At 32.9% G+C, this 69,778-nt stretch overlaps 9 protein-coding genes, 1 long non-coding RNA gene and 1 pseudogene across 12 annotated transcripts; 5 read left to right on the top strand and 6 right to left on the bottom strand.

Annotated features, from left to right (window-relative positions):
* The first annotated feature begins 3,163 nt into the window (after positions 1–3,163).
* Positions 3,164–6,086, top strand: LOC108468588 (BURP domain-containing protein 13-like). Its single transcript, XM_017769469.2, has 4 exons — positions 3,164–3,242; positions 3,657–3,743; positions 4,766–5,269; positions 5,419–6,086. Exons 1-4 carry the CDS (start codon positions 3,164–3,166, stop codon positions 6,084–6,086), a joined length of 1,338 nt encoding a protein of 445 aa, XP_017624958.2.
* A 5,734-nt stretch (positions 6,087–11,820) lies between these two features.
* Positions 11,821–16,974, top strand: LOC108468590 (protein RAFTIN 1B-like). The gene is made up of 8 exons (XM_017769472.2): positions 11,821–12,030; positions 14,581–14,689; positions 14,891–14,968; positions 15,103–15,195; positions 15,321–15,422; positions 15,545–15,646; positions 15,785–15,886; positions 16,253–16,974. Exons 1-8 carry the CDS (start codon positions 11,821–11,823, stop codon positions 16,972–16,974), a joined length of 1,518 nt encoding a protein of 505 aa, XP_017624961.2.
* A 761-nt stretch (positions 16,975–17,735) lies between these two features.
* LOC108469969 (magnesium-chelatase subunit ChlD, chloroplastic) lies at positions 17,736–24,128 on the top strand. 2 transcript variants are annotated; one of them, XM_017771111.2, is made up of 15 exons: positions 17,736–18,281; positions 18,404–18,582; positions 19,742–19,826; positions 19,904–20,220; positions 20,306–20,429; positions 20,530–20,622; positions 21,044–21,139; positions 21,480–21,617; positions 22,238–22,435; positions 22,580–22,735; positions 22,837–22,944; positions 23,035–23,169; positions 23,359–23,517; positions 23,623–23,743; positions 23,821–24,128. In XM_017771111.2, exons 1-15 carry the CDS (start codon positions 18,009–18,011, stop codon positions 23,904–23,906), a joined length of 2,268 nt encoding a protein of 755 aa, XP_017626600.1. In that variant the 5' UTR covers positions 17,736–18,008; the 3' UTR covers positions 23,907–24,128. The 2 variants fall into 2 exon arrangements, 1 of the variants encoding a protein (XP_017626600.1); XR_008269453.1 differs by lacking the exon at positions 23,821–24,128 and having other exon boundaries at positions 23,384–23,517.
* Positions 24,010–25,215, bottom strand: LOC108469970 (uncharacterized). Its single transcript, XR_001869229.2, has 3 exons — positions 25,119–25,215; positions 24,711–24,762; positions 24,010–24,361 (listed from the first exon to the last, which is right to left on the bottom strand). It is a non-coding gene; the product is annotated as an uncharacterized LOC108469970 (long non-coding RNA).
* Positions 25,216–30,906: 5,691 nt separating this feature from the next.
* LOC108468971 (mitochondrial dicarboxylate/tricarboxylate transporter DTC-like) lies at positions 30,907–33,354 on the top strand. Its single transcript, XM_017769842.2, has 6 exons — positions 30,907–31,186; positions 31,287–31,370; positions 32,100–32,161; positions 32,305–32,666; positions 32,750–32,964; positions 33,053–33,354. The coding sequence occupies exons 1-6, from the start codon at positions 31,070–31,072 to the stop codon at positions 33,107–33,109; spliced, it is 897 nt and encodes a 298-aa protein (XP_017625331.1). The 5' UTR covers positions 30,907–31,069; the 3' UTR covers positions 33,110–33,354.
* A 1,774-nt stretch (positions 33,355–35,128) lies between these two features.
* LOC108468591 (L-ascorbate oxidase homolog) lies at positions 35,129–37,504 on the top strand (annotated as a pseudogene).
* Positions 37,505–38,670: 1,166 nt separating this feature from the next.
* Positions 38,671–41,076, bottom strand: LOC108470133 (uncharacterized). The gene is made up of 2 exons (XM_053018133.1): positions 40,552–41,076; positions 38,671–40,161 (listed from the first exon to the last, which is right to left on the bottom strand). The coding sequence occupies exons 1-2, from the start codon at positions 40,898–40,900 to the stop codon at positions 38,852–38,854; spliced, it is 1,659 nt and encodes a 552-aa protein (XP_052874093.1). The 5' UTR covers positions 40,901–41,076; the 3' UTR covers positions 38,671–38,851.
* A 53-nt stretch (positions 41,077–41,129) lies between these two features.
* On the bottom strand, positions 41,130–44,299 carry LOC108468592 (protochlorophyllide-dependent translocon component 52, chloroplastic-like). The gene is made up of 7 exons (XM_017769473.2): positions 43,689–44,299; positions 43,071–43,258; positions 42,913–42,998; positions 42,665–42,840; positions 42,396–42,575; positions 42,084–42,271; positions 41,130–41,784 (listed from the first exon to the last, which is right to left on the bottom strand). The coding sequence occupies exons 1-7, from the start codon at positions 44,238–44,240 to the stop codon at positions 41,529–41,531; spliced, it is 1,626 nt and encodes a 541-aa protein (XP_017624962.2). The 5' UTR covers positions 44,241–44,299; the 3' UTR covers positions 41,130–41,528.
* Positions 44,300–46,206: 1,907 nt separating this feature from the next.
* On the bottom strand, positions 46,207–50,092 carry LOC108467747 (protochlorophyllide-dependent translocon component 52, chloroplastic-like). The gene is made up of 6 exons (XM_053018207.1): positions 49,404–50,092; positions 48,338–48,525; positions 48,175–48,260; positions 47,246–47,385; positions 46,897–47,084; positions 46,207–46,606 (listed from the first exon to the last, which is right to left on the bottom strand). The coding sequence occupies exons 1-6, from the start codon at positions 49,929–49,931 to the stop codon at positions 46,351–46,353; spliced, it is 1,386 nt and encodes a 461-aa protein (XP_052874167.1). The 5' UTR covers positions 49,932–50,092; the 3' UTR covers positions 46,207–46,350.
* Positions 50,093–59,072: 8,980 nt separating this feature from the next.
* Positions 59,073–62,769, bottom strand: LOC108467746 (protochlorophyllide-dependent translocon component 52, chloroplastic-like). The gene is made up of 7 exons (XM_017768500.2): positions 62,066–62,769; positions 61,162–61,349; positions 60,967–61,052; positions 60,708–60,892; positions 60,388–60,576; positions 59,611–59,798; positions 59,073–59,447 (listed from the first exon to the last, which is right to left on the bottom strand). Exons 1-7 carry the CDS (start codon positions 62,585–62,587, stop codon positions 59,192–59,194), a joined length of 1,614 nt encoding a protein of 537 aa, XP_017623989.1. The 5' UTR covers positions 62,588–62,769; the 3' UTR covers positions 59,073–59,191.
* Positions 62,770–64,136: 1,367 nt separating this feature from the next.
* Positions 64,137–68,786, bottom strand: LOC108468923 (IQ domain-containing protein IQM2-like). Of its 2 annotated transcripts, XM_017769791.2 has the most exons (8): positions 68,454–68,786; positions 67,905–68,371; positions 66,774–66,954; positions 66,561–66,649; positions 66,152–66,239; positions 65,700–65,939; positions 65,512–65,613; positions 64,137–65,068 (listed from the first exon to the last, which is right to left on the bottom strand). In XM_017769791.2, exons 2-8 carry the CDS (start codon positions 68,366–68,368, stop codon positions 64,400–64,402), a joined length of 1,833 nt encoding a protein of 610 aa, XP_017625280.1. In that variant the 5' UTR covers positions 68,369–68,371; positions 68,454–68,786; the 3' UTR covers positions 64,137–64,399. The 2 variants fall into 2 exon arrangements, with proteins under 2 accessions (XP_017625280.1, XP_052874099.1); XM_053018139.1 differs by lacking the exon at positions 68,454–68,786 and having other exon boundaries at positions 67,905–68,447.
* Between the last annotated feature and the right edge of the window lie 992 nt (positions 68,787–69,778).

Below are 69,778 nucleotides of genomic sequence, written 5' to 3'. Positions count from 1 at the left end.
TAAGACCTTGCTAAGTCATAAATCACTTACACTCATTTTGTCACATAACAATTTAGTCCTTGTATTATTTTTAATAATTGATTTAATTAATCAAATTCACTAATTTGACCCCCCTCAATTCTGTAACGTAATTGTTCTATTATAAATTATTTAATAATATGATTCATTAAATTCAGTTCAAAACCGAATTTTTCAATACCATTGGAAACCAAATCGTTACACCACAATCTGGGTTTTCAAACATGGGTCAAACATGTCCACAAAATCATTTAAGTCATTGCCAAATTGAAATGGTTGAAAAGATTTCCAACTCCAAATAAAGCAAGTTATGTTGCCTGTTGAAGTGTTAGCCGAAGTAACCATTTTCGTTGGCAATTCGACAGCTACTTAAAAAAACATTTGCCTCAGTAATAAAACCTCTATCAAGGTTGAACAAGCCTTCAATATCTACAGCACAATTCCATCTTCACAAAGTAAACTTTAATCCATCTTGATGTGCTTAAATCTCATCAAATCAATTATCCTTAATATAATGACACAAAAGATCGTAAATTTAGTCCATATATTCTTGGATTGCACATCTTAGTATACAAGATAAGTAGGTTGTACAGGAATCCTTGAAAAATCTTGTCCGATTCAATCTCTTATCCAATAATAAACACAAAATTAACTGCCCAAAATCCTTAAAAAAATGCAAGAAATATTTTGATCAAATATACCACAAATAAGACAAATTATAAGTCGACATAATGATAACTGAAATGAGCACTTCCACTGACACATATTCAATCACTTCAAACACTTACCTTATCCATGCTCATGCACCATAAAAAAAATTCCATTTTCTCTTAAAACAAACCCCATTCTCCCTAAAAAGTATGCCTCTTGAAAAACTGTCATTTCCTTATAAAATTACAATTATTTTAAAAGTCATTTCCTTGAAAAAGTCAACTATAAAAGCGGCAATGTCAAAAGATAACATCATATGCAAAAACAAAGTAGCACTATTTTTTAAGAAAAGAAAAAGGTCAACCAATGTTTTCCATTTCTCTTGACAACAACTATTTAGTATTTAAGTTTTACCTACTTTTTATATAATTTCTCACTAATCTTTAAATAGAAAAATAAATATATTTTAACATATTTAAATTCACGTTTTCTGCATTAACAATAATATTGATACCAATTAAATTAAAATTCAATTGACAGATTGACATTCTTTTAATGTGATATCTTTTTTTCTTTTTCTTTTTTTTTGTCTAATGTGATATTTGCATTTGACAAAATTACATATTTTTGATACCCAAATGCAATAATGTTAACTTTTTAATATTTAATTCGAGTTCTAGAATTGGTTGAGAAAAACTATTTGCTAATATTATTAGGTTTGTATTTTCATTATTTTGTTCATAAAATAAAATTAATTTTAATTGCAATTTATTTAATTTTTAAATAATTGTGATTTTTTGAGTTTTAAAATGATTGCTAATATTATTACTTATGATTCTTCATTAAATCAACCTTAAAACTTGAATTAAATATTAAAAATTCGCATCATTATTTTACTAAAATATATAACTTCTTGTCAAAAAATATATCACATTAGATAAAAAAAACCCCACAAATATTACATTAGAAAAAAATGTTAAACTCAAATATAATACGATAGATTAATCCGAAATGTAAACAAAATTCAAAAGAAAAAATCTATATATATATATTGATAATATTTTTATTATTGATGATGAATAAAATTATAATAACCCGTCTCATGGAGACTCAATATCACGGTATTATTTGGTATATAAGTTGATTAAGTTGAGTCGGATAAAGTGTGTTATAAAAAATAATTTTGCAAAAAAGAAAAGTTAAATGTTAATTATAATCCGGTTTAAAGACAGATAGAAACCAAGAAATAAAACAATAGCTTAGCATTTAGAAAAAATTTCTCCAACAATGAAAGAAAAGTAATTATAATTATAAGTCAAGGGAAAATTAGACAACTAATGTCGATAATTTCTTTAGAAAGAAGGGTTAATATACCATTTTGTAATTGAGTTTAGTTTTAATATTCAATTTGGTACCTGAGTTTTTTTCTCAATTTGGTACTTGAATTTGAATTCAACATTTAATTTGGTACTCAAACCAAACAAAATTATGTGACCCAGTAAATATTTAACGCCTGCGCTTTAATAAAAAAATATAGGTACTTAATAGAGACAAAAAAAATTAGGTACTTAATTAGGATTTGTTGAGTAATTTTGTGTGTATCTCATTAGAGGAAACATTCAGGTATTTATATATATTATCATTGTTCATGACTTAATCCCACTATTCATAGGACTGACATTTTAAGTAGGCCTCGAGCATGTTGGACATGTGTACCATTCCAAGTTGCATGCTAGAGTTCGCAGTCTCCTCCATGCGAACTCCTTGGGTGTACGCGAGCTGGGACCGCGAGCTGGGACCGCGAACTCTTTTCGACTCCTGTAAGTTGATACCGCGAGCTCCTTTCAACTCCTGCGAGCCAATATCATGAGCTCCCCTAACTGTCCTCTCACTGTACGTCTCGTGTGCATCCATCTAGTGGGGTCTGGTCGGGTCGCGAGTAGGCAACCCGAAGCTTATTTGGATCTCGGGTTGGTGCCTATTACTGTATGACAAGATTAAAAGTTAAAGTAAGCACTGAAAACAAACTCAAGTACTAAATTTAGATAAAAAAAACTCAAGAATCAAATAAAATATTAAACCAAACCCTGACACTAAATAGTATATTAAACAACATAGAAAGAAAAGAAAAGAAAAGAAAAAACTATTCTCTTAGTATGCACATTGTGAGCTAATAAAGGTTGATAATTTCAATGAATGTTGACTTTTAGAAGCTATTTTTTATTGCCTATCCATTTACAACATATATGCATGCATGGGTATAAATACAAGTAACTTATTGATCTATTTTCATACCAAAATCTAAATGAGCATACCATTCCTACTACATTCAATGGCATTCCATTTCCTTCTAGTCTTTGCTTTACTCAATGTGAGCTTTAATCTTTAATATTTAGTAATAAATTGTTTTAATTATATGGTCACTTTATTTTGTATTAATTAATTAATTTATTAGTTTTTTTAGATTGTATTTGCAAGGAATCATGGTGCTATGATGGAAGAAGTTTATTGGAAATCAGTGTTCCCAAACAATCCGATGCCAAAGGCTTTGAAGGATATCTTACCATCATCTGGTTTGTATTCAATTATCTTATTAACTCTATTCTTTTGCTTTTAAAAAAACATTTAATTGTTTATTATAGAGTTTGGAAACACTTTTTCGACGAGATGTCTAATTTCGAAGATTTAGATTTTGAGTTTAAACTTATCTAGAGATTTCGATGCTTCAACTAATATGCAGGGAAATAGTAATAAGTATATAATTGACGACACTCTTAAAAGTGAGTCCATTCTAGCACAAAAAAATAATATATCGATATAAAAAATGTAAGTTTAATCATTTGTGATATTTTAATGACTTTATATTTACATTTGTTATTTTTTCTTCTTAGAAAAAGTAAGGTATTTAAGTGTTTAACCTAGAGTTTAGACCGTTTTAAAACATTTTTAATTAGTTGATGTTATAAATTATATTGGGATATTTTCAGATCCATCTAAAGACTTCAATGGTCCAACTAATTCACGAGGAACTCCTGTAAATAATGATAAGTATGTTACTGATGACGTTTTTAAAGGTGAGTCTATTCTCGCACACAAAAATAATTTATCTATGTGAAAAGATAAGTTCAATCATTTATGTTATTTTAATGATTTTATATTTACATTTATTTTTTCTTAAAAAGAAAAAGGTATTTAAGTGCTTAACCTAGAGAGATTTAAATTCAAGAAATTGGATTTGATGTTGTAAATTATAATGGGAAATATTTAGATCCATATGAAGATTTCAATTGTCTAACAAATTCACAAGGAACTCTTGTAAAAATGATAAGTATGTAATTGATGACACTTTTAAAGGTGAGTTCATTCTCGTACAAAAATTAATATATTTATAGTAGAAATATTATTATATGTGTATGTATGTAAAAACTATGGATTTAGAATATAAATATGTGTTTAAAATTGACATACAATTAATAAATAATGAAATGTATGGTCTGAAACTAATTAATAATAACAATATATAAAATATATACGATATTAAAATTAAAAAATAGATTAATTTGTGACACCAACTCAATCAAATACATTTATTAATAAGAAATCCTATCATACGCGTATGCGTGTGGAACTATAGGTTTAGAATATAGATGTGTGTTTAAAAACAACATACAATAAAAATATAGGCATATATTTATTGTTTTTAATTGAAAAGACTAGAGTACTATCGAATAATATAACTTATTTTAAATATGAAAAGTCATTTTGTAGGTTATTAATTGAGTTGGTGCCAGTTGACTCGTTATACTAACTCAATCGGGATTATATTAATAGTATAGATAAAATTTATAGAGTTAATAAACTGTGAATATTAAAATAAAATAAAATAAAATAAAGGCTCGAGTGAGTGGTAATTTAAAATTTTTTCAATAAAAGTGAATTGAGCTCAAATCTCATCATATACATAAATTTAATCTTTCTAAATAGTAGTATAGACATAAAAAAAAAAGAAAAAGAAAAAGAAAAAGAAGAAGATAGATTCAATCATTTGTGTTTTATATTTTAATGTTCTAAAATAGATGTTACTTAAACATTCCAGGCGAATCTGAAATTGCTAAAGTTTCTAAAAGCAATCATGCAAAAGAAGTAGATGAAGGAAACGGTGATTGGAGGTCTAAGCTTAGTGGTGGTCAAGAGGCATATGCTGATGATTGGAGCTCTAAGCTTAGTGGTAGTGAAGGTGAAGAAAATGGTGAAGATGCATATGTTAATGATTGGAGGTCTACGCTTAGTAGCAACCATGGAAATGGTGAAGATGCATATTTTGATGATTGGAGGTCTAAGCTTAGTGGCAACCATGGAAATGGTGAAGATGCATATTTGGATGATTGGAGGTCTAAGCTTAGTAGCAACCATGGAAAGGAGGAATTTGATGATTGGAGCCATGATTTTAGTGGCAGCCAGGGAAATAGTGAAGATGAATATTTTGATACTTGGAGATCTAAGCCCAGTTCCAACAATGGAAACGAAGAATTTGACGATCGGGACCATGATTTTAGTGCCCGTCATGGAAATGGAGAAGAAGCACTCACAGAACCCAAAGGTAAATTCATCATTGTGGAATCCTAAAATTTTATTAAAATTGGATGAGATAATTTCTCATATATGTCTGTAAACTTAATTAGTTAAATATGAGAATCAAGTTATACTTAGGCTCACCGCTCATGCTTTCTTTTTATATCCAAAATGTAGGGAAAATGGTTTCTTCAATCCATGAAACTATCTTCTTCTTCCAAAAGGATCTACGCACAGGTAAGCTGGTGAATTTACCAAGTCTCATAGCAGCAAGTGATAGAACTCCATTTTTGCCTGACCGAGTTGCCAAGTCAATACCCTTCTCAAGTTCCAAATTTCCTGAAATTTTTAACCATTTCTCGTTAAAACCTCAAACAAGGGAAGCTGAAATCATGAAAAGAACAATTAGAGTTTGCGAAAGAGAAGCCGTTAATGGAGAACAAATGTTTTGTGTCAGATCGCTAGAGTCCTTCATAGGTTTAAGTATTGCAACGCTTGGGAAAGAAATCCAGCTTCTATCAAACCATCTTTCCAAAGAAACAAACAACCCATTGTTTACAATTGCTAGGGGAATGCAAGACATGGGTGAAAACGAGCTTGTCTGCCATAAGGAAAGGTATCCACGTGCTGTATTTTTGTGTCATTCCATCAACAAAACAACAGTGTATAAGGTTCCATTGGTGGGAAGAGATGGGACAAAAGCTAATGCTTTGGCAGTTTGTCACAAAGATACATCGGCTTGGAGCCCAAAACATATATCATTTCAGATTCTCAAAGTGAAGCCTGGAACTGTCCCCATTTGCCATTTCCTTGCTAAAGATACCCTCGCCTGGGTCTCCAACTGAACAATTATAAGATGTTTGGAATAAGAGAAAATAGTCTCTTTCTTTGTTTACTTTATGTGTTTGTATTTCAATAATCATCTTATAAGATGAATAAAGATGCTTGTATAAATGGCATGAATCACCCCTCAACTTTCGCAAATCTTCTATTGTGGTGCATATTTTCCCAAAATGTTGATCTTGATAACTAAAAGTTTCATTCGGTTTATGAACGTGAGACCTCTTCATAACACCCTTAATCTTTGTTAATGGCACGGTAATACACCCTAAACTAACCTGTTCATGGGTCGGGCCACCTGGCCCTGTCCAAAGACCCGCTCGAAATGTGAGAGGATTTGGGCAAAAATATAAACTCGAAAAATGGGCTTGGACAAAAAAATAAAAACTCGTTTAAAAAATTGGCCAGGAATTGAGTAAGACATTTTTGGCCCGGCCCAACCCAGCCCGAATTCACTAAATGAATTTTTTTTTGTTTTTAATATTATTTTCTTATTTTTTTTCTCTCTATTTTGCTATTATTTTACTATTATGTTGCTATTATTTTATTGTTATTGTTTGGATATAGTATAAAACTTATTTTATTGTTAATTTTGTTATTATTTTAAAGACATCATTAATTTTGTTATTATTTTAAATGCATTTACTTGTTAAGTTGCATCTATTTTAGTGTTATTTAAGTATACATATTTTTTAATTTTATTTTCAATTTGTTGGGAACTATTTATTTTGATGTTTTTAGTATTTTGATGTATTATATATATTTTAAAATTATATAAAATATAAAATTAATATAAATGCCAATTTCGAGCTCGGTTTTAACATTTTTATCCGTGTCGAGCACAGGGCAAAATTTTATGCCCATTTTTCGAAATGAGCTGGCCTAGCAAACGGGCTAAATTTTTAGTTGAACCCGCCCATGCACAACTCTAGGTAGGACCTATATATGCATCTGATTATGTAATTGCTTTTGAAAATGATTCGCATCTTATTTGCTAATTGAAATATATCTGAATTTGTATCCGAGAATAATCTAAGATATTCTCTATAATATTCATGCATATGATGTTTGAGATATTTTGCATACTGAGCTTGTAAGCTCACATTTTGGATGTTTCCTTTCCAATAACCACCAACCATAGGGTGGATCGGCATAGCAGGAGCTCGGTTTATGAATTGCGATTTCTTTAAAACTATTAAGTTTATAAATAATTTTCATGTGGACTGTTTTAATTGGATTTTAAGGGACTATTATTGGTTTTAGTTTAATTATTTACTTTGGAACGGTTTAATTATATTTTGAATGTTTTATTTCAAACTGCAAGGTATTGAATTTTCAAGATCGAAACACACTTTTCAAAACTATATTGATTTAAGATTTTTGCTACAATAAAATTTAAAGAATGAATATTAAATGATGTATTCTTCTAAAGTTTTGAAAAGGGACAAAGACATGGTTTGATTTTGAAATGTTTTAAATTTAAAATTTTGGATTTCAAAACGAATTTATGCTCCTCAAAATTTGGTCAAAACGTCTAGATTTGGTATGAGATATTACATAAATAATTATCATATAATGTAAATAAATGATTTTATATTTAGGTGTCAAGTGAACATATATATATATATATATATATATATTAGGCTAAGGAGCGGAGATAGAAAATTTTTTAGAGAGGCCAAAATTAAATTTTATTTTTATGATAGTAAAAATATAATTTCATCATTTGAATAGTCTATATCTTTATAATTTTCAAATAATTAAATCAATTTTTATTATTTTTAGGGAGGCCAAAATATAATTTTACCTTTATTAATTTAAAATTTTAAAAATTATAAAAACCTAAATGAAATTCTTTCTATTTTAGAGGATTGGGTTACCAACCAACCTATAATGACCCAAAATTCACGGGCATCGGAAAAGTACATTAACAGGCCTCCGTCTTAGTAAATCGAGTTCAAATAATTACTAGAAATATTTATGAGTTTAGTGATGTGTTTGATTAGGTTTAAATTAGGTGAATTTAGCTTAATTTAGAGTAATTAGTAAAATGACTAAATTGAATAAGGAGTAAAAGTTTAATTATAAATTAGTAGGAAATAATAAGGACCAAATAGGGAATTAAGCCTATTTGGGAAGATGAGGCGACAAGGAGTAAAAAATCTAAGATTTTTACTTAGTTATATAGTATAATTTTGACAAGTGGATGGTAAAAAATAAATAATAAATAAATTATTATAATATATTATTAGCAATTAAAACAAATAAAAGAAAGAAAATAAAGTAAAGAACAAAGAAAAGCAACAGAATAGGCAAACGAAAAGAAGGGGAAGGAAAGAAAGAAAAGAAAAAGGGAGAATTAGGGTTTGAAGGTTTGAAAGTTTAATAGGTAAGTTAATTTAGCCCTTTTACTTAATTTTAATGTTTTAAAAGCTTTAGAACAAAGTTTTGATGAAATTAAATTAATATTTTGAAAGTTATTAAAATTCTAAATATTGTTCATGTTGAATAAAAAAATGAAATAGGGTTTAATTGAATGAAATTCAAGTTAAAATAGATATAAGGATTGAATTGCAAAGTAAGCTATAAGTTTTGTGTTTTAGGGACTAAATTGAGGAAAATTTCGGAATTAAGAAAATATGTTGAAAATTTAATAGTTAAATTTGAGTTTAAATGAAATTTGAATAGACATAAGGTGTGAATTGGTGTTATAAATTTGGTTATTAACATTTTACATCAAAACAGTTTTGGGAAGTAGCAATGGTCTGACTTTGAAAATTCACTAAAATTGTATAAATTGAACTAGAGGATGAAAAAATATGTAATTAAAACTTATTGAGTCTAGTTTCTTATAGTATAAATAGTGTAAGCAATGAATTGATGAATCAAGAGATATTTGAAATTTTGTAAGACTGGTTCGGGGTGATTTTGAGATGCCCTGTTTTAACTTTGGAAAATCATTATAAATTGTACAAAATTATTATGGAGTGTAATTTATATTTGTGAACTCCTTAATGAATCTAGTTTCAAAATAAGTAAACAAGAACCTTATTCGAGTTCTGTACAATGAGATAATTTATTTTAGTAGAGAGAGGTCAGAACTGTCAAATGAAATAACAGGGGAGTATTTAATGAATAAACTGTACTAATTGGCTAGACCAAAAATTCTGAAAATCTTATGGTGAGAATATATAGAGTCTAGTTTTAGGGAAAATTAGTGGATCTTAATTTGGAGTTTCCTAGCTCAAGATATAAATAATTTAGTAATAATGACTCAAGTAGACAGCTTAATGGTGAAATTATATATATACATTAAAAATGGTTAAATTTGCATGTTTGGGCTCATGGATTAAATTGAATTGTGTTATATTGATGATTATAAATTATTATTATTTTCGTAGTTAACAAAGAACCCAAGACATCGGCGCACAAAGGAAAGGAGAAAGCTATCGAGGATTAAAACGAGAAATTCACGGTTTGTATTACTATAATTCAAATTACTTTTTATTAAATGTTTTATATCAATTCTATATTTAATAAGTGAATTATAAGGTAAGTATTGATATTTGAGTTGAATGAGAATTGAATTGAATGGTGAATGTGTATGTATAATTGAATTGTAAATTGATTTGAATGTGAAAATTTTAATTGAAAAGTAATCTTGGAATGGAAATGAAAGTGAATTGAGAATTGAAATACTCTATTAACTAGTCGGGCTAAGTCGGATATAATTGGCATGCCATAGGATATGGAAGTGTACGGGATTTGCCGGCTTTATCGATCAGGCACTTTATGTGTCGTATCAGGCACCTCGTGTGTCGTATCAGGCACCTCGTGTGTCGTTTTAGGCACTTTATGTGTCGATATCGATCAGTACTATGTACGTTTTAGGCACAATGTGCCGTCTTGGTGTGTTTGGGTTGGAATCCGTGTATCCGTTAAAGTCCGAAATGTTAATAGGGTGAATAATTGAAATGAGAAGTTCAAATGAATTTGATCGATTGTACTAGTGAATATGAAAGAAATTAAAATTGTGGACTGAAAATTTAGATTGGAAATGAAATGCATGGATTTAAAATGATTGTGGTGATTAAAACACTGTAAATGTGATTTGTAACTAAAATTGAATAATAGCTAAAGATTGTTTATTTATTGTTATTTAATGATAACTTAAAAAGAAAAAAGAATTGTTATTTGATGTTGAGTTCTTATTTTATTTTTTTTAATTGCTATTGCAATTTAAATTATGGTAATACCACTGAGTATGAAATACTCAACGTCGGTTGTTTCCGTGCGCGAGTTAATAGAAGTCTAGTGTCACGTCCAAGATCCGAGTGATCCCGACTTCAGCGAAAAGATTTTGGGTGATGTTTTCTTTCTTAATTGAAAGTGGCATGTACTAGGTGTTGTATAAGTTATATAGATATACTTGTAAAGTTAGTTATAAGAATGGTATACCATATTTTGTTATTAGTTTGATAAAATGGTAAATATTATATTATATAATTTGGTATAAGTTGGAATGAAAAAAAAAATGAATGAAGTTATTAGTTAATTTGGATTAATATTATGAATGTTTAGTTATTAAATGACTATGTTAATGAATTGGTTATGATTTAGATATATTTAGGTTTAAATTGTTTTTGATTGTGCCATTGGTTTTGGATTAGGTGGTTTTTGGTTTGAATTTGCAGGGGGTTTTATGTAAAAATTAAGAAGAAATGCTGTCGAAATTTTTGTAAAAAAAATATATATTTCCCTGAATACTCGAACAAGTCCCGTTTCATTCCACTTTAATACTTGTGTTGGGCTTTGAAAGTCCATTATAGGGACATAATTCTTCAATTATACTATGAATGTTATAATAATTGTAAAATATTCATAAGTTGTCTGATATATCCGGTAATGCCTCGTAACCCTATTCCGGCGACGGTTTGGGGTTAGGGGGTGTTACACAACCCCTCTCTAAGGCCTGATTAAGTTACACATATATACAAATATATATATTATTTGTTCTCAAAAGTCAACTATAAAATGGGCAATGTTAAAAGCAACATCTTTTACATCAACAAAGTAGAATTTTTTTTTACAAGAGAAGTCAAACATTATTTTATAAGAAAAAATATATATATTATTTATTCTCAAAAGTCAACTACTCAAAAGTCAACTATAAAATCGACAATGTTAAAGGCAACATCTTTTGCAAAAACAAAGTAGAATATTTTTCCAACAAGAGAGGTCAAACATTATTTTATAGGAAAAAAAATTCTAAACAAAAACTTTGCTCCTAAAAAGTAGAATACAAAGTCGAATTTTAGAAATAGTATTATTGGAAAGTATCATCACGAATTTTAAACATGAACTATAAAATTAAAAATATTATATTTTTAAGTTTAAATTTTAAAATAACATTTTTAAAAAGAGTAGTTACAATTCGAAAAAATTAATCTGTCCTTTTCATAAAATCAACATTAAAAATTGAGATATTTCTATTAAAAAACTATCATTGGTAATTTTTCATAATAATATAGTCTGAATTATATTTTTATCATAATAATATTTCTGGTTAAAACCTCAAACAAGGGAAGCCGACACCATTGATGAAACAATAAGAGGTTGTGGAAGAGAATCCATTAATGGAGAGCAAAAGTTTTAGAGTCCTTCATAGATTTAAGTATCTCAAAGCTTTAGAAAGAAACGAAGAACCCATTGTTTACAATCGCCAGGGGAATGCAAAACATGGGGGAACATGAGCTTGTCTGCCATAAGATGGAGTATCCAACTGCTATGTTTTTGTGCCATGCGATCAACAAAACAACAGTGTATAAGGTTCCATTGGTGGGCAGAGATGGGACAAAAGCCAATGCTTTGGCAGTCTGTCATAAAGAAACATCAGGTTGGAACCCAAAGCGTATGGCATTTCAGATTCTCAAACTGAAGCCTGGAACCGTCCCCATTTGCCATTTCCAACTCAACAGCAAAATGACGTCTCAATTAGGTGACAATTAATGTCTCTTTCTTTGTTTATTTCAAGTGTGTTTGTGTTTCAACAATCTTCCTGTAAGGACTACTTGATCATAAGCCAAAATTTGGGCTATCAAGATGGATTCATTAAAGTAAAAAGTATTTTGTCCAAATCCGAAATCAAACCTACCATACTTAACAAGTTGCCTTTTGCATGGATAAGTCTATAACATAACATCATAATATACGATTATATCAAAACCCTAAATATTTTTGTTGGATCAAAAGTTTCTCCAAACTTATATATTATATATTATGGATTATAGATATAAATATAGATATAACTTTCAGTACTTAAACTTATCAATTTTTCAATTAAATATCTAAATTTTTTATCCAATTTAAAATCTAAACATATCGACCATTATACAAATTACTCCAAATACTAACTATGTTAATTATTTATTTCATGTATAAGGTGACAAATGATATGATAGAAACAAAGTAGCACTATTTAGAGCAAGAGAGGTCAACCATAATATTTTTTATTCTCGGCCAAAATTTAAACAAAATTCAAAAGTTAATTATATATTTTAACATGCTCGGATAAATTTATACTGTTTTTATAAAATATAAAAAATATATTAATAATGAATGAAATAATTTTCCAAAATTAATTTTAATTATAGTGCGACACAATACAACTAGAAACCGAGTAATAAAAATAATAACTTTTGACATAACGCCTATAACTATTCATAGCTCCTCCCCAACCCATAAATAGGAAGATAATGTGTTTCAGCGTAATTGAACCTGCGTATTTCTGCATTGACAACAATACTCATACAAATTAAATTAAGACTCAATCAACATAAAAACAATAACTTAAAATTAAGTAAAGAATTCTCAAAAAATTCTTATAGCAAATTAGTATGATTTATTGAAAAAGTCATAACAATTAAACAATGAGAGTTTAAGTTGAAAATTTATGTCATTTATGTTTGGTTCTATTCTATAATTCCTAGATTTTTAATTGAGTTTGATAGAAATAATTTGGCAAAAAGAAACTCAGTTTTAATATTGAGCAAATTCATCCCTATAAAAATTAAAGTAGTTTAGTTTCTTTCAGTTTTGCAAATGAGCAACAAATTACAACTAGTCGTAGTGTTTACTTTCTCCATCAATTTATCATACTTTTAATTGGTATAATAACAAGTTTAATCCTCGATGTTTACAAATTTTATTATTTTTATCTTGATTCTGAAAATTCAATAAATTTAGCCCTCATTGAAGGCTATTGCACCAATCAAAATAAATTGATGGAAGAAGTGAACACAATGATTAATTGTCTTTAATTGCTCACCTTCGAAATTGAAAAGAACTAAATTAATTTAATATTCTCAAAAAACAATTTACTCAATATTAAAATTGAGATGAACTGAAGAGATCTTTTCACCAAATAATTTTAATTAACTGTTAACAAAATTTAACATTTGAGGCACAGTAATTTTATGAATTGAGATAATCAATTCAATAGACAAAATTGTTTAAAAATACAATAAATTATAATGATTATAGATTATAGAATAAGGGACATTTTTTTTCAAAAGAAGCAAAATTTTACAATATATGTCAATTGAGTCTTAACTCGATTGGTATAGGTATTATTGTCAATATAGAAGAACATAGAATAACAAAATTTTATTATTGTCAAAATTTTACTTTATACTCCTATTTATAAATTGTGAGAGATTATGAGTAATTTTAAATATGATCAAAACTTATAATAAAATTATTTTAAAAAATACAAATTATTTCCTTTTACATTTAAAATTTTACTTTAAAATAACTAATTTCATTTTTTCTAGAAAAGTAATATTCTCTTACTATGCAAATTGTAGACTAATAAATGGTGATAATTTCAATGATATGTTGACTTTTGGCAGCTATATATATATATATATATATATATATATAGTGCTCCATTTTCATACCAAAGCCTTCAATTTCTTAACTCTGAAAAACCAAACTATTTTCCAATGGCATTTCATTTCCTTTTGGTCTTTGCTTTACTCAATGTGAGCTTTAATATTTTCTTAATCTCCAATATTTATTATTATTTGTTTTAATTAGCTTTCATTTTTACATTAACTAAACTCCTTCCTTAATTGTCAAAATATATCAACATTTACTCCATAAATTTACCAACTTTTCTTAGCTTGGTTCACACTAATTTTAAAATTTAACAATTTTTTTCTAATTTTGATCTTTACAATGACATGACACTTTAAGATTATATCATATCATCACTTAATTTTAATTTAGGATTAATATGAACATAAAAATTCAGGAACAAGTTAAGAAAAATTATCAAAATTTAAGACTAAATGTTGATTTCAACCCAAAATCAAATGATTTTAGCTTCCATTAGACCACTAATAATATCATTTATTTCAACTTCAACTTATAGTTTCAAACTTGTGTTTTATTAATATAGAAGCTTAAAAAGAATTTCTTGTTTTTTTTTTTTCCTAGATTGTATTTCTAAGTAGCCAAGGTATTGTGCTTGAGGAAGCTTATTGGAAATCAGTATTCCCCAACAATCCAATGCCAAAAGCTTTAAGAGATATTCTACCACCATCTGGTTTGTATTCAATTTTTTCAAATCACTATTAACTTATACATACTATAAATAGGATTATCTTTGTGATTCAAATCTTCAAAATATACTTTTAGTGAACACCCAGAATTGCTAAGTCAAGAGCTAGGGAGAAAAAATTAAAAAAAATATATTTTATAGCATTAATATTTGGTTCACCGATAATATACTCTTTTTTTCATTCAGATAGCATTAATGGATCAATTAAGGATTCCAATGCTAGCTACCATGCAGGAAGTTATAGAAATGAACAATCAATCCAAGGTAAATCATTTTATTTCCATTATATGTACATATGTTAATGTTTAGGTTTTCGAGAACAGAACTCGACTATTTAAGCCAAATTAACTAAGCTTTAACATTTAAAATTTGAGTTTAAATGTTTTTAGATTATTCAGGTAATAGTACTGGACCATCTAAGGAATTTAGTGCTCCAAGCTCTCTAGGAGCCTACCAGGCTGGAAGTTATAGAAATGAACAATCAATCCAAGGTAAATCATTTGATTTTCATTAAATGTATGTATGTTAATATTTAGGTTTTTGAGAATAAAACTCAATTGTTTAAGCCAAATTAACTAAGCTTTAACATTTAAAATTTAGGTTTAAATGTTTTCAGACTGTTCAGGTAATGGTACTGGATCATATGAGGAATTTAGTGCTCCAAGCTTTCTAGGAGCCTACCAGGCTGGAAGTTATGGAAATAAACAATCAATCCAAGGTAAATCATTTGATATATCTATTATATATATATATTTAATGTTTACGTTTTCGAGAATAAAACTCAACTGTTTAAGCCAAATTAACTAAGCTTTAACATTCAAAATTTGGGTTTAAATTCAGATTATTCAAGCAATAATACTGGACTATCTAAGAAATTTAGTGCTCCAAGCTCTCTGGGAGTCGACCAGGCTGGAGGTTATGAAAATGAACAATCAATCCAAGGTAAATCATTTGATTTCTATTATATGTATATATGTTAATGTTTAGGTTTAGGTTTAGGTTTTCGAGAATAAAACTCAACTGTTCAAGCTAAATTAACAAAGTTTTAACATTTAAAATTTGGGTTCTAAATGTCTTCAGACTATTCAGGCAATAATACTGGACTATTTAAGGAATTTAGTGCTCCAAGCTCTCTAAGTGCCTACCAGACTGGAAGTTATGGAAATGAACAATCAATCCAAGGTAAATCATTTGATTTTCATTACATGTATATATATGTTAATGTTTACGTTTTTGAAAATAAAACTCAACTATTTAAGCTAAATTAACTAAGCTTTAACATTTAAAATTTGGGTCTAAATATTTTCAGACTATTCAGGTAATAATACTACACCATCTAAAAAATTTAGTGCTCCAAGCTCTCTAGGTACCTACCATGCCAGAAGTTATGGAAATAAACAATCAATTCAAGGTAAAGCATTATGCCTACATATGTTAATGTTTACGGAGTATTCACACAGTTAGGGTTCATCTTGCTCATGCATGCTTTTTAAATCCAAAATTTAAGTCGTTGACTTGAACCAAATGTAAGGAAAATAATCTTTGCAGAGGCCTCCATTGATTCAAATCTCAACAACAACTTCAAAGTGGACGATAATATTGTTTCAGTCGATGAAACTACCTTCTTCTTTCAAAGGGATCTACGCACCGGTAAGCTGGTGAACTTACCAAATCTCATTGCAACAGGTGATAAAACTCCATTTTTGCCCGACCGAGTTGCCAAGTCAATTCCCTTCTCAAGCGCCAAATTGCCTGAAATTTTGAACCACTTCTCGTTAAAACCTCAAACAAGGGACGCCAACACCATTGGTGAAACAATCAGAGGATGCGAAAGAGCAGCCATTAATGGAGAGCAAAAGTTTTGCGCCACATCATTAGAGTCCTTCATAGATTTAAGTATTTCAAAGCTCGGGAAACAAATCCAGCTTCTATCAATCGAGTTTTCGAAAGAAACAAAGAACCCGTTGTTTTCAATCTCCAGGGGAATGCAAAACATGGGAGAACATGAGCTTGTCTGCCATAAAATGGAGTATCCAGGTGCTGTGTTTTTGTGCCATGCGCTCAACAAAACAGGTGTGTATAAGGTCCCATTGGTGGGCAGAGATGGGACAAAAGCCAATGCTTTGGCGGTCTGTCATAAAGACACATCTGGTTGGAACCCAAAGCATATGGCATTTCAGATTCTCAAAGTGAAGCCTGGAACCGTCCCCATTTGCCACTTCCTTTTCAGAGATACCCTCGTCTGGGTTTCCAACTCAACAGCAAAATGAAGTCTCAATTAAGTGAGAATTAATATCTCTTTTGTATTTCAACAATCTTCCTATAAAATATGTGGAGCATTGCATCAACTATGAATTAAGAAGCTTATATATATATATATATATATATGAATAAAGAATATTCATTTTTGGTGTAAAAAAAACTGGAGTTAGATTATACATTTATGTATGCAGAAGGTCCATGATGTCTGTTTAAAAAACCGATATTACTTGAGCACAAGCCGAAATTTAGCTGAATGCCCAACTGGTTTTTTTTTTTTTTTTTGTTACAAATAGATATGATTATGGTTGGGCTACTCGATTAGCTCGAAAGCTCGCTCAAAAAGTAAAGGAGTTTAAATAAAAATATAAGTGTTAAAAATAAGCTTAGTTAAAAAATAATACTTATTTTCTAAATGGTTCAGGCCTTATATAAGATTTTATGGCCCGAGCTCAACTCAAACCCAAAGCAATTGTTTTGTTGTTATTTTGTTATCATTTTATTGTTATATTGTTATTATTTTATTATTATTGTTACGTTGTTATTTTACTCTCAATTTATTAAGAAATATTAATTTTAATATTTTAATATATTTAATATATTTTTAATTTAATTTTAACGAATCAAGTTCGAGTTTAATATTTTAATTTGAATTAAACTTAAATAAAATTTTAAATAGACCAAACCCAAATTAAAAACGTACTTGACCCGAAAAACCCATTTAATTGATCAGTCTAAATATAAATATGTATTTATGAAGTTTATTTGTGGTTGCAAATTATTGATTTATTTATTTCCTTCTTTAAAAAAAAAAGGAGGAGAAAGAGTAGAATGTGCTGAATACGCGCATGATTTGGCGCGTGGAGAGCCATAGCAACAATTGAAGAAGAGTTAAAAGGGAAATGCAGTAGACAATGGAAGAAGAACAGAACAAAACAGATAAAGATTAGATTACAAGATTATGTAAGAGATAATGAAGTAAATAAATAAATAAAAAAAGGACCCAAATGTTTGTTTTGTTGAAAAATCAATAGCATTTTCAGCTATGGCATTAGCTACTACTTGTTCTTCACTTCCCCTGTTTCATCTTTATCTTCAATCATCTTCCCCTGTTCTCTTCTTCCCTTCTTCTTCTCGTTTCAACCCAAAGAAACGATTCCACGCTCGAAGCACCACTCGCTTTTCTCGCGTTCTTGCTGTTTCGAACACTGCTTTAGATTCCAACAATGGGGCAGCAGCAGCCATTGGTTCTGAATCTGAAGACCCTTCTTCTTCTTATGGAAGACGATATTTCCCTTTAGCTGCTGTTGTTGGCCAGGTTTGTTGTTTATGGAATTTTGAAGGGATGGGAATGTTTTAGTAGTGGTAAAGAAAAATGGGTCGTTTGTTGAATTGAATTTTTAGTGGTCTCTTTGATTTGATTAACTGTTTGTTATATAGGATGCTATTAAAACTGCACTTTTACTTGGTGCTATTGATCGTGAGATTGGTGGGATTGCTATTTCTGGTAGACGTGGAACAGCTAAGACTGTAATGGCTCGTGGATTGCATGCTGTTTTGCCTCCTATTGATGTTGTTGTTGGTTCAATGGCTAATGCTGACCCTACATGCCCTGAAGAGTATGAACATTGAACTCTTATAATTTCATTGCTGTATCTAGTAGTTTTCCCCTTTGATATGCACACATTCATGATGCAAATTAGTATGGGATTATACTGCAAGGGAATGTCAAAACAAGAGTTTTTGAGGGGAGGGTCTCGAACCCTCAACGGAAGGTATTGTCCCGTAGGAGTTCTGTCTTCCGTACTCCAAGGAGAGCTAAAAGGGGTTCACGGAAGTTAGACAGCACCTCGGTTGGTGATACGACCTGGTTGCAAAGGTAAGGCTAATATGCCTTGGCAGGTTGTATCTCCCGTGAGTTTGCAAGTCGTATCTCTACCAACCAAGACACTCCCTAAACTTCCTTTAGGCTCTCCACAGAGTACGGGAGACAAAACCCTTACGGAGACAATACCTTCTATTGAGGGTCCGAGACACTCCCCTCAACTAGAGTCATTTTGTTGTTGCAATCCTTATGTAGAACATATTGGTATTCCCTTGAGTAATTCATATGTGTCCTTGCACCGTTTTCATGATAGTGAATAGGTAATGATCATACCTTCTGTTGAGGGGATTGTCTCAGACCCTCAACGGAAGGTATTGTCCCAATTGGGTTTTGCCTCCCATACTCCGAGGAGAGCCCAAATGGATTCATGGAGTTTAGGGAGTACCTCAGTTGGAGATACAACCTGCAAGCTCATGGGAGACTGGAGAGGTATCAGCATCTTCACCAACAGAGGTGCTCCTTAAACTCTGTGAACCCTTTTGTGCTCTCCTTGGAGTACGGGAGACGAAACCCATATGGGGACAATACTTTCCATTGAGGGTCCAAGACACTTCCCTCAACAAGAGTCATTTTCTTGTTGCAGTCCTTATGGAGAACATATCGTTATTCCCTTGAGTAATTCATATGTGCTCTTGCACTGTTTCGTGATAATGGATATAAGAGTTAATTGATTTCAGTATGAACATTGAACTCATATCTTATAATTTCGTTGCTGTGTATGTGAGTTTTCCCCCCTTATATGCAACATTCGTGATACAAATTAGTATGGGATTGAACTGTCAAAACAAGAGTCCTTATATCAATATTCCCTTGAGTAATTCATATGTGTTCTTGCACCGTTTTCGTGATAATGGATATTAGAGCTAACTGATTTCAGTATATTACCTTTGAAGGTGGGAAGATGGTTTAGCTCAGCGAGCTGAATTCGATTCCAATGGCAATGTTAAGACACAAGTTGTTCGGTCTCCTTTTGTTCAGGTATGTTTCATGCTAGAAAGCCTTTTGTTATCAAGTTTGTTTTATTGTCATAATGCCCTTTGCCACTCTTGCTTAAGATACCACTTGGAGTCACGGAGGATAGACTCATTGGATCTGTTGATGTTGAGGAGTCTGTGAAAACAGGAACGACTGTTTTTCAACCTGGCCTTTTAGCTGAAGCACATAGAGGTGTATTATATGTTGATGAAATTAATCTCCTGGATGAGGGTATTAGCAATTTGCTTCTTAATGTATTGACTGAAGGAGTTAATATTGTCGAAAGAGAAGGAATAAGCTTCAAGCACCCTTGTAAGCCGCTCTTAATTGCCACTTATAATCCAGAAGAAGGTGCTGTACGAGAACATTTATTAGATCGAATTGCAATTAACTTGAGGTACAAAGCTTGTTTTTAGATGATGGAATGAAATTTTTCGGTTTATACATACCTATCCCATTAATGTCAGACACTTCCTTTGCAGTGCAGATCTTCCAATGAACTTTGAAGATCGTGTTGCGGCAGTTGGGATCGCAACACAATTTCAAGAAGCTAGCAATAAAGTTTTTAAAATGGTTGAGGAAGAAACCGAGTATGCAAAGACTCAGGTAACCGTGCATTTAGCAATTTAGCTAGTTTGCCAGTCTTCTTGCACTTTGGTATTTAGAAGGATGAATTTTATTCCTCTTGTGCATTTATATTTTACAGATCATTTTAGCAAGAGAGTATCTGAAGGATGTTACGATTGGCCGGGAACAATTAAAATACCTGGTTATGGAAGCCCTTCGAGGCGGTTGCCAGGTGCTTTTATTCTTCAACCACTTTAGATAACAAATATTACTTTGAATCCTCTTATGATGTAACACCGAAAAGTTCTCAGTTGATGAGGAATCAATGTCCCGCATGCCTAAAAGCTAACTGAGTTTTTATTGTTCAACAACCATGGTTGTTTGGATGGACATAAAAGCAAAAAAGATGGTAAAATGAGAAAACAACTTGATAAAACATCCAACGTAGACTAGCAAAGAATAGGGAGTGGACTACCTCATTGTAGGGAAGTATATGTTGTACAAGCCATTCTTAAGCATAAAGCATAGGGATGATGTTTTTGTAGTTTAAGAACGACATAAAGTTGACACTTGAGCTTTTAATAATATTGATGATTGTGAGATATTATCTTGATCATGCTATGGAAAAATAATTAGTACTCGGAAATTTACAGGGACACAGAGCTGAGCTATATGCTGCTCGGGTTGCAAAATGCTTGGCTGCTTTGGAAGGACGAGAAAGAGTTGGTGTAGATGACCTGAAAAAAGCTGTTAAGTATTCTTACTATGATTTTGCACCGGTTATTTTGTAGGCACATCGATATGCAACAAATTGTCACATCCATTCATACCCGAACTTTTTATATGTTTCTTCTTTATGTCCAGATTTTTTTAAGCTAATCTTGCTTATGATTGCTGAAGTATTTGCGCCGTTTCCTAGTTCAATCCATCTTTCTATCATACTTCTGGTTCGGACTATATGATGTTTATGGATGGCATTGCTGGTTTTATTGAAATGTTTGCTAATCACTGGTTGTCATGTGCATGATTATATTGGTTTCATTTTGGAGAACAATATATAAATTTGTGTTGACATAATATATGATACAGGTGGAGCTTGTTATACTCCCTCGTTCGATTGTCAATGAGAATCCACCAGACCAACAAAACCAGCAGCCGCCACCTCCACCTCCACCTCCACAAAATGAAGATTCCGGGGAGGAGCAAAATGAGGAGGAAGAACAAGAGGTATGTTAACATTAAGATTTCAACAATAAGCACTGAACTTTGAATTTTGTTGAGGGAGGGTCAGCTCCTTCGGGAGAAATCTTTGAAGTATCATCTGCTAGGCAGCTGATCTAGTCCCCTAACAGCCAAAGGTGTTGTCCCTAATGAGGGTTGAATGGTACCATATACCCCAACAAGTGACCTATATGGCATAGATCAGGAGTTCGAATCCCACCAAGGGCGAGCCGGTTACGTCGTCTCTTGGTGGGCGGCCGTACGTTCACATACGGTCGAGGCACCCCCCTCCATGAACCAGACTCTCAGGGCAGCTGCTCATGGCACATTGGCTCTCCGCGGAGGCTGAGAACAAAACCCTTCCCGGGGGACAATGCCTTCAGTTGTTGGGGGACCAGATCAGCTATCTGGTGGATGACACTTCGAAGACTTATGCCAAAGGAGCTAACCCCCAACAAGTTTCTTAATAAAATTAGCCATTGGTTTGCAGGGGTTGTTGTTTATAATTAAACTAAAATCTACCCAAGTCCTTGCCATTGAGGATTTAACTATCATCTTTACTTCTATTTCAAATATTATCCCGATAAAATAAGATTACACAAAATGCAGTGCTTTGTTTACAACAGGATGAAAGTGATCAGGAAAACGAACAACAGGAGCAATTACCTGAAGAGTTTATCTTTGATGCGGAAGGGGGTTTGGTCGATGAGAAACTACTTTTCTTTGCGCAACAAGCACAAAGGCGACGGGGGAAAGCTGGAAGAGCCAAGAATGTTATATTCTCTGAGGATAGAGGTCGATATATTAAACCAATGCTCCCAAAGGTCAGTCTTGTCTCTTTCCTCGATCATGCAGGTTGAACTGGTGAATTAGCAATCTTCTTCACTATTTCTGATCTTTTGTATGTTATATTTGCTCGCTCAATCTTAACTTCATTTTTAGAATAAGTTGCGTCGCTTGTACCACAGGGCCCTGTGAAAAGACTAGCTGTTGATGCAACACTTAGAGCTGCAGCACCATATCAAAAGTTGCGTCGGGAGAGAGATATTCAGAAAAGCAGGAAAGTTTTTGTGGAGAAAACTGATATGAGGGCTAAAAGAATGGCAAGAAAAGCCGGAGCATTGGTACCAATTAGCCTACTTCTTTTGTTTACATCTATTTGTAACCGGGATCACTCTACGGAGTTAAATAATTCTGGGGTTCATACATATCCATTTTATGTCAGGTAATATTTGTGGTTGATGCAAGTGGGAGCATGGCATTAAACCGAATGCAAAACGCTAAAGGAGCTGCACTTAAGTTGCTGGCTGAGAGTTATACAAGTAGAGATCAGGTAAACAAAAGAAACATTTGTTCTGTCTTTTCGAGCATACAGACCTTGCTAGTTGTTAATTCATTTTAGGAGCTTGGTAATGCTGAATAGGTCTCCATTATACCTTTCCGTGGAGATGCTGCGGAAGTCCTGTTACCTCCTTCTAGATCAATTGCAATGGCTCGAAAACGTCTTGAGAGACTTCCATGTGGTGGTGGCTCTCCCCTAGCTCATGGTTTAAGCATGGTATGTCTTGAAATTCCGTGTTAACTCCAACAGGAATGAGCCCACGAGATCAAAACTCTTTTGCATATGCTATCTGTGATTATGACTTGTCGTTAATGACTTCTACTCATAGCTTTTGTAGTATTGTTGCTTCAAAAATGTTGGTAAAATTTTTTATCTTTTGTAATATTTTGATAAAAATATAATCAGGCAGTCAGGGTTGGACTAAATGCAGAGAAAAGCGGTGATGTAGGACGTGTAATGATTGTTGCAATAACCGATGGAAGAGCCAACATATCACTAAAACGATCTACTGATCCCGAAGCTGCTGCTTCTGATGCCCCTAGACCCTCAGCACAAGAGTTGAAGGTAAATTATTGCATCATATCTTATTCTGAATCCTTCATATACAATGGTTTCAGGGTTTGACCAAACGGTTTTCATACGATTCGTGTGTCTAAATAAACATTGCAGGATGAGATTCTTGAAGTGTCCGGGAAAATATACAAAGCAGGAATGTCCCTTCTTGTTATTGACACCGAAAACAAGTTCGTTTCAACCGGTTTTGCTAAGGAAATTGCTCGAGTAGCTCAAGGTGCGTCTGCATAAACATCTGTTTGTTTTTACACATACGGAACATAACGATATCTCGTCATTGATTTAATCTTACAGGGAAGTATTATTACTTGCCAAATGCTTCAGATGCCGTCATCTCAGCTACGACAAAGGAAGCATTATCGGCTTTGAAAAGTTCGTAACTCTGAAGCAAGCATTAATGGCTTTCACCGACTCCATAACGCGTATGAATCGTATAATGTCTGCAATTTTTTGTGTTCCTCTAACATAAAACACAGTTTCGAGTATATGAAAAATGAAACCAAAATATATTTCATTTTCGATATTCATGTCTGGCACATATTTAAATACGATAAAATGAAACAAAATATTAAATTGTAACAAGAAATCTTCGGTTAAATTAATCTCTGCTCCCTTGAACTTTCACTCAATAATGCATTATATTCATTTCTCAAGCTGTGATATTTCTCACACAGTTCATTGAAAGCTTCTCTTCTCTCATCTCTGCTACTGTTTTTCTTCATTTTCGTCTTCGCCAAACGAAGCTTCAACGCTTCAATTTGTCTCTTGAGGTCTCGGATCCTTATCGTTTTCTCCTCGTGTTGTTTCTGAAGTGTTTCGATCTCTGATAGTTGCACTAAAGTTATTTCAAGTGTTTAGTGTTTCAGATAATCAAAAACCAAGAAACAGGTACGTATACCAGAATATGATTCTTCAAATACATGCTCAAACATGAATATTTTATTTAAAACAAGGGCTTATTTGAAAATATATATAAATTAAAAGTTAAGGGATATTTATAAACAAGGCCTTTAAACTTCGAAGTTAAGAGAGTGAGCGATAAGAGTTTTGTAAAAGCTTCGGAAAAACTTCAAAACCAATTTGGAATGACATATTATTTAGCGGTTAAATTAATTGTTTTGATAATAAAAGGACCTTATTGATAAAATCTCGAAACTAATTAAAAAATGGCAAGAAGTTGATACCTTGATGATTGTAAAAGATGCCATTGCCATCCTCCATGATGGTTGCAAGGTCCTGAAGAATTTCTATCACGTATTTAATTATCGAAATATATAGATGAAAAAAAGTAATTATTAATTGTTTAGTGAAATAAAGGTAAATTACATTCAAAGTCACTAAATTATTAGTAAGTTTATGATTTAGTCACTTTAACTTTAAAAAAGTTACAAAATAGTCATTGAACTATTTCAAAGATTTCAAAATCAAAACAGCTTTTTTCTCCAATCTTTGATATATTCGTCAGATTGACTTAAACAAAAACTTCTGAATTGAAAAACCAGAATATAAACTTATCAATAGTTTAAGAACATTTACTCGTGAAATAAACAAAGATATAAACAATTGAAAGAAGGAAAACCCATAGAAATTACCTCGAAAACTATAAGTACAGAAAGACAACAATAATTCCGAGTGTCGAATATGAATATATATTCAATAAGAAGTATGTAATTCTTTTAGATTTTTTTCCATATATATAGAGAACATTATTTGAATATAGATTGGACATGAAATCCACTAATGCATGTCATCCACGTGTCAAATTACATTTTAAAAAATTATCTTTTTTGACAGTAAAACACAACTCAAAACTGTCTTGTAATGAAAATCCCAGAAACAGCCGGATGTTGCAATGTTCTTCTTTGGTGGGCCGCCGCCCACAGTGTAAACACTTGAAGAACTTTGACTACAAACATGGAAAGTGACACCAAAACATGATAAAGAAGGTAAATGCTTTTAAAGACTTTTGGTCAAAATTCTACTTTTACTTCACATTCTCTGAATTTCTTTTTGTTGTATTCTTCGAACCCATTAATTTTAATCTTTATATTACAGTAGTCAGTGTCATATCAGTGAATATCTCGATTTTTATCGATATTGATACGCATTGATATTAGTTTGTTTTAATGTATCGTTTTAAATTTATTAAATATGTATAAATATCAAATAATGAAATTAAATAAAAAAATAATTGGATAAATTACATTTATAGTCACCTAATTATTGATACGTTTTTTTTTTTTTGCCACTCAGTTATAAGAAGTTACAAAATAATCACCTAACTATTCTAGCCGTAAGATATGGCTAACAGGAAGATGACATGATAACTTTTGAAATTGGTATAATAGTAATTTAACCCACAATATTTATACATTGTGTTAATTTAGTCTTGATTCTAAAAAAATTGATCCTCAACGGTTACATATTGTGTAATTTAGTCTCTTTTTTTTTTAATTTTGTATTTCTTTATGACCGTTTTCACTTAAAAAGCTAAAAAAAAAATTTACCAACTAAATTTGATTGGAAATATACCAAATACGGAAACACCCAAAAATCCAAATTAATAATTTTCATCTTTTCACATTCTTTTAAAATTAACCCTCAATGTCACAAATAAAAGTAGAATTGCAAAAAAAAAAAGAGACCAAATTATACAATGTGTAAATGTTGAGGACTAATTTCTTTGGAACTAAGACTAAATTGACACAAGGTATAAATGTCGAGGGTTAAAGTTGTTATATTATACCAATTTTAAAAGTTGCCAAGTAGTTAGCAATTTAACAGTTAGTGATCAAAAAAGAAAAACTGGAATAGTTAGGTGACAAATTTGTAACTTTTCATAGTTGAGTGAACAAAAAAGAATTTTACTAATAGTTGAGTGACTACAAACGTAGTTTGCCCAAAAAATCATAGCATAAATTAAACAATAAGATTATCCCATACCATGCATATAACAATCCATAATTCAAAACAAATACTAAAAAATTAAATTTAAACTTACTTTTTGTACCAATCGGTGAAATCAACCGGTACGCAGTGGTACAACCGATACCAACTAAAATTTGCACTGAAGCAGAACCTAGAATTTGTTGTTTCGGGTTACTATTAGAATAGAGCATTCTAGGTAGAACATGCAATACAGGAATGAAACTGACTACCTTGCTCTACCCTTTCCGAATTTTGAAACTTCAATCTGTATTTATTTCTTTTACGAGTTGATAAAAAAGTTGAAAGGTTTGCAATTTGCATGCTATATTTATGTTATTTTCTGAATCATGTTGTATTTTGTATACTTATTTAACATGATTCAATTTTAAAAATATTTTATATATTTATTTATTTATTTATTAATATCATGTTTGTTTTTTTATTGTTTTAATTCATAACATAATTTATTATAGTAGTTTAATTTTTTTTTTGAATAAAGTGTTTATGTCATTTTGTTTGTGCAAAATATTATAATTTTAATTATAATTATATATATATTACTAATTCATTTTGACTTAAATTTTGACATTTTTGTGTATTTAAGTCGTCATCATTTTATTTTTCATAATAACATATTTTAATCATTTTGTTTTTTATGCTTTAATTCATTTATTATTCAAAAAATTTGAATAATTATAAGTCGATTTGTTGCACAGAAGTTGTGGGTCCAAGTGCATTTAGTGTCAATGTATCACTTGACTTAACAAAATAAAATTGTAAGTACTTACTTTGACCATAGTTACCTATAGTGAAAAAGTTGCATTGTTTAGTTAATTTTTTTATATAACCTCTAAGTTAAAAAATATATATATAATTATCCGAATCGAATCAATTTATTTTTTATTTTTATTAGTTTTAATTTTATAATATAAAAATAAATATGACACTTATCATATTTTCAACTCACTTGTGGAATTTAAAAAAATAGACTCATAGTTATTAAATAATTTTTTGAATAATTTCATTATAACTTCTTATCATATCTGGGTTTTTTGTTTAAGACAATACTTAGAACTACCCAAAACCCCCTCCCCAACACATAAATAGGAAGATAATGCGTTTCAGCGCACTTAAACCCACGTCTTCTTGCATTGACAACAATATTCCTGTCAATCGAGTTAAGACTTAATCAACACTGTTATCAAATAAATTCCCACAAATTAGTTTCACGATGAGAAATTTTTGGGCTTTCTGGATGGACCCGAACTATAATTATTTAGAACTGAGCCTTGACTTGTCTATTCTGATCTATGAAAACTTATACTTATAACTCACGATAATCAATGTTGTGTGTTATATTGACATTTATTATTTTTGTTAAGTATGACTCCTATTTCAGTCAAATTTGAGAAATAATCTTCTAGTTAAACTCTATTTATTTGTTTCAATCAAACTCTAATTAATCTAGATTATTTTATTATTATTTGACATATAAATTTAGCCTATAAATAGGCTCTTTTACAACTTTAGAATACACACTTATTAGATATTAGAACTCATAACACATTTAGAGGGTTCTTTGTTTTCAGGTTTTTCGGAGTTTAGTTTTTTATCTTCATTTTTTGTACTCTTCGTTCTTTTGCCATTATAGTAAAATTATCTTTACTCGTAGTTTTTTATCCTCTTGGAGGGGTTTTTCACGTTAAATTTGTGTGTTCAATTTCTCAATTTCTTCCGCTATTTTCACATGTTTGTTGCTTAATCAAGTCGATCCCCAACAATTTTTTACCGATTATGAATTTATAATTTATACATTATAAAATACTATGTTTATATTTTTTTTTCTAATATAAAATTTTTGCATCAAATCTAGTAGAAGAAGGTTGGGTACTTCATTTTAAGATGGTAAAGGCTTTTGTATTATCAAATTTATTGGGTAAAGTATTGAAAGAGCTCGATTTCTCTTAAGTAATAACTTAAGTTTGAATTTTGTAGATGAAAAAAATAACATCGAGAGAGTTTTATTTTTGAGTAATTAACTCGAGAGAATCTCAAACAAAAGAAAAATAAAGACTTTTGTATTGAAGCCCAAATTGATTTATATACTGTTTCACTTTTTATATTAAATTTTGATAAAATATACTACTAGTCACCAAATTATTAGCGTGTTTCTATTTTGGTCATTAAGCTATAAAAATTTTCAATTTCGGGCTTTTTTATCCCAATAATACAATATAATAATAACTCAAATTGTATGTCCATGAGATTATTTACCAAGATAGTACGTTTGCTACAGTGTTCTGTTAGTACCACTTGACAAATTTCTCATTTTGATTGAAAAGCTTTAATGGTACTATGACGGCACCAAGCTTTAAATAAGGTAAATTGTTTCATAAACCTTTCTTATTTATTATTTTCTTTTATTCCCCTTCAACACAAAAAATTGAGAGGCCTCTTACTAATTAGTCCAAAAAAAATTTTCTACCAAAAATTATTTTTTTTTGTAAAAATGTTTATTCCAATTGGAAATCAATTTTATTTATTTTTCAAAAAATAATTTTTTTTGTTCAAATTATTTTTCATACCCTTAAAAGCTTTTTAATCAAAATGGAAAATTTACATATCAGGTCCTTGAATATTTAAGCCATCACATTTCAGTCTGGTGTTGCCAATTTGTCAAGCTGCACCTGCATAACATTATAGCAAACGTACCATTGTGATAAATAATCTCATGGGCATACCATTTGAGTTATTTCTTTAACCCCAAAAATAAAAAGAAGAAGAAGAAAAAGAAGAACCCCAAAAATGAAAAGAAGAAGAAGAAAAAGAAGAAGGTTCTTTGGTACAAAACAAGAAATGGTTATGGCCATGAGAAGTTGATATATGTTATTGATGTCCATGTTGCCCATTGTTTAGCTTCCTTATATGTTGCCTACTGTCCATTGGTTGTTGTTGTATAATGACGAATTGGTGAAGTTGTCTGGCATCAAGTGTTGGTTAGAGCTTCCATTCTACCTTAGTACATCTAAGTATGATGATGTTCTGTCATTTTTTCGTCATTTCTAAGAAGCCTACAAGAAGGAATATTGGAAGAAGAAGGTTAAACCTACTTCAAAATGAATTCCTTCCTTTTTTTCCACAAGACTACGGGGGAGAATATCTAAGTACGATATGTTCTGTCATTTTTTATCATTTCTAAGAAGCCTACAAGACGCAATATTGGAAGAAGAAGAAGAAGGTTAAACCCACTTCAAAATGAATTCCTTCCTTTTTTTTTTCCACAAGACTACGGGGGAGAATATCTAAGTACGATGTTCTGTCATTTTTTGTCATTTCTAAGAAGCCTACAAGAGGTAATATTGGAAGAAGAAGAAGGAGGAGGAGGAGGAGGAGGAGGAGGAGAGTTAAATTCATTAAATTATTTAAAATTAGGATCAAATTGATATAATGTGTAAGTATTGAAGATTAAATGTGTTATTATACCCGCTAGAAAAAGGTCACGACATCCATTTAACGTAGAGGGACCAAAAGAGAAATGATCTAAAATATTAGCGATTAAATTGAAAATTTTTATAGTTTAGTGGTAAAAACAGAAACAAACTAATAATTTGGTGACTAATTGTATAGTTTAATCCTTAAAAGTTTTGGCTTAACTATGAAATTGATCCTAAAATTATATCCGTTTTTCAACTTAGGTACCTAAAATATTTTTCTTGTCAAAAGTAACACTTAAACCATTAATTTCGTTTCATTTTTTTTCCCAAAACACGATAACAACCGATAATTTTTGGTCAAAAGTGATACTTTTTTTTTGTAAAGAAAACAAACAAACGTAATAATCTAATTACAATATGACTCTTTGGGCAATGCTGCCTCTAGTTTGATCAGTAAAAGAAAGTGCAAGCACCTCTTTTGGGATATGCGCAAATAACTTCATCTCAAAACTTGTATCAAAGGTCATTTTGGCTAGGTAGTTGACAACTTTATTAAAGTATCTAGGAGAGTATTGTATGGTCTAAGATCCAATGTTTTTCAAAAGAAAATGAATACGTCTAACAAGTGCAGAATTCAAACTAGTCAAATTAGGATTGTAAGTGGCATTGAATCTTCAAGCCCCCATAATGCATGTCTTGAATGATGGTCAGTCCATCAAGAGTATCCCACAACTTAACATCAAAGACTTGAGTAGTTGCCCAAGTGTCTATTATATATTATAATCCACTCCTCATTTTTGTTTCTTATGACCCCTGCTGCAGCAGTATTGACCTGAACCGCTCCAACCATGCAAAAACTAATGTTTAACATTTTTTTGGAGCCGAAATAATTGAATGAATAATAATAATAATTAATTGTTTTAGTTTGATACTTCGATAGATTCTATGTTCGAAAAACATCTCTCAAACAACACTAAACTCTTAATTAAAATTAACTAAATTCATTTATAATATAAGCTAATAACAAGGAAGGGGTTGTTTGTATCTACACCAAAAAGGGCCTCTTATTTCGCCATTTTCCATTTCAGTCAAACAAAGCTGAAAACAAGCTCTAACCCACACTTTACTCTCTTCTTCCTTTCATCTAACCCCCCATTTTTCTTTCTCATTTTTCAGAAGAAATGGCAAATGAAAAGAAAACCCAAACTGGGGTTTGGCCAAAAATCAAACCTTTTGTTAATGGTGGTACCTCTGGTATGTTAGCCACATGTGTCATTCAACCCATTGATATGATCAAGGTTAGATCACACCCCTTTTTGTTTTTAAGATCTGGGTTTTGCTTGGATTTCAATTTTGTTTAATGGTGATTTGTGAGTTTTGGTTTTTGGTTTGGTGTAGGTGAGGATTCAATTGGGTCAGGGATCAGCTGCTACTGTCACCAAAACCATGCTTAGAAATGAGGGTATTGGTGCCTTTTACAAGGTTCTTTTTTTTCTTGATTTCAAAATTTGTTTTTGTTTTTCTAAATCATTTGTTTGTATGATTGATCTAATGTTGAGATCTGTTTTAGAAGCTGCATCTTTTTAATAAGGATGTTCAAAGTTCATTGATTTTTTTGAACATTTTTGTGTAATTGTATTATATGGCATTGTTTTATTGGTTTGGTTTGTCAAAAATATTGGAATTTAGTACTGTTTCATTGGATATAATATTAGAATTTGCTGATCAGTGGTTTAGACATAGAGTTTTTGTTGGTAAAACTACCACGGAGACCCTTGTTTATAAGTTAGATCCAAGAGCAACCTGATCATTTGTTTAAAAATTTCATCCATTTATTCGGTTAAAAACTGATCCCTATACATCAGCATGAAGTACATGTGATATAGGGACTAATCTGCTCATTTTTTGAGTAGAGAGGGTAAAATGCAATTTAACTTCTAATACAGGGACTTCCATGGTACTTTTACCAGTTTTTTGTTAGATTTTCTCAGTTGAACTAAGAAGATATTCGTTATGTTACTTAGACTTGGGTGTTAACGTTGAGTATCGGTGTATATGTACATTTTTTTTATGTTTTCCCATGTATTTGGAGAACCCTTCGAGTGTTATATTATTATACTGATGTCCTAATATACGTATATCTAACTCAGACCAACAAAGGATATTTCTGTTGCACGACGAGCCTGTCTCACCTGTATTATTTTTGTGCAGGGGCTATCAGCTGGATTGCTCCGGCAAGCTACATACACTACTGCCCGACTCGGATCATTCAAGTGAGTCTTTATGCATAGGATAGAATTTTTGTTGTTGTTGTCGTCGTTGCTCTGAGGCTTCAATTTGCTTGTGACATTAAACTCGGATTATTTACGTCGATTCCAATTTAGCTTTTGATTGCATTTCGATTGTTTTTTTTCAGAATGTTGACAACCAAAGCAATCGAAGCCAATGATGGGAAACCCCTACCTCTATATCAGAAAGCATTATGTGGTCTTACTGCCGGTGCTATTGGAGCCTGTTTCGGCAGCCCGGCCGATTTAGCACTTATCCGTATGCAAGCTGATGCTACTCTGCCTGCTGCTCAGCGCCGGAACTATTCAAACGCATTCCATGCACTCTATCGTATCGTTGGGGATGAAGGGGTTCTCGCACTTTGGAAAGGTGCTGGTCCGACCGTAGTCCGAGCCATGGCATTGAACATGGGAATGCTTGCCTCTTATGATCAAAGTGTAGAGTTTTTCAAGGATTCCCTTGGCTTAGGTGAAGCTGCAACAGTCATAGGTAGTCTCTAAACACTTTCTCGGTTTTGTTATCGGTGAATGAGGATGTAACCTTCGATGATTCTTTCTTTTTCTCTGTCTTAGGTGCAAGTGCGGTTTCAGGTTTCTTTGCTTCAGCTTGTAGTTTACCATTTGATTATGTGAAAACACAAATCCAGAAAATGCAACCCGATGCCGAGGGGAAATATCCATACAACGGTTCTCTAGACTGCGCTATGAAAACCCTCAAGTCCGGCGGACCGTTGAAATTTTACACCGGATTTCCTGTATATTGTGTTAGAATTGCTCCTCACGTCATGGTACATATGTTATATACTTGTTTCCAAAAGCTGCGGTTCGGAATTATCCCCGATGACACTAAATCCGGAATGTTTTCTCTTTATGCAGATGACTTGGATTTTCCTCAACCAGATTCAGAAAGCACAGAAAAATATGGGGTTGTAGATATCTCAACAATGGGGGACCAATGCATCAAATAAAAGTTGGATTCTTTTCGGGTTTTGGCAATTTCATACACCCTCAAAAGTGAAAATCAATTTTTTTCTAAAACAAAATTTGAAGTAGGATCTTCAAAGTTTCTTCTTTTATTTTCTTCAAAGTTCATTTTTTTTTTTTAGTGAAATAAATGAAGCTGGCATTTGGGATAATTCTTTTTTCATTTCATAATCAAATTCAATGATTTAAACAAATATTAAGTTGTTGGGTTAAATTTTATAGTTAATTTTAATTAATATATATATATATATATATATATATATATACACAAATTACTTAAACATAATCTTAGTCTCTCTCCAACCCTTCAATAAGAAGATAAATGCATTTCAGCAAGTTTCGAACCCACATCATTCTACATAGGCAACATCGAACTAGGATTCAATCAGAAAAAAAAAAAAAGTTTTTAGACATTGGGTAATTTTTTTCATTTTACGAATATGTTTTAAGTGGCTACGTGATAATAAATATAAAATTTTACTTTTGGCCTTGAAGTTTTACAAAATTTTAATCTAGTAAGGTAAAATAAACTTAAAATGATAAAGATATAAGTTATTAAAATTTTTCATTTATATTTTAATTTTCGTAAAAATATACAATTTAATTCCATCCCAGAAAGAAATTTTGACTTTACCTTGTAAGAAGACATCATATTCTTAGCTTGCAAAAAGTTTTCTTTATTGATTTCTCAATCTGTTTATTCTATACAATTTTTTACAAACTCAGTTTTCTTTTTCTAAGTTTGTAATTTTTTTTTTCACATTGTTATACCTTTGTATATGGTACAACATGTGGCATGACATAAGACAACTTCAGACGACTTTTCGTTGGAAGCAGTTTGCGTACAACTCTACGTTAAGGATTGTCTGTGGCAACCATTCACATAAGACAATCCGTAGATAATCTCCTATGCATTCTGTCTAAACTAGCTTAGAAATACCATTATGCACCTTGCGCGGAGACCACTTGCAGCCCACCTTTAATGAGGACCACTGAGGTATAACAACTTCGTTCTACTTTAAAGAAAAAAATGTTATAGTACATTATATGACAACAATTAATCTATAACTGTCCTGTCACTTGATCGACTACACAATTATGCAAACCCTTTGTACTGTCGATTACATGGCCTTATAAGACAATAATAACCCCTTTATATAGGTGTATGGAAAAGCAAGGATCAACTTCTTTTTCCCTCTAAAAACCCTAGATAACAATCTTAGCTCCGACTCTCCACCTATAATATTATTTATATATTTTTTCTCACATGTAACATATTTTTATATTATTTTAAATTTTTTTTTTTTACAAAATTAAGTCAAGTCCACAAGAACAGGAGAATACATCTACCTTATATTGAAACATTCAAACTAAACCCCAATTTTTATTAAAAAAATAATTTACAATATTTTAGTTTTTTTAATATCTATAATAAAATTAACCCCAAAGTAAATTATATTGGTTTGAACCGGTTCAACCCCTTGTTCTTTTTAAATTTTTTTATAAAAATTACTGCATTTTCACACTAATTTGGAATTATAATATATATATTATTATAAAAATAAAAACCCAATTTAAATTTTTTTAATTTATAAATTAAAAACTGAACTAACCCACATATATTTAATTATTATTAAACGGAAATCAAATCGATCCATTCTATATATGAAAATTAAACCGAACCAAATACTAAAGTTCGAGTCTTTTTTAAATAAATTTTAGACAAATAGAGGTTTTAATTTTTTTTAGTGTTATAATTAAAAATAGAAAATATAGTGAACGAAAAAAAAAAAGCGAAATTTGAGGTGCTTAAAATGGAAATTGAGGAAATTGATTATATAAATAGCCATAGCCATGAACTTAAGGAAATTCCTATAGATCCCCCTCAAAATAAAAACCCAATTATTCATCCAAAATTTTTTTTATAAAAAATAAAAAGGAAAACAAAAATACAACTGGGAACAAGCAATGGCTGTATTGATGTTAACCTTGTTCTTATGTCTCATGACCGGTTCGGTTTTTGTGGTCGAAGGTGGTGATCTGACTATATTTTTCACTTGGAATGTCACTTACGGTGTCATTTCTCCTTTGGGTGTTCCTCAACAAGGTATTCTTATAAACGGCGAATTCTCTGGACCTAATATCAACTCAACCACCAATAACAATGTTGTCGTCAATGTCTTCAACAACCTCGACGAACCCTTCCTCATCACTTGGTAAACAAAAAAAAAAAAAAACCCAAAATTGAATTATAAAAATAGGTTCAAAAATTAGAAGTGTTCATGGCCGAGTGAAGCTAAGTTTAAGCTTAAAAATGATATTAATACACTTTATACTTACCTAATTCGGTCTGAAATATGGGTTTAAAAATTTATTCAAACCTACCCATATTTGTAATTAGCTAACCCAAACTTATTTTAAGCTCACTCATATTTTTTTTAAAAAAATCATATTTATATTATTTTAATTTAATAATTATTTATTTATTACAATTATATTTTTAATTATTTTTAATGTTTAAGTAGTATTGTATATTACTATAGATTTAATTTTTATATGTTATAAATTATATAATATACAACATTACAAACTTTAGAAAAAACTGATTGGGTTGGGCCAGACTCATAAAGATAAAGCCAAAAAAAATTTTTAAAAGGAACCGAGATTAAGATGTACATATTTTTTTTATTAGAACTAAAACGCCATTTTACCCTTGTATTGGTTAGTTTTCAAAATGACTAAATTAAAATTCTAGTATTTTTGGGGCACTAAAATATAATTTTATCATTTATTAACTTAAGATTTTATAAATTTTGAGGGACTAAAGCTGAAAATTTCCATTCTAGAGTCTACCCCCTCTCTTCACCCTTGCGGGCTCGGACTTGAATATCCCTTATGGACAGCAGGACTATTTTTTGCCCAATCTCATTTTTTTAGTATAATATTTTTGTTTAAATCTATCAAATTTCTGAAAGGATTAAAAGTGCAATTTTATTATTTTTGTTGCAGGAATGGGATACAACAAAGGAAAAATTCATGGCAAGATGGAACAGCAGGGACTACTTGTCCAATTCTCCCAGGAAAAAATTACACGTACGTATCATTTCCAAGTAAAAGATCAAATAGGTTCATACATGAATTATCCAGTAACCACCATGCATAAAGCTTCCGGTGGTTCCGGCGGCCTTCGTGTAAACAGTCATTTACTTATTCCGGTACCATCCCCTGATCCGGCCGACGACTATACACTCCTCGTCGGCGATTTTTTCAATAAAGGTCATAAAAGCTTAAAAAAGATATTGGATAGTGGTCTTAACCTTGGTAGATGTGATGGTGTTCATCTTAATGGTAAAGTAGCTAAAGGTGATGGTAAAGATGAACCCCTTTTCACCATGGAAGCCGGCAAAACATATAAATACAGAATCTGTAATGTCGGACTTAAGACAGCAATTAATGTTAGGTTCGAAAATCATCAAATGAAGCTTGTTGAAATGGAAGGTTCACATACAATGCAAAATGAATATAAATCACTTGATGTTCATGTTGGTCAATGTTTTGCTGTTCCTGTTAAAGCCGACCAAGATCCTGAATATTACTATGTTGTTGCTTCAACTAGGTTTACACGCCGGCAGGTCACTGCCACAGGAATAATACGGTATAAAAACGGGAAAGGACCAGCTTCGTCGGAGTTACCACCACCGCCGGTTGGTTGGGCTTGGTCACTTAATCAGTTTCGTACTTTCCGATGGAACTTAACAGCTAGAGCTGCTATACCTAATCCACAAGGTTCATATAAATACGGTGCTATTAATATTACACGTACTATTAAATTGGCTAATACCGCCGGTGAAGTTGACGGTAAATTCCGATATGCTCTTAATGGTGTATTACATGATAATGAGTTTAAAACACCATTGAAATTGGCTGAATATTTCAATATTGCTAAGAAAGAATTCGAGGACGATACAATCCCCGATAATCCTCCAGAGAAAACCGAGACGATCCAAGTAAAACCCATTGTTCCTAACATAACGCATCGGCACTTCGTCGAGATCATCTTCGAAAATCAAGAAACCACTATCCAATCGTACCATTTATCCGGCTACTCCTTCTTGGCCGTCGCGTAAGTTATAAACTGACAAGGTGTTCGATGAAATCCTTTTTTTTTTTTTTTAATGTTGCTTTGTTAATTTGGGTGCTTTCTGTAGCATCGAGACCGGAACATGGAGTCCGGAGAAAAGGAAGAATTACAACTTACTCGACGCAGTTAGCCGACACACGATTCAAGTGTTTCCTAAATCGTGGGCGGCAATTCTCTTGACGTTCGACAACTGTGGGATGTAAAATATTTAATTTAATTTAAATATTTTTTTCCCCAAGCATATGGTAAAATTGAGCTTTAGGACACTGAGGATCTAAAATTAATCAATTTAAAAAAATAAAAAAATAAAAAACCAAAGTAGTGAAGAATTTGAGGGATGAAATTTATACGTTTGGATCATTTGAAATGAAAATAAAATTACTTTTCTTTTACTATTTTTGTTCTATACTTTTAAAAATTTAAAATTTAGTCCATTTACTTTTATTTTTAAGAATTTAGTTTCTCTATTTTTCAAATTTTAAATTTTAAGTATAATTATTTAAATTACAATGTTATTTTTTAATTACATGGTTACCACGCGAGTATTTTTTTTTAAATATCACACTAATAAATTTAACAAAAAAATTAATACCATTTAAAAATTGGACCTAAATTTTAAAATCGAAAAGTGGATAGACTAAATTCTTATAAATAAAAGTAAATGACATACTTTAACCTTTCATTTATTATATTTACTTTATATCCAAAATTTATATTATATTATATATGTGGGGCAATGGAATTTTAAATTTCACAAGCACGGTGAAGAGATTGACCAGTGTATTATAAGAATACAGATAATATTAAAATAAAAATATTTTAAAAAATAAACTCATGACAATTTTTTATAATTGTTTGTGGAATAAAAAAAGTCCGTTGGAAAAAACTTCATAAACTCAGATTTTGAAAATTTTGACTTACTTTTATTTGGATTAATTTTGGGTTAAAGTCATTTTTTCTGTTTGTATCAATTACGGGTTTGAGTTATTTTGGATTCGTATGATTCGAGTTTAAGGTTAAAGTTTTTTTTAGTCGAATCATTATAACTTCAATTCATCTTGAGTTCAAATTGGTCATGTTTGAATCAAATTAAAGTCTAAATGAATTTTTTCGAGTTATTAATTATTTTTACGATCAAATCGAGTTGATAAAAATTTAATATAACATTGATGGAGTCAAGATCATAGTTGTAATCTCTCTAATTTTACATCAATATGAATTTCTTTTTATGAAAAATAAATATTCTGTAATATTTAATATGTAAATTACCATAACAAGTGGAATCAATTAGGTAAATTTATTAAATTAATTATATATCCGAATAACAATAAAATAAAATTTCAACATAGTAAAAGGACCAAAACCGGAATTATACCGTAAACATTTTCAAAGTCTATATATGAATACACACTTGTGACAAAAAAAAAAACAACAAACATATGATGAACTGATAATGACATAAATTGTAATAAAAGAACAATACAAGAATACATCAACCAATTACATTTTCTAACATAATCAAAGCAATATGAATCAATTAAACAACCTGTTCAACATGTATTAATTCCATCTTTGCAATCTTTAGTCAGATTATAAAAGGTTTCAACCCTAGTTTTCGCTCGATAAAGTACCTCGGTATCCACAACAGCTCTCATGTAACCATCGAACTCGACCGGTTTCCCGCCGTTAAGCAACGTCGTCTCGTTGTGCCACTCGCTCGCCTCGTTCCACAATTCCTTATAATCATCAAGCAAATGAACCTTGTAATGTGACCTCAAGTTATCGAAGTAATTGTAGAACGGCTCGTTTGTTGCAACATAAAGGTTCCTCCACTGTTGAACCAGTTGTTGAAGCTTGGTTAAGATTGCGTTAGGGGAGGTATCGGAATCCAGATTCGGCCAAAGTTGTTTGTTTTGTGCTTTTTCACCACGGATGACGTGAATAGCGTCGAAATCCCAATCCATACGTCCGCTTATCTCGGTTACGATGTTCATCAATCGTTTCGATTTCCATATTGTATGCCACGGTCTGTGAATGTACTTAGCAGCTTGCCCTTCACATACTCTATACCAATAATTATCAGGCTCTGGTCCATCAAATTGTCTCCATATGATTGTGCTTTTATCCTTTTTGAGTTGCATTGGTGTAGTTTTATAGCTCTTTATCTTCTTCAATGGTACTTTTCTTTTATGACCTTTATCCCATTTCTTCCAATCTCGTAAAAACTCAGTTTCTTCCACAACGGACGCCGTTTCTTTAAGATGCTCGAAGTCGAAATAAAACCGGAAATCTTTGCCTTCTTCGTCTTTGTGACTCGAACTATGAGTTGCAGATAAACACATGTTTAAATCCATCACAAATGTTCTATTCAAATACACAGCTTCCCCTAAACCACATAAGAAACTCCATAAGTAATGGTTCATTCCCTTACAATAATCTCCTCCTCTTGCATAATACAAATACTTCCCTTTCCTAAAGTTCGTTTCCGGTAAAGTCGGGATTGTATTGTTTATCTCTTCATCACGTATCGGTCGAGTGAACTTTGGGTTAGGCCGAATCCAAGGTCGTCGAGCGTTGATTCCCGAATGCCAACGGCCTGTATGGATCACTCTGTAAGTACAATTCACTCCGATCCCGAACTCGAACCTTCTAAAATCTCTGTACTTTCTCCAAGATCTTTCCTTTTTATTCCGAAACCTCCAAGCAACATCACATTCATCCGGTTTCGAGCCGTTGACCGGTGTTTGATACTCCAAAATCACAATGGACTTGAAAGTTTTTGAATTGAATTTCTTGATTGCGCGTAAAACCTGTGGATCTGAACAATTCACGTGTTTTAACTCCTCACAATCGGATTTCGGGGATTTTGCTTCGGTTTCAACAATGGGAGTGGGTGCCAAAGCAAGGGACGTTGCCGGAGCTGGAGCCGGACCGGTTCTGACCAGCGAATCGTTGGTTTTAGTAACAGGATTGGGTGCTAAAGCAGGGGACATTACCGGAGCTAGTGAAGATTTGCTTTCTTTACCGGATTTAACAACCGAATCATTGGTTTTAGTAACCGGATTGGGTGCTACAACAGGGGACATAGCTGGAGCCAGCGAAGAAACCGAATCCTCACTGGTTTTTACAACAGAATCATTGGTTGCTAAAACAGGGGACATTGCCGGAACCGGCGAAGAAACCGAATCCTCACCGGTTTTTACAACGGAATCATTGGTTGCTAATGCAGGGGGAATTGCCGGAGCCGGCGAAGAAACCAAATCCTCACCGGTTTTAACAATGGAATCATCGGTTTCAGTAATGGGATTAGGTGCTAAAGCAGGGGGAATAGCCGGAACCGGCGAAGAAACCAAATCTTCACCGGTTTTAACAATGGAATCATCGATTTTAAAAGTGGCATTTTCAGTTTGAGTGAAGAGCTTGGTTAAAGAAGGAGCTGATTCCAGCCATGGATCTGGTGGTTGATAAGTGATAGCAATGGCTGTAAATATAAGAACCGACAACACAAAAACAGAGAAACAGAGATTACTAATCAATTTGATCAGATTTTGACCGATTGGCTCAGTGTTTAACTCTGATTCTTTTGTGGGTTTCCTCATTTTTCAAAACCCAATTTCAAAAACTAATCAGATCTCAAAATAAGTCAACCAAACAAACAGAATTTGATCACTAAATAATGGGGTTTTGCTTGTTTTTGAAAACCCAGTAGTAGAAACTAAATAGATCTTGATGACTGTAAATGAATTAGAGAAAGAAAAAAAAGAAGCTTACATGTGAATGTTGAATGGGGTTTAACTTTGCTTGAAACCCAAATTAAAGAAGTAACCAGTTGCTGTCTTTTGAAGAAGAAAAATGGTGTTTGGCAAGAGAGAAAATGAGAGAAAAAATGGCAGCCGACAGTGGGGGGAGGGGGGACAATGATTTTAAGCTGAAAGTGTGGTGTGGGTTCGTTGTCGAAAAGACTTTGAGTTGAAGCTAAATGATGACATGCTGTTGCAGAATCAGTTGTTTATACTTCACTTTCTTACATAATCACAACGAAAGCAAGAATTTATTTTTTGGACATGTTTGATGATCTGCAAAATGTTTGTTTAATTGTAATTTTCAACAAGCAAAAAAAGATTCTTTTAACATAAAAATGTGTTTTTTTTTAATTTATTTGTTTGAATAATCTAATTTGTCGGTAGGGTTCAACTAGACTTTAACCTTGCATTAAAATTACAAAAATTACACAAAAGCATGGTTATAATCATGATAATGGAAATTCTTGTAGATGAACTGAGCCAACCATTTTGAAGCTGTAAAACAAATGATAGCCATTGATACCATTGTTGATTTAGCCACCATTGATATCATGTTCTGCTTTGTCACAGCAACGATCCCAATCGAAATTACCGACATGGTTTGTAGCATTACTTCAAGTGTCTTGAGACCTTTATGTGCTGTATTGCAACTGTTACAACTCACCACATGAGTCCAATACCTGCACAAATAATGTTAGTATCGAAATCCCATACTTCAAGAAAAGTGGAAAGACGAAATAATGTAAGAAAAAAGATATTGTTGGGAGGGAGAACCCTTCACAATGTTCCGGTATTATCTTCAAGTTATATCGAGGTTTCCTCAACAATGTTAAAGTATTGTCTCAAAGTGTTCTCTTTTCGTGAACCGTGCATGGCTATTGATGGAAACTAGAGATAACTCGAGGACAAGGATTAGGCCAATTGCCCAATGAATGACACTTTAAAAACTTCTCCCTAAAAAGTCGGTTCCCCTCATTACCTGTCCATCAGTTGCTCTCTAGGAGGAGATGGAGGAAGAGCTCCGGTAAACTTCCCTTTCCAATCAACCACGCCACCGCCATACTTGTTCAACCACCTTCGGAAGCCAACCACAAAGGCATCTGACTTTGTAGGCACAAAACAAGCTTCTTGCCAATTGGTAGCTTCAAGTTCCATTATCTTATGCTCCTACAAGGAGAGATAAGGTTTCAACTTGCATAAACATGGGTGCGTTGATATCTCTATTCTTATGTCCAAATATGCATCATGTACAAGTACTTACTAAAAGAAAAGGACAAAGATAAAGAATCACCTGAACATGAAGAAGATACAAATCAGAATCCAGAATCAAGTTTTGTCCAATGTGAAACATCCATCTTGGAACAATCTTGTCAATCCAAACACCAAAGTTCTTTGGGAAAGACCAAATAAATCTACTTTTACCCGGACTAACCGGAACACACATAAAAACCAAACAAAATCTTCGATTTGACTGCAAAATTATAATGTCCAAGTAAAAACCAATTCGACCTACCGATCCAGTCCAAATAAATAGAAATATAGTTAAAATGAATGTCGAACCTTTTCGGTTTCGGATATTGCAGATCCATTTTGTTGATCAACATCAATAAAAGCATGATAGATGCAAGGTGCAATAAAGTAAGAACAACCCCAATCTTGTTTTCCATTGAAACCATTTATATCCAACTTCTCAACTTTCATACCAAGTGGACTACCCCCTTCCCTATCTACCTTCACTGTGAAACAAAATGTTACAAATTTTAGATACACGAATTCGATATCTCAAAATAACATCAATAACTTCTTACCTTTAGGGTTCGAATTGAGTATTAATCCGTAATGTGCATATGGAAGATGAGCAGGATCCATAAGATTTTCAATCAACACCTCGTACCTGAAAACACAGTTAGTTTCCCGAACAGATTTCAATTTGTGTACGCTAAAACTCTTAGTTTTCTTGAAGTACCCGAAAGGAAATTCTCTGTTTCCCATTAGCCTTGAAAATGAAGGATCATCCAAGACAGGAACGTAAGGAGGTTTTTTCTTCATTATAATATCTTTGTATTGAGGATCAGCATTAGGCCAAACCCACAAAATATCATGTTGCACAGTGCTTGGATAAACAGTCACACATGCTTCCTTGAATGTATGGACCTGCAAATTTGAAAACCAGTGTTAAATAAGAGTACCATTTTTAGGTAAAAATATTATGAAGGCCCTTGTATTAGGAATAAGATTACATTCCGTCTCTTTTATTAAAAAAAAGAGCAAACTAACCCTATAAGTTAAAATGTCATCTATTTGTACTATTAAAAACTGGGTGATTGATAGAATAACCAAATAGTGAAATGTGACATGTCACATGTACCTTGTGTTGATGTACAATGACGAGTTTTTAACTATAAAATTGGATGGAATTTTTAGTAGAAAAGATTAGTTTGCTCTTTGATGTAACATATAGAGACTAATTTATCCATTTTTGAGTAGAGAGGGTAAAATGCAATCTAATTCCCTAGTACAATGGCCTCTATGGTACTTTTATCACTTTTTATACCATATGATTACAAAATCAAAAAAGGGTTACCGGTGGTCCATCTAGGGGGGCTTGAGGGATGAGTTTACAATCACCATGTCCATTAAAACACCAACCATGATACACACATTGTAATCTCCCCCACTGATCAATTCTTCCATCAGATAAAGGAGCTAATCTATGGGGACAAGTATCATCAAACACGTTCCATTCATTCTCATTCCTATCCCACCACACCACTAGGTCAAGTCCCAATACTTTCTTAGCATGGGGCACCCTCTTATCCAAATCACATATTGGCATCACCGGGTACCAATGTGAGTACCAATCGAATCTCTCTTTCTCGCAACCATCAGCCTCAAGTTCCAGCATAGGTGGCTCGATGGACTCCGTTGTCGATGCCGGGGACGATGGTAACGTCATAAACAACCTCGATTTCGATCCATTTCTTTCAAACAATGTGAAAGATGAATCAAACACAGTTAATTTTAACTTTAAATGGTGAAAGATGGGTTTAAGAAATTGGGTTTTGTTTCTTCTTGTTGTTGTTGAAATGTATGGTGAATGAACAAGGGTAGAAGAAGAAGCTCTAAGAACATCCATGGCTGACTATCTTCCTTTTGTTCCTTCGTCTTTCAACACTCACTGGTTCTTCAAAGCTTAATATCCATGTATCATTCATTGTATATATACTAGTTCCATGCATGCATACATCAACTTATGGTAATTAACAAGATACATATGGTAAACAGATACATAGTAACCAAATATGTGTATACATATATAAATATTAACCTAATGTATACTACATTAATTATGGTAACAATATCTATATAATGCTATATATTAGGATAATTACGGTACTTACAGTAATTATGGTAATTATAGTAAAGGTTATATCATGATAATTATGGTAACAATATCTAACACCCAATTTTTTTTCCCATTTTACAGAGTAATTTTATATAAAAAAGTAAACACATTAAAGTTTTTTAACATTTTTGTTGATTGAGTATTATCTCGTTTAACATGGATATTATTGACAATGCAAGAAGATATGAGTTCAAATGCGTGTTGTGAAGCGTATTTTGTTAACCACCCCATTTTACGAATCGAGGTTGAATGAGTAAATTGTTCTCTTATTATTTTATTTTGTTCAACTCAATTAATTTTGCATACTCTTTGTATTTATTGCTTTATTAATGGTTAACTTGTATTAATAAATTATGTAGTTTGTGAGTTGAGTCAATTGATTGAAGTCATTCACATACTTTCCCGTGGGTTCAATCTTTAGAATATTTCATAACGAATTTATTTTACATCACAATGATATTAAGCACATAAATTTGACATTGTGATCACTCTTTTCAGCTTCTTGATGAAAAATGTTTTTTTTTTTTTTTTTACATTACCCTTTACATAATCTTGTTCTGTTCTAGCAAAAACTTTGTAAGCCTTTCATACGAAGCCCATAAGGTTTGCTTCAAGCCATATAAGGCCTTAGTGAGCTTGAATACATGATTGGGGAGTTTTGGATTCTCTAAGTCTTTAGATTTTTCCACATGAAACCATTCAAAGTGTGGTTTTTATGTACCACTGAGGATGATTGTGGCTGGGAGAGATCATCTATGACTGTAAGTTAATCAACACTGTCAATCTACCTAATTACTTCAGCAACTAACTCCATTGTGTCTTCATCTCAATACTCACTATCTAAGGGTCTTCTAGGTTTATATTTAACAACTACATTGAAGGACTATCATTAATTAGGTGTTCTTATAGTACACTCTATACGCTTTGTTGTTATTTGTGGAGTACCTAAGAAAATACCTTCATCACTATATGCATCGAACTTTCCTTGGTAACTTTTGTCTCGAAGTAGGTAACACACCCTCCTTTTAACACGTGAAAGTATGTCATTGTAGGTTTCCTTTTTTTTCATATCACATAGGGTGTCATCCTCATTTTAGACCTTAACAAAACTTCATCAATCTCACGACAAGTTATATTAACAAACTTTACCCAGCACTTATTATAGTAATAATTAATTCATTAACTTCAAATAGGAGAAAAGCTTACCTTCTTAGTTGAACATTTATTAATATTAATCCGGATCTATGTAAACTCCAGATAATAAAATATGTGATCCAAATTAATTTTAAATTTATATATGATAAATATTCGTAAGGCACTTTATAAATACTTATAACTCGAAATACATTCTAAACATCAAACATAAATATCTTCTTACCTTTTCATCAACGGAAAAGAGAATGGATGGGCAAGGATTGATGTTATAAATGTCATCCACCAAGCAATTGATAACTGAAGGTATTGTTCGATGTTGAGGTTTTGTCCCCAGCTTTACTAAGAGCAATGTACAATTCATGAAGGGAGGAGCTTTGGTTGGTGGAGATACAACCTATAATAGTTCATGAGACAGGTGTTTGTATTGCGCGTGACATTAATTATAGAGAATGCGTACGGGAGAATTCAAACCACCAACAACTTAAAAGAGAACATTCGATTGGTGCAAGCAATTCGATTAAAGAAAGCTATACAATAATGATTTTAATAGCTAAATGATTTTTTAACTCTTTTTTAATAAAATTTCTAATCATTGTTGGTATAGGAAAAAAAAAGTGTTACTAGATTTTACCCTGCATACAAAGTAAAGGGTGTCATATTCTCATCAAATTACACACAAAATCTTTCAACGAAAGGCATGGTTATAACCATGGTAATGGAAGTTCTTGTAGATGAAATGAGCCAACCATTTGGAAGCTGCAAAGCAAATGATAGCCATTGATACAATTGTTGTTGTAGCCACCATTGACATCATCTTCTGCTTTGTTACAGCAATGATGCCAATCAAGATAATCGACATGATTTGCAGCATTACTTCGAGTGCCTTGAGACCTTTGTATGCACAATTACAACTCTTACAATTCACTACATGACTCCAATACCTACACACCAAAAAAAAGCTTCTCGTTAAACTATGTTACTCATGGTGGCTTGCACATGGAAGTCAAGATTGTAGGGATTAATATACATATTCAATGCATGTATGCTCATTCTTTTTACATCTAGTTCATATGTTAGGAGTATTGCACCTATACTTATGGGGCACAAGTACTCACAAAAGAAAAGAAAAGCGATGGGTATAAGTATATGTCCAAATTTTCATGTTCGGAATGTTTGGATATATACTCGTATACTTGAAGAAAAATGAAGAGTCGAAAGTTATTAAATTTACCTGTCCATCAGTTGTTCTCTAGGAGGGGATGGAGGAAGAGTTCCACTATACTTCCCTTTCCAGTCAATCTCACCGCCGGCATACTTGTTGAACCACCTCCGGAAGCCAACCACCGTAGCATCTGACTTTGTAGGCAAAAAACAAGCTTTTTGCCAATTGGTAGCCCCAATTTCCATTATCTTACGCTCCTACAAGGAGAAATAGGTTGTCAACTTGCATAGACATGATTAAAAACAGTTTCCAGTTCGTTAAAATATGCCATAGGTCTCTGCACTCTTCACAGATTCGAGTACTTGGTAAAAAAAATGAAAAATTCAAAGCATCAAAGAGCCAGAGATATAGGAATCACCTCAACATGAAGAAGATACAAATCAGAATCAAGAACCAAGTTTACTCCAATGTGAAACATCCATCTTGGAACAATTTGGTCAATCCAGACACCAAATTTTCTTAGGAAAATCCAAATCAATCTACTATTACCTGGACTAACTGGAACACACATAAAAATCAACAAAAATCTTCGATTTTCTTCATCAACCTCAACATCAGCAAAAGCATGAAAGATACAAGGTGCAATAAAGTTAGAATTGCCCCATTCTTGTTCAACAAAACCATTTATATCCAACTTCTTGACTTTCATATCAAGTGGTATACCCCCTTCTCTATCAACCTTCATTGCGAACAAAAAATTACAATTTTAGATACAGTAAAAACAAAAACCTCTCGATTTCGATATTGAGCAATTCGATCCCTCTCAAGAAAAAATTGGAGCAATTTAATCTCTGTCAATTTCAAAAGTGAGCAAATAAAAGAAAAAATTGGAGCAATTTAATCTCTGTCAATTTCAAAAGTGAGCAAATAAGGATAATTAATCACAAGATTAATGTTTTTCCTCAATTTTACATAAATTTGATTAGCATAATAAAAAAATTTAGCTCTCATAATTTACAAGTTCTATCAATTCGATCATGATTTAACAAATTTAACCTATATATATATATATTTATATTTGTAAATGTGTAAATGTTGAGGCTAAATTTGTTGAATGTTTTAGAATCAAGATAAAATTAACAAAAAAATGTAAACGTTGAGTACTAAATTTGTTATTATACCAATCAAAATTATGCACAATTGGCGAAATATATTAACACCTTGATTGCTCTATTATTTTTCAAAGGGACTAACTAGTTCAATTTCGAATTCGAGAGAGTTTAGAGAAATCTTTTTACGTACTCATACGTGAATTCCATATCTCAAAATACATTAAGAACTTCTTACCCTTAGGGGTCGGAGTGCCCATTATTCCGTAATGTGCATATGGAAGATGAGCAAAATCCATAAGATTTTCAATCAAGAACTCGTACCTGAAACCACAAAATTAGTTTCTCGAACAAATTTCAGTTTACGTATATTATATTACTCCTTATTTTTGTTGAAGTACCCGTAAGGAAAATCTCTATTTCCCATCTGCCTTGAAAACAAAGGATCATCCAACTCAGGAATGTAAGGAGGCTTTTTCTTTGTTATAATATCTTTGTATTGAGGATCAGCATTTGGCCAAACCCATACAATATCATGTTGAACAACACTTGGATAAACAGCCACACATGCTTTCTTCAATGTATGGACCTGCAAATTTGAAAACCATTACCCCCTTTTGCCAACAATGCCATACACCATACATCACATTACATTACTCAAAATGAACCATGGTTACAATACATATATATACATAGAGATGTTCATAAACCGAGTCGAGTTGGGTTCGGACTCGACTAAGTATGATATTAATACATTTTACGTTTGTCCAAGTCCAATCCAACATGAAATATGAACTTAAAATTATGCCTAAACCTACCCATATTTGTCAATAGTTAACCCAAGTTTATTTTAAGTCCATTCATATCATTTAAAAAAAAATTTTAAAAATATCTTTATATTATTTTTAATTTATATTTAATAATTTTATATGTAACCATCTTAACATTTTTAATCTCTACATGATAGTAATATTATATTTTTATGTGTTATAAATTATATAATATAAAACATTACAAACTTTAAAAATATGGGTCAGGCTCGAACTCGGATCTTGAATATTCAAACCCAAGTTCAGCCCACTTTTTAACTTAATACTTTTTCTCGAACCCCAAATTTCGAGCTAACCGTTAGATTTGAGTGGATAACTTGACCCATAAACAAATCTAAATATTCACATATGCATATAGATATATATATATATATATATATATATACTTTATAAAAAGTTGAACTTAGGTGATCCAATATCATATGTCCAACATAAATATGCTTATAAATATGACACACAAGTATAAGACTATGGCTCCTGGATACTCAACATGCTTGTGCCAGATACATAAATGTATCCAACATCACAGCCGAGTTCAAGTAATATAATCATCCATACCTTTGTAACAGTCCTAACATTAGAACAGCAAAAAGAACATAATTAAACATGATGATATGAACTAAAAGAAAAGGGTTACCGGGGGCCCATCTAAGGGAGCTTGAGGAATGATTTTGCAATCACCATTGCCATTAAAGCACCAACCATGGTACACACACTGTAATCTCCCCCATTGATCAATTCTTCCCTCAGATAAAGGAGCTAATCTATGAGGACAAGTATCATCAAACACTTTCCATTCATTCTCATTCTTATCCCACCACACCACTAGATCAAGTCCCAATACCTTCTTACCATGGGGCACCCTCTTATCCAAATCACATACTGGCATCACCGGGTACCACTGTGAGTACCAATCGAATCTCTCTTCCTCGAGACCGTCGGCCTCAAGTTCCGGCATAGGTGGCTCGATGGACTCCATTGTTGATGATGGGGTCGATGATAAGGTCATAAACAACCTGGATTTCGATCCATTTCTTGTAAGAGCTGGTAATTTTAAGTTTAAATTGTGAAAGATGGATTTAGGAAGCTGGGTTTTGTTTCTTGTTACTGCTGTTGGAATGAATGGTAAAGGACAAATAGCAGGAGCAGCTCTAAGAACATCCATGGCTGACTATATGATATTCCTTTATTTTCTTCGTCTTTTAAAACACTCTATTGGTTCTTCAAAGCTTAAGCAAAGAGGTGAAAGAACTTGAGGCTGTGAGGACATGAAACGACTGATGTGATGTGATGTGATCTTCGTGACGCAAAAAATGAATTACAGAAAAGTGCATATTGAAAAGTCGAGGAAAAACAACAAATAGTAATTAATGGACACCCCCAAAGCAAAGACTTTGAAGGTTTGCATTTTGCAAAAGTCAACATCGACTTTGTAGGATTACAATTGACTAGACTTCTCCGTTGCTAAAGGGAGACCAAAAAATAAGAAAGTTTGGGAATAAATATAAATTCAAAAAATAGGTTTAGGTAAAAAAAGAGTTTATTTTTTAAATAGATCTTATCTCGAGTAAGTTTTTTTGGTATAGGGTCAGTCTGGCTCGAATACCTTTAATAAAGTATCGATATATTTTTCAAAAGTATCGACACCTTACTTGAGAATCAATACCTTGAAGAAGGTATCGATATCTCATAGTAAGTATCGATACATTCCCTATTATATCAATACTATAGGCTTTAATATGAGCCGAAAAGGATCGATCCCGAGTTTAGTATCTATAATTTAGGTTGGGTTTGGGTAAAAATTTAAACTTATTTTTTGAATCGAGCTCAGGCCTATTAATTGACTTAAAATTTTATTAGGGCTTAGTCCGAACCGGCCCATAAACAATTCTACGAGGTAGGAACCAATAAAATAAATGTGTTGAAAGTAGACTCAATTTATACTACTTTAAATAATAGCTTTTTTAAATTCGAAATAATCTTGATCACCAAAATTAGCATGTGAAAATTAAAATTAACTTTTAGAAAAAAAGTTAAATGTTCAATTTGTATTAAATATTTTAATATTTAAGCATTAATTATTTTACCAAATTAATATTTAGATAATACTTTGTATTAGTTTACCAAATTAAACTAAAATGTTATTAAATTTATCGTACAAATTTATAATTCTATAAAAGAAATCAAGTTAAAAGAAACTCGAAAACTTTGGGGGGTAGAACACAAATTTACCCTATTTTTAAGCATTAATTATAAGGTCAATAAAAAATTTTAAAACTTAAATGGGTTGAATTGAAATTTTATAAAATATAGGAGGCATCCCTAGTAGTAAGATGAAAAGTCATCCGTCCTTCGGGACTTTTGCCTCGGCTTCCGTCGCTTCTTAACTCGAGCCGTCCTACTCGTTTGTACATCTCGACGACAAGGAGTTATGTCACTCCCTTGCCCACATTCTAACTTCCCTCGAACAGAATCCTCGTGATTCACAACACTTGGCTTCGCTTTGCCCACAGTCTCTCGGCCTCCTTGCTCAAGAACTTCAAAAGGGCCCCTACGTTCTCGCCAAGTACACAAGTTAGAATACAAAACACTATCAGAGTGTTTCGAATGTACCTTTGCATTTACTCGGGTCAACTGTCCCACATGCATCTCTTATTTTTCCTTGAAGTCCGATGCACCACCCACCTCTCCCATAGGTGGAAGCCTTGTCGATGACTCGGCCAACTCCGACGCTTCACTCGATTCGAGCCTCATTGTTCCTAGCTTCACTGTTTTCATCGCAACTTCTTCCTCTAAGTTCGATGACAAACTCACCTTTCCGTATTAGGTGGATAAAAAGATAGAAAGAGTGGTTAAAAGAAGCAGAAAGAAGGGCAAATTACCAATAAAAGCCCTGTTTTTTTTAAATTTAACGAAATAGGCCAGGTCAGAAATTATTAACCGGAATGGGCCAGTTTTTACAAAACGCGTCCACATCAGCGCATTGTCGGGAAAAGCGAAGCGCTTCCTCAAGGCGCTTTGCCTCGATGTAAAACGCCTTGAGGGTGCGCTTTCACTTAGGCAAAGCGCTTCCTTGAGGAAACGTTTTCCCTGTGTTTTTATTAGGGTTTTTTGCAATTAGGGTTAGGGTTTTGAGAATTTTGGGTTTTTAAATTTTAGGGTTTTAAAGAAAAAAATTAAATAAATTAAGGTTTAGTGTTTGTTAATTAAATTAATTACTAATTTTAAAAATTAGATTATGGTTTAGTGTTTATGGTTTTTAAGGAAAAATCAAATAAATTAGGGTTTTGGGTTACTTGAGTAAATTAATTATAAATTTAAAAAAAATTAGATTAGGATTTTAGGATTTAAGGTTTTAGGGTATTTAAAAAAATCAAATAAATTAGGGTTTGGGGTTTAGGGTAACTTAATTAAATTATTTGTTAATCTAAAAAGCTTCTACGTGGGCGCTCTTTTGCTACTGATGAGTCTCTGAAAAAATAAATTTGAGAAGGCGTGTTGCAAGCAAATAGTGTAAAAACGCTTCAAGTAGAATGCATTGTCGCAAAAATCTTGAAAGAAGCTCCCGTGGGCGCTTTTTTCTACTGATAGTATCTGAAAAATAATTTTGAGAAGACGTATACATGCAAATAGTGTAAAAACGCTTCAAGCAATATGCATTGTCAGCAAAAATCTTGAAAGAAGCTTCCATGTGGACGCTTTTTACTACGATGTTTCGAAAAAAATTTGAGAAGACGTATCGCACAAATAGTGGTAAAACGCTTCCAAAGCAGGATACATTTTCAAGAAAATTATGGAAGAAGCTCCCGTGGATGCTCTTTTGCTACAGTGGTCTCTGAAAAAATAATTTTGAGAAGACGTGTCTGCATAAATAGTGTCAAAAACGCTTCAAGCAGGATGTATTTTCAGCAAAAGTACTGAAAGAAGCTCCCACGTGGACGCTATTTTGCTACAATGGTTTCTGAAATAACTTGGGCTATAAATGAGCCAAATTTTGTTCTCAGGTTGCAAACTTACAGCAAAAAAAAAAAATAGAGAGGCTAAGAAGGATAAAAATTAAAGATGAGTGAACGCATTAGTTCTGTTATTTACTATGATGGTGAGGTTCGTCACACCGAGAACGGTGTTGTTTTTTTTCGGAGAATACAATACGACTGGTTTTTAACCAGAACATAGATTTGACAGAACTTCGTAAAAGGATTAGGCGTAAAATATTCGGAACAACGCCAATGAAAGTGTTGTCTATTAAGTATCGATTTTATGCTTCTATTAATCTAGTAACATATGACTCATTCGACATTAAAAGTGCTCGTAGCTTGGAGGCAATGGTGCAGACTCATCTTGCTAGTGGAGCACTATATATTGAGTTATATGTACAATTTGCATCGCCAAATGATACATTTGCGGCTGCTGTTCGAGAGGAATACACGACCCCTGCCTGACACTCCGTTAGTGGGTTACATAACACGGAACCGCCAGTTTTTGGTAGCGGTATGGAATACACAACCCCTGCATGACACTCTGTTAGTGGATGGGACATGCACCTAGGTGGGTCGATGTTTGATGCTGGAAATACGTATTGGGGAACGACATCAACTTATAGTGCTTGGCAATTTACATTCAATTGGGGACGTTATGAAACGCCCAGAAGAAGGGATAATGTACTCCTCATGACGTCTACTGGTGAGAGGACCTCATACGCCGTAGATGATGGTAGGTTAGATGATGAGTCCGATGTGGATCCACCTCGAGAGCCCGGCCGCAATGGTATAGAAGTTGGATTATTTTTTGAACCTGAGCCTATTCCAACTGAACCTGAAGATGTTGAAGGGGGTTCAGATGAAGAAGAAGATCCACGATTTAGAGCATACTCGCCTCCAGCCCACATGCATAATGTTGATCTATCTGCAGATGATACATTGGAGTTTCCAGATCTACCACACAGAACACGTGATCATACAAGTTCGTTATTGGATTCGAGAGAATTTAAAGTTGGTAAGGAGTTTTCCAATAAAGATAGTTTTCTTGGTACATTGAAACAACATAGCATCAATAACGATGTTAACTACCACGTGGTTAAATCTAAATCCGATAAGTTTGAGGCTAAGTGTGCAGTGCAAGACGGAAGTTGTTCATAGAAAATCTATGCCTTGTTGAGGAAAATGACAGGGTTATGAGAGATAAAAAAGTATAAAGGCCCACATACATGTCTTTGCAGTACGATGATTTAAGGTTTTTGAATAATACTGTTATTATGTAATGTTACATTATTTAACGTGCTTGTTGATGGTATTTCACAAGATCATCCCAAGATGGATTCAGCTATGTTAACTAGCTTAATACTACCCACGGTGAAGGCAGATCCTAGGACTTCAGTGCCAGTCTTAATTGCCAATATTCGTAACCAAATGGGGTACACACCCTCTTACCGCAAGGCTTGGATAGCTAAGCAGAAGGCTTTGGAGAAGATGCATAGTGGGTGGGACGCTTCATATAATGAAATATGGCAGTGGTGTCAAGTGCTAGAGAGATACGTCTCAGGTTGCATAACAAACCTTCAAACAGAACCTGCATACTACAAAGACCGATTGCTCCGTGGATGCCAAGTATTTAAGCGTCTCTTTTGGAGCTTTAAGCAATGTCGAGACGCATTTGCATATTGTAAGCCATTGGTACAAATTGACGGTACCTTTATGTACAGTAGATATACCCATCGGCTATTGTTAGCAGTCGCACAGGATGGTAGTGGAAGAATCCTTCCAATTGCGTTTGCAATAACACTGGGGGAGTCAGCTGATGACTGGGATTTCTTTCTTGCTAGGTTAAGGATGCATGTTTTCCCCCAACCTAATATATGCGTTATATCGGATCGAGGCACCAGGATACTAGCTGCAATTGAGCGACAGGGAAGCCTATGGCATCGCACACACTATCGGTATTGCCTAAGGCACATTGCTTCCAACTACTACAGGCAATATCCATCTAAAGGTGAACGATGGCAAGTGGCCAACATGGGTATTTAACTTTGTCTCTATTAATATAATTTCGTTTGGAATATTAAATTTATTTTAAATGGAAAAGTGGTATGTAATTTTCGCTATCAACTTATATTGGCAGGGTATGATATAAGTAAAGACCGTTTTCATGAGATGTTGGCAGTTTTCCATTCAGTTAACGAAGAGGGTCATGACTACCTATGTAATATACCTTTCGAACAGTGGACATAAGCATACGACGGCAGCTTACGATATGGTCACATGACCTCAAACCTGGCCGAATGTATAAATCCTGTTCTGAAAGGAACACGTCATTTACCGATAACATCAGTTGTGCGAGAGATATATTTTCATTTAGCGGCACTATTTCTGAAACGAGCAGCGAGTTATGCAGGCCAAATGCAGGGAGGCCATGTATGGTGCGCAAAGGTATTGCAAGAAATTAACAAGGCGAAGGCACGAGCGAACACTATGCACACAGTGTCACAATCGAGACAACTTATGGTTTCGTGTGACAGAGTTTGAAAAACCGCACCAAGGTATTACTGGCGGGCAATATTGTGTACACTTAAGAAATAGGACTTGCGATTGTGGGAGGTTTGACGCACTTCGTTATCCATGCGCTCATGTAATTGCAGCTTGTCAAAATCTTCGTCTGGATCCCATGAGTTATGTCGACGACGTGTACAAATTGGAATACATGTACAACGTGTGGAGACACATATTCCCACCGGTCCCAGATGAGCGTAAGTGGCCCTCTGTATCGCTTGCTCCGTTTAAGCTGTTACCGGATAGAGAGTTGCAGCGTAAACCAAAAGGTCGACCTTGCTCAACTAGAATACGCAAGAATATGGATATCCGAGAAACAACCAATCAACAGAAGTTATGTGGATGGTGTAGGAACCCAGGCCATACAAGTAGATCATGTCCAAATCGCAATAGTTGATAGTTGTTGTAATTGTCAATATGTTGTATTATTTATATTTTATTACATGAAATAATATAAAAATATTCAAAATGTTGCTTTATTTAAAATAATTTTCATTTTATTAAAAATATAAAAGTAAATTATAATTACTTTATTTAAAACAACATTTTATCTAATTACATGAAATAATATAAAATATTCAAAATGTTGCCTTATTTAAAATAATTTTCATTTTATTAAAAATATAAAAGTAAATTACAATTACTTTATTTAAAATAACCTTTTATCTAATTACATGAAATAATATAAAAGATTCAAAATGTTTGTACAAATATATTAAAATAAAATCAATGTCCGTGCTTGGTCGGATTCAATTACCACATGGAGGTCGTCGACGGTTACGCGTTGGATTCCTCTTTTTTCCAGCTTCTGGCGGGGGTTGTGCTTGCTCCGGCGAGGATTCTGGTTGTGGGTGTTGGGAGGATGAACCGCCTTGATAGAATAGTGACTGTGGAGGTGTTTGCATCATTAATGACGGAGGTGTTTGAAACCCATAAGGTGATAGGGATTGGTAAAAAGAAGAGCTCCTCGACGGCCACTCCTGCGATCCCTCATGCGACGGCTGCCTATAGATCAGCGGTCCACTCGGAGTAATCGAAAATGGAAATGAACCGGGCTATGCATTCCAACCTGCCATAGGATTAGAAAAAAGAAACATATAAGGGCTAGGATACATAAAAGGGCTAGGATACGTACCTGGCATCATCTGAAGAGGCTATGTTGTGGGTGTCGACGGTTGAACTGTTGGGCCTGGTGACTGTGTAGGTCCTGTTGCTGGGCCGGGCGATTGTGTGGGCGCTGTTGATGAGCCTGCGTCGTCGTCCCTTCTTCTAGGATTTAAAGGGCCATGTCGTTCCCTTTGGACACGCAATTGCCTCTGCCTCTCCTCTTCTGACAGTAAATATGGCTTGCCATGGATCATAAACCATGGCATGTATTCCGGCACGTACGCCAACTCTGGAACGATGATCGGTTCTCGAGTAGGTATATAATCATACCGATCTTCCCACATTTGGATATAGTGTGACCAGAATCTCGGCCAATCTGTATGCAATTGCCGTAAGTCGATTTTGTGATGATCATCCAACACTTCAGGTGCCACAGGAATCGGTTGTTGGAATCCAAATTGCCATAATACTCTGTCTGATTTGGTGCATCTCCACAATAACAAAGTTGACCAATGGGACCTTCACGTGCCAAGCGTTCGGATTTTGCAAGTATTCATCCGGAATTACTGCCCGAATTGCCGAATCCTCGTATGGTGTCTATTAAAACTATATAAAAATGATGGAAATATTAGTTAAATAAAAAATACTAAATACTAAATACTAAATACGAATCCACTATTTTATTATGTATGTATATATATTTTTAATACTTACTTGTGCTTCCGATCGTTGATCTAATAGAAGCCGTATATCTTCAAGACAGGTAGGTAATCGAGCATAACTTGCCGAATGGTTCCACCTAATTAAATAAATTTTTAGCATACGATTATATTTTAAATCTACGTAATAATTGTAAAATCTAATATAAAATTTACCTCGTTATGAGTGGGAATGTATATGGGTGGTCCACTCGAGGACGTAAAAATGGAAAGCGAAACCGTGCCCATGATTGCAGTAGTGATAGGCAACCTCCGATTTTTGCTTTATTCGGTCGCGTAGCCCCGCACATCTCCCGGTACAGTGTTGCCAACACGGCAAACCCCTAACTAAATTCACCAGCTGCTCTAAAATCAACGAGTTTTAGCAGCCATCTCATATGTACAAGGTTCCGTGACAAGTCTGGCATCAGATAACCTCCAATTATTTGAAGAATGTATGCTCGAGCATATCGAATTTTTTCTAGTTCGGTAGAATCATCATCCGGCTCTGAAAATGTGTCTCGTAACCAGCCCATCTCGATCCGACCTCCGTTAATATTGTCCGGAATAGCACCCAAAAGCTCGTAGCATACCACTCCCCAATCAGCAGAATGAATGGACCCAGTGACTGCGTCCCCGTCCACCGGCAATCCTAATTGCAAATGCACGTCTTCCAAAGTGATAGTGCACTCTCCACATGGAAGATGAAATGTGTGCGTCTCGGTCTCCACCTTTCTATCAACGTACTAATAAGTTTGGGTCCAACTTGCACCCCAAATTATCATCGCCACGTGCCAAAAACCCACTTCCGTAGGTAATCCTCTATCAACGGTGATGGAGGACCGGTCATGTTACGGATATAGCATTGCAATATCGATCTCTGACTTTATAAGAAATAATAAAATAAAATTATTTAAATTTGCATAAATGACAAAAATCTTAAATAATATTTAAATATTAAATTTAACACTTACCATTTGCATTTGTTCAACGGATATGTGTTTATCATCGAAGCGAATTAATTCTCCGGCCATTGCTAACACGATCAAATTTTTTTATTTTAAAAAATAAATCTAGAAAAAATAAAATTAGAGCTTTTTTGAAAAAAATTAACGAGAGTTTTGAGAGGAATTTAAGAGAAATTTGAGAGATTTGAGAGGAATTTGAGAGAATATTGAAAGATTGAAGATTGAAAGGATTTAAGTGTGAAAAAAATGAAAGGGGTGGGGGGTTTTATAGTTTTTTTTTGGACCGTTGGAGGGTTACCAACGGTCAAAAAAGTAGTCGTTGCTACTGTTCAAACACGGGAAAAACGCTTCCTCAAGGAAGCGCTTTGCCTACATGGACAGAAAACTCGCCCTCAAGGAAGCATTTTCTGTCCACGTAGGCAAAGCGCTTCCTTGAGAAAACGTTTTCCTGCTTTTTCCCCTGACAACGCGCTGACGTGGACGCGTTTTGTAAAAATTAGCCCATTCCGATTAATAATTTCTGACCTGGCCCATTTCGATAAATTTAAAAAAAATGAAACTTTTATTGATAATTTGACCCAGAAAGAAAGTAGGAAAAATATTCTCTCTGTATTGTTTTTATAGTCTCTTCAGTGCAATGATAAGTCATATATATGACATATCACAATGTTCTCTTGTATTGTTTTTATAGTCTCTTCAGTGCAATGATAAATCATATATATGACATCTCACATGTCATGACCTCACTAGCAAAAAGGTCACGTCTTGTCTCCTCATAGGTGCGGCAATGCGAATTCATAGGTGAGTAATGCAACGTCTTAAAATGGTTAAACAATTAATGGGTGTCAGGTTCCATATACTCTTAACAAAGTTAGTCTATAATGAAGGTTCGTTCGCCGAGCCACTCCATGTTATGAGTTCAACCAATAGAATTAGATTTTTTAAAATCTTGTTCATGGCATGTAATCTAGAACATTTAAAAGTAGAGTTGAAAACACATAAAATATGTATATTTAATTTCTGATCATTGTTGGTATAGAAAAAAAAAATGTTCAACTAGCTTTTAACCTTACATACAAAGTAAAGGGTGTCATATTCACATTTAACTTACACAAAAGCATGGTTATAGTCATGGTAATGAAAATTCTTGTAAATGAAATAAGCCAACCATTTTGAAGCTGCAAAACAAACGATAGCCATTGATACCATTGTTGTTTTAACCACCACTGATATCATGTTTTGCTTTGTTACAGCAACGATGCCAATCAAAACAACAGACATGATTTGTAGTATTACTTCGAGTGCCTTCAGACCTTTTTGTGCAGTATTACAACTCTTACAATTCACCACATGACTCCAATACCTGCAAACAAGAAAAAAGGTTATAGGGTAGGTTACCCGGGTTCAGAGCGTTGGATTCACGTGCATATTCGATACAGGTATGTTCATATGTGAGGATACAAGCTCCTATACTTCGAGAAAAGTGAACAGTCAGAGCAATATAAGGACAAAGTTACTAAATTTACCTATCCATTAGTTGTTCTCTAGGAGGGGACGGAGGAAGAGCTCCACTATACTTCCCTTTCCAATCAATCTCACCGCCGGCATACTTGTTGAACCACCTTCGGAAACCAACTACTAAGGCATCTGACTTTGTAGGCACGAAACAAGCTTTTTGCCAATTGGTAGCCCCGATTTCCATTATCTTACGCTCCTACATGTAGAAATAAGGTGTAAAACAAAACGAAGTTTACTAGGCAAGAATATTGGATATGGCTATGTGTTAAACATGAGTTTTTCATATATTTAGAGGGGCCTTAAAAGTTGATTGTCCAAATAAGCATGGAATATGATTGTCAGATACTGAGTACTCATAAAAAAAGTGAATGTACCTAAGAGGCCTCTCTGTTATAGGGATTTGATCAAATTAGCCCTTCAACTATTAAATAGATCAATTTAGTCCCTTTACTATTAAAAAGAATCAAATAAGACCAAATTAGAATAGAGTTAACATTTACTGTTTTACGGTTTTGTAAATAAAATCTTTTGTTTAGAATTGAGTTGCAATTGAAAAATAATAATTTTCAATACATTTTTAGATAGAGAATGTTAACTCTATTACAATTTGGACTTATTTGATTCTTTTTAATACTATAAGGACTAAATTAATCCATTTAATAATAGAGGGGACTAATTTGATCCAGTCCCCATACAGGTATTTTAACCCATAAACAAATGAAAAGTCGAAGCAATATAGATTTTTTGAATGAAACTCATCAAAGAGCCAGAGATATAGGAATCACCTCAACATGAAGAAGATACAAATCGGAATCAAGAATCAAGTTTTGTCCAATGTGAAATATCCATCTTGGAACAATTTTGTCAATCCAAACACCGAAGTTTCTCGGGAAAGTCCAAATCAATCTACTATTACCTGGACTAACCGGAACACACATAAAAATCAAAGAAAGTCTTCGATTCGGTGGCGGTGCCTGCAAAAAAATACTTCTTTATTGGTAAACAACACTCGGAAAACAAATAATATACTGGACCTGACAGTCCACAGGATCAACCAGTTCAACCTGCTGATAAATAGCAATGTATAGTGAAGAGAATGTAGAACCTTTACAATTTCGGAAGATGTTGCAGATCCATTTTCTTGATCAACTTCGACATCGGCAAAAGCATGAAAGATGCAAGGTGCAATAAAGTTGGAACTACCCCAATCTTGCTTTCCAAGAAAACCATTTATGTCCAACTTCTTAACTTTCATATCAAGTGGTCTACCCCCTTCTCTATCAACCTTCACTGTGAACCAAAATGAACAATTTTAGTTGCAAGAATTCGATATCTCGAAAATACCTACATCAAGAACTTCTTACCGGTTGGGGTCCGAGTGCGCATTAGACCATAATGTGCATATGGAACATGAGCAGGATCCATAAGATTTTCAACCAGTACCTCGTACCTGAAAATACAAACTTAGTTTCTTCAACAAATTTCAGCAACTATTGATGATTTACGTCCACTACATTACTCTCTTCACTTTTCTTAGAGTACTCGCATAATTTGCATACCCATAAGGGATATCTCTGTTTCCCATCAACTTTGAAAATGAAGGATCATCTAATACAGGAATGTAAGGAGGCTTTTTCTTTGTTATAATATCTCTGTATTGAGGATCAGCATTTGGCCAAACCCATACAATATCATGTTGCACAACACTTGGATAAACAGCCACACATGCTTTCTTGAATGTATGGACCTGCAAATTTGAAAACCAAAGTTAAAATAAGAGAACCCTTTTTGCCAATAATGCCACACATTACATGAAATTGCTGATTACTGTTGAGGGGAGGCCGGACTCTTTAGTAGGAGAAGTTTTCAAAATATCGTGAGCAGACGAACCCCTCAATGGTTGAGGTATTGTGCTCAAGGTGTCCATGCTCGGTTTGTCTCTCGACTCCACAAGAAGCCCTGACTGGTCCATAAAGTGAGAACACCTTGCCCACCAAGGAAATATGAGCATTTGGTCTTGGTGGGTTTGAAACCATGCCCTTATATGGCATTAGTAGGTAAGAATAGTACCACTTGAGCTAGTGACCTCCCCTCAACAATTATAATATCAACACTTTAAGAAAAGGATCAGTATGTATATACACTATACTAATTGAAGCTGGGAGATCAGTAAAGAATACTATATGTCCACACATTCATTTTTCTTAAAATAGTCGCGTCTGACATTCAATCCAACAAACAAATACGAAGATATGATCCCGAGTCGTATCTTCAAATATATACATGTATTCAATACTCATTCCCGAGTCAGAGTAAACACCCATACCTATGTCCTTACATGTATAGATATATCATACATGTAGGAGAATTAGACCCCAGAAAGTTCCAAATAATCCTAACATTAGAACAGCAAAAACAGAACGTAATTAAACATGGGGATATGAACTAAAAGAAAAGGGTTACCGGGGGTCCATCTACGGGAGCTTGAGGAATGATTTTGCAGTCACCATTGCCACCAAAACACCAACCATGGTACACACATTGTAACCTCCCCCATTGATCAATTCTTCCCTCAGATAAAGGAGCTAATCTATGAGGACAAGTATCATCGAACACTTTCCATTCATTCTCGTTCTTATCCCACCACACCACTAGATCAAGTCCCAATACTTTCTTACCATGTGGCACCCTCTTATCCAAATCACATACAGGCATCACTGGATACCACTGTGAGTACCAATCGAATCTCTCTTTACCGACCTCAGCCTCAACTTCCGGCATAGGTGGCTCAATAGACTCCGTTGTTGATATTGGGGACGATGATAAGGTCGTAAACAACCTGGATTTCGATCCATTTCTTGTATAACATGGTAATTGTAAGTTCAAATTGTGAAAGATGGGTTTAGCAAACTGGGTTTTGTTTCTTGTTGTTGTTGGAATGTATGGTGAATGAACAATGGTAGGAGAAGCTTTGAGAACATCCATGGCGGATTATATTTTTGGTTTATTTTTCTTTTGCATTTTAACGATTATGGCGGTCTTAAAAAGCTTAAAAGCCAAGAGGAAAACGAAGAAGAGTGAAAGAACTTGAGGCTGAAAGAGGATGAGCGTGTGAGTAAATGAAACACGTGATGGAGGTAGAATGTGGAGAACCAAAAGCTGTGAGCTTCGTGTGGCTCAAAACGAATGACAATAGGTGTTATGAATTTTGGTAAAAATGTCATCGAGGGACTTTTCCTACGAGTTAAATTATATTTTGCTTCTGATTTTATCATAGAAGAAGCCTAAAAATTTTTTCGAAAGTCGAAATTATATTATATATTTTTAAAAGATTAAATTAAAATTTTATCATTTTAGTTTTTATCATGTATTAACATAAATTTTCATAAATTTTAAAGGGCCAAAATGGAATTTCCTATTAAAGCAGCTGAAGCCTTTACCATACCCTAGCGCCGTCCCTATCCTTTATTCAAAAAATAAATAAATTAGTCTCTTACATATTATATCAAAGAGCAAAATTTCACTCATTTTTACAGTAAGAAGTAGAATTACCCCACTTCATTCAAATTTTTTAAGTCTTTTTCAAGTCATAAAGTATTTGTTTCAAAACAATGGCATTTTAAAAGTATTCTTACATCTATTAATTGAATATTAATTCGATTGACATGAGTATTGTTGTCAATGCAGGAAAATGTAAGTTTTGAGTATACTAAAACATATTATCCTTCTATTTATGAGTTGAAGAAGCACTACAGGTAATTCTAGGCTTTGACATCATTGACACATGACGTCTAACCAGTCGGGTCTTTAGTTGAATATCATGAATAGATATGTTTATTTTCAACCTAAAAGGTTTTTATTTGTTTCATGGTGGTTAAGAACAGTTGGCCACCATCCCCCATGTCACCCCTAGTGTACTCTTGATGCTAGACTCAAGCCATTTTTTCAATAGAAATGGGATTAGCCTTCAAAAGAATACTTTTTCTCTAACCCAAGGGTTTAGTCATGCTTTGGCGTCTGTGGTGACTTTTGTGACACTTGAGTCTTATGGTGACTCATTTTCTCTAAGTACTTAGTGACTTTGGTCTATTGAGTTTTTGCAGGGACTCGTTTTTGTCTAGGGTTCTATTGCATCTATTATTTCAAGTCAAAGATGTTTCCACTGTCACAGGAGGAAAAATTTGTATAGAGACTAACCCACCTCATTAAAATTATGTTTATCTTGATGGCTAATAGTGTCATTCAATTGAAAAAGTCGTGAGAACGAACCCAGGTCTCTCTTTGTTCTCAATTTAGGTAAAGAGGCTTGATTCGAGCAATGAAAAATTGTTTTCTCCAACATAAAGTTTAAATTTTTCTTGTCTTTCAAGGCTTTATCTAGTTTGGGACCGAGATCCTCGATCACTTTCTTCATTCAGTATAATTAGGTCTATAGCACAATTAGCTTTTGTCTAATGTTTATCCTCAGTTTGCATATAATTTTTATATAATAAAAATAAATTAAAATATAAAATAAATAGATGAAATTTCATACTTTTATTGAAATTTAAATTATATTTCCTTTTTCAAAAAAAAAACTTACAATTGTGATGTCAACTTAAAACACGACATGAACAAATCAAAAAATTGTATGCATGATCGAAAAGAATGATAAAGAATTCCTATATCATCTTCTCTATTCACATCAAAAGAATCAACTACTTATAAAATATACTTATATCAACTCTAAATTCTCTTTACCCTTTCATTTTTTTCCCCTCCATATATCAATTTTAGTATCAGAGCACGTCTTGAAAATCAAACTCCGACACCTTTTAAAGAGAGGAAGCTTTTCTGTAATAAGTTCTCTTTCTTGAGAAGAGGTAAACTTTGTGTTCTCATTTCTTCTCTCATAGTCGTTACCGGTTCAGATAATTTCGGATTCAAGCCGCTAGTAGATCGAGGAGAAAAGTACAATTTTGTATAGCCATCACTTCTCGGAGATAAATTCACTTGTTCCAACGCTCGAAATTGAAGTTCCGAAGGGAAATCTCGAACGCAACCGATTCGAGGTCCTGCCCCTGTAGTCCATTTACATGACAATTGCTTGCCTAATTGATATGATTTCATCCCTTTCCTAGAGTTAATCCTTTGAAGAATCGATTCTTCAGCTATGGCTTCAACATTATGATCATTTTCATTCATCGTCTCGTCTTGAACCGTTGAATTTGAACCATGGTTGTAAGCAACAGCAACCTCAAACAATTCGGTTTTCATCGGTATTTCAAGATGACTCAAGTTGAGGAACCTGCTTGACATTGTGCACTCAAGGCCTTCACTGGTTCCTTCTTCGATCAAATCACCGAGCTTCTCGATCGAACCTTTGACACTGTTTTCTTCAGGCTCTAAGCTATTTTCTTCAGATGAATTGCATCTAAGATGGTGACTGGTTCCATGGAAACTCTCTTCTCCATCAACTGGTGCCATCTGAATGTAACAAAATGAAAGCATTTCATGTCAACCAATCATTTCCATTTTCAGCAAAAAAAAAAAAAAATACTCAAAATCATTAAAAACACATTTTCACTGGTAAAAATACCATGGATATCCCTGTCCTATGATTCAGATTGCATTTAGCTCTCTCTACTAAAAAATAAAGAAATTAGTCCCTATACGTTAAATTAATAAGCAAATTGATTTTTTTTTTGTTAAAACTTTATCCATTTGTACTATTAAAAATCAGTGTGGCTGACGAAACAACAAGTGTACCTCATGTTGATCTACAAAAACCAGTTTTTAACAATAGAAGAATCAATTTGCTCTTTGATTTAATATATAAAGACTAATTAAGTAGAGGGAGAACTACAATCCAATTCATAAAACAGAGACCATCATAGTACTTTTACCCATTTTCATCAAATTTTTTTTACCTTAACATCTGTAAGATCAACATCGTTCTCCTTCAGAAATGAAATGAAATCGTTAAAGTTTTCTTCTGTAGGACGATAATGACCGCTATGAGGCCAGACCGCCTGTTTGAACACAATAATAGTAAATTACTTACTTACTTCGAGAAAAAAAAAACAAAGAATCGGGATAACATATGCGAAAAAGATACCTTAAGGACACCATTGTCAACAACTAATCTACCAGCAGCAATAGTAGCACCACCAGCCAAGAAACTAGAATGTTGAAAAGTACCCTTCTTTTTCTTGCCAACATACAAGATCTTTGATGTACTAAGTACAAAAATCCACTTAGAATCACTGGTTTCTTCTGTAGTCTGAAGAAGTTTCCCTGTTTGCTTGTATATGAATTTTCCATCTACCACAACAATCTCATAGGGCTTCCTTTCCATCTGTATAATGAAAAATAAAAATGAAATCGATATAATGTCAGATATGTATTGGGATTTATGTATGTTCATTTCTTTGAATGGAAGAAAAATGAGGAGTTCGAACAACTCGTATCTATATTGAGATATGACTTTTTAAAACTGTATAAACGCATTGAAAAACATTCATGTCGAACACATAGTGAACCAAGTGTAGAACAGAAATAAAGACTCACCGGACCAAGATATTTGATGCATTGTTGTTGAAGCTTTGATCTAGGACATTTTTCTATATTTACTTCTTTGCCTTCTCCAATATCCAGCCTGCATATTCAAAACAAATATATTTTTCATTAGAAATAAATAAAAAAAAGTGTTGAGGGGTTGACTCTTTCGGGAAAAATCTTCAGTGTGTCGTTTGCCGGGCAATGAACCAAAGCCCCTACAATTGAAGGTATTGCCCCTGGGTTGCGTTGGGGGCGCTCCCCCTCCATGAACTGTACATAGCTCTCGGTGGAGAAAAGAGACAAACCCCTAGCACAACAAGTTGACCAGCAAACAACACTTCGAGAAAACTTATTTCAAAAAAATCATCCCCTCAACACTCTGCAGTGAATAAAAAAATCCAGTTTTAAAGAAAATTACCAGTAAAAAAAGGGTTCTTGACACTGAGAATGGAGCCATTGATTATAATAAAAATGCAAGTTATGTCCATACCTATGCCTTGGATCAATCTGCATAAAAACACAGCAATGGTGAAACTCTGTTCATTTTTTTTCTTCTTGTAATAACTAAAATATCTTCATATCTGTTTTACGGTCCATAAAAATTAATTATTTCAGGGTACATTGGACTTACAGCTTCAAGCCAGTGTTGTAAAGCAAGCTTTTGAGCTTTATCGTTCTTGAATAAACCTTTGCCAACTTTAGCAGCTCTTGTTCTTGCTCTTGACCAGCGAGAAATAGCTGTTTCATGTTTATCCATGTCGAAAAATGATATAGAACTCCTTTTCAATTCAGCAAAATCCAAGAGCTTCCACCTACATCATAACATAATATATTCATGTTACTTGAATTCAAGATAAATGTCAAATTTTGTATCTTTGGGGCAAAGTAAGAAAAATACTTTAAAGAATCAAAGATAAATAATAAATTTTTAATTGGTCAAAATATAATTTTACTAAAATATTAACTTGTAATTTTATAAACTTCAAAAAAATTAAACGACATATTTACTATTTTTGGCCTCAAACGGGCCAAAGTCATTGCCTGCTCCTTTATATACGCCCCTATATCTATCCTATCCGAGTGAAAAATAAAGTAGACGGTGACCTTGATCCCCGAAAATAAAAAATCATCTAAATAAAAATAAATTTACATTTTAACTGCTAAAAATTATTATTTTTAGTCCCTAAAAAGTTTTCTCATTTCACCACCATATCACATGTTATTTAAATTTATCCATTGGATTTGTCAGATTTTGTGTCAGGTGAATCTTTACCGAGTTAATTGAAGTTGAAAATTTTCATCTCACTAGACAGGGTGACGAAACCCTCTTGCCCCAAAATTGGTAAATTTTTAATTTAAATCCTTTAGAATTTCTGAAATTATAATCTAATATAATCATAAAATTGCATTTTTACCTCCTAAAATTAATAATTCAATTATGCTTGAGTTTAAGTCATTTCAAATTCTAAATTTTTCAAGTTTAGTAGTCGATTTTCCTAATTGGGTCGATTGATTCAATCATTTTAATTAAAAAAATCATTAAATATTAAAAAATTAAAAATATCAGTTCAACTCATCCATACCAATTTTTCAGTATAGCTAATTTAAAAACTTTTTTCGAACTAATATCTCAAACGATTTTTTATCGGATGGACCGGTCCGGTTCAATAAAGAATATCACATTCCTATACTCAGAATATGTGCTGGCTAAAGAATGAAAACAAAAAAGCATATAATTAAAAGAGAAAAAGATAATACGAACCAGCTTTGCTCAACCAGAACAGCACAATCTGCTAGCTTTCTCCTTGTACGGAAGCTCTTATAAACCTTTTGCAATCTTATCGCGGCCTCCATTTGTGGATTGTTAAGATCTGAAACCCTCGATTCTTTTGAAGATTCCAATGAAAAATCTGGGTTTAAAGATTCAATAACATCCATTGCTTTGCTCTTCGAGCTTGCTACAGCTTCATCAACGGCGGAAGTCATTGTTTCCTCCAAATCACTGCCTCTAAAACTAATAGATCCTTCCAATATCATCTTCCCAGAACCACATGATTTTAAAATACTTGGTTCTGAATCTGAGAGTTTGAAACTGATGGATCTAAGTGGTGTTTTAGCTCTTTCTTCGTCTCCAAAACTAATGGATTTCACAGTCATTGAATCCAAGCTGCCATTGTCCATTTCAGTACTGCATTCACCAAATGGCCATGAAAAAGCAATACCCATTTTCTGTCAAACAAACTTGATATTTTCAGGTAGGCATTTTATCATACACAGAGCAAACATTTAAAAAAAAAAAAGCACATATTACCTCAAACGCTCGAACTGTATAAGAACTGGAAAAAGAAAGGAAAATGGAAAATGGGTGTTGGGTTGATTCTTGAATTTTGATATCAGTTCTCTTTTTTCCTTCACTTTCTCTCTGGTTTTTTTTTTCTCGGGAAAATGATCAACTGTGTATCTCAAGTGTTACCATTGATAACATCGATCTTGGATTTGCTTATATAATGGTAGTTAATCAACTTAATTATATGTAATTTAGAGAGATGGAAAAATTAAAGACACAAAACAGCGTTGTTTTGTGTAAACAATTGATAAAAAGTGGTTGAAACTTCCATGCATGAGTTGCTTTTCTTCATTAGGAATATGACCCACAAGTTGACATGGAAATGAAAAAATACATTTTTAAAAAGTTTATAATTACATGAAATATTTATATATCCCAATTCGTGGGTCGGATTATTCGCCATGTCTCGAAAGGGTTTGAGCAAAAATATTAAGTCCAAAAAATAGATTTGCAAAAAAATTAGGCTCGTTTAAAATATGGGTTAGATTCGGATTTAAACATTCAAGGCTCAAATCCAACTTGGTCCGACCCATTTTAAGTTTATAATATTTTATATTATGTTATTTTTATATATTATGTGACTCTAAATTTGCTTAAATTTGGTAAAAATAAAAAATCGAGACAAAAAATTTATTTAATTATTGTTGGTTCGGTAGTCGAACCAATTGAACTAATTGAACCAATTGAATCGAAAACTGATGGTCTAGTTTGTTAAACTACCAGTTCAATTATTAAAACACTGAATGTGACACTTTAAGATTATACTACAACTTCACCTAAAAATTTATATAATTTCTTTTAATTTTTAAGTGATGATGTGGCACAATCTTAAAGTGTCATGTCATCAAACTTTTATACATTTTTTAAGTTTAAGGACCAGACTAAACCTAACTATCGAGTTCAAGTGCTAACGTGGATAAAAAATACAAGTATTATATTATCTATTTTGTAAATTTTGAAAGGATTAATTTTGTAAATTAATATATTATTTACTTTAATTTTTCCAATAAATTATTTTCTTTAAAATTTTCAAACTTTTGGAAGGAAAAATAAATAAAATGTAAATTTAAAATGTTAAAATATTTCAAGACCTATTAAATTATCGATTAGTTAGGCATAATGAGATTTGGCTCTAAGATTAGATTCTTCTAATCCGAATCAAGTCTCTTATTTACTCAATAAAAAATATTTTATTTAAATTATAAATTTTATATGAAAATATATTTTAATATTTTAATATATTAAAATCAATAATTCGATTCAACCTGATTTGATTCATAAATAATCTT

The sequence above is a fragment of the Gossypium arboreum genome, chromosome 8 (assembly GCF_025698485.1).
Source record: "Gossypium arboreum isolate Shixiya-1 chromosome 8, ASM2569848v2, whole genome shotgun sequence".
NCBI lineage: Eukaryota > Viridiplantae > Streptophyta > Magnoliopsida > Malvales > Malvaceae > Gossypium > Gossypium arboreum.
Note: the sequence above shows the minus strand (reverse complement) of the source record. Positions and strands in the feature narration are given on the sequence as shown.

Bases quoted from the DNA above. Each gene is read 5' to 3' on its own strand.
- LOC108468592 (XM_017769473.2), bottom strand. From the start codon at position 44,240: ATGGATGTTCTTAGAGCTTCTTCTTCTACCCTTGTTCATTCACCATAC. The intron at 42,576-42,664 runs GTTCGACATTCA...ATAATTTTGCAG, and splicing joins CAATATCCGAAACCGAAAAG to TCAAATCGAAGATTTTGTTT. The intron at 41,785-42,083 runs GTAATGAGGGGA...TTATTTGTGCAG, and splicing joins AGAGAGCAACTGATGGACAG to GTATTGGACTCATGTGGTGA.
- LOC108468971 (XM_017769842.2), top strand. From the start codon at position 31,070: ATGGCAAATGAAAAGAAAACCCAAACTGGGGTTTGGCCAAAAATCAAA. The intron at 31,371-32,099 runs GTTCTTTTTTTT...ATTTTTGTGCAG, and splicing joins GTATTGGTGCCTTTTACAAG to GGGCTATCAGCTGGATTGCT. The intron at 32,965-33,052 runs GTACATATGTTA...CTCTTTATGCAG, and splicing joins GAATTGCTCCTCACGTCATG to ATGACTTGGATTTTCCTCAA.
- LOC108467747 (XM_053018207.1), bottom strand. From the start codon at position 49,931: ATGGATGTTCTTAGAGCTGCTCCTGCTATTTGTCCTTTACCATTCATT. The intron at 47,386-48,174 runs GTAAGAAGTTCT...TGTGTGTTCCAG, and splicing joins GGGCACTCCGACCCCTAAGG to TTAGTCCAGGTAATAGTAGA. The intron at 47,085-47,245 runs GTGATTCCTATA...TTCTCCTTGTAG, and splicing joins TGTATCTTCTTCATGTTGAG to GAGCGTAAGATAATGGAAAT.
- LOC108468590 (XM_017769472.2), top strand. From the start codon at position 11,821: ATGGGGGAACATGAGCTTGTCTGCCATAAGATGGAGTATCCAACTGCT. The intron at 14,969-15,102 runs GTAAATCATTTT...TAGATTATTCAG, and splicing joins AAATGAACAATCAATCCAAG to GTAATAGTACTGGACCATCT. The intron at 15,196-15,320 runs GTAAATCATTTG...AAATGTTTTCAG, and splicing joins AAATGAACAATCAATCCAAG to ACTGTTCAGGTAATGGTACT.
- LOC108470133 (XM_053018133.1), bottom strand. From the start codon at position 40,900: ATGAGGAAACCCACAAAAGAATCAGAGTTAAACACTGAGCCAATCGGT. The intron at 40,162-40,551 runs CGCCGGCTCCGG...AAGCAAAATCCC, and splicing joins CGGTGAGGATTTGGTTTCTT to CGAAATCCGATTGTGAGGAG.
- LOC108469969 (XM_017771111.2), top strand. From the start codon at position 18,009: ATGGCATTAGCTACTACTTGTTCTTCACTTCCCCTGTTTCATCTTTAT. The intron at 18,583-19,741 runs GTATGAACATTG...TTACCTTTGAAG, and splicing joins GACCCTACATGCCCTGAAGA to GTGGGAAGATGGTTTAGCTC. The intron at 21,140-21,479 runs GTTAAGTATTCT...TATATGATACAG, and splicing joins TAGATGACCTGAAAAAAGCT to GTGGAGCTTGTTATACTCCC.
- LOC108468588 (XM_017769469.2), top strand. From the start codon at position 3,164: ATGGAAGAAGTTTATTGGAAATCAGTGTTCCCAAACAATCCGATGCCA. The intron at 3,243-3,656 runs GTTTGTATTCAA...GGATATTTTCAG, and splicing joins GGATATCTTACCATCATCTG to ATCCATCTAAAGACTTCAAT. The intron at 3,744-4,765 runs GTGAGTCTATTC...TAAACATTCCAG, and splicing joins TACTGATGACGTTTTTAAAG to GCGAATCTGAAATTGCTAAA.
- LOC108468923 (XM_017769791.2), bottom strand. From the start codon at position 68,368: ATGGGTATTGCTTTTTCATGGCCATTTGGTGAATGCAGTACTGAAATG. The intron at 66,955-67,904 runs GTTCGTATTATC...GTTATGATGTAG, and splicing joins GTTCTGGTTGAGCAAAGCTG to GTGGAAGCTCTTGGATTTTG. The intron at 65,940-66,151 runs GTGAGTCTTTAT...TTCATTATACAG, and splicing joins GCATCAAATATCTTGGTCCG to ATGGAAAGGAAGCCCTATGA.
- LOC108467746 (XM_017768500.2), bottom strand. From the start codon at position 62,587: ATGGATGTTCTCAAAGCTTCTCCTACCATTGTTCATTCACCATACATT. The intron at 61,350-62,065 runs GTAACCCTTTTC...TCAAATTTGCAG, and splicing joins CTCCCGTAGATGGACCCCCG to GTCCATACATTCAAGAAAGC. The intron at 59,799-60,387 runs GTGATTCCTATA...TTCTACATGTAG, and splicing joins TGTATCTTCTTCATGTTGAG to GAGCGTAAGATAATGGAAAT.